The 72,089-nt window shown below is 40.4% G+C and overlaps 3 protein-coding genes and 2 long non-coding RNA genes across 6 annotated transcripts; 4 read left to right on the top strand and 1 right to left on the bottom strand.

Moving 5' to 3' along the window:
* Positions 1-10,624: 10,624 nt before the first annotated feature.
* Positions 10,625-11,801, top strand: LOC133447337 (uncharacterized). The gene is made up of 3 exons (XM_061726010.1): positions 10,625-10,709; positions 10,990-11,319; positions 11,413-11,801. Exons 1-3 carry the CDS (start codon positions 10,667-10,669, stop codon positions 11,799-11,801), a joined length of 762 nt encoding a protein of 253 aa, XP_061581994.1. The 5' UTR covers positions 10,625-10,666.
* Positions 11,802-11,970: 169 nt separating this feature from the next.
* Positions 11,971-12,712, top strand: LOC133447479 (uncharacterized). The gene is made up of 3 exons (XR_009782912.1): positions 11,971-12,103; positions 12,205-12,230; positions 12,298-12,712. It is a non-coding gene; the product is annotated as an uncharacterized LOC133447479 (long non-coding RNA).
* Positions 12,713-27,226: 14,514 nt separating this feature from the next.
* Positions 27,227-28,224, bottom strand: LOC133447478 (uncharacterized). The gene is made up of 3 exons (XR_009782911.1): positions 28,103-28,224; positions 27,924-27,982; positions 27,227-27,790 (listed from the first exon to the last, which is right to left on the bottom strand). It is a non-coding gene; the product is annotated as an uncharacterized LOC133447478 (long non-coding RNA).
* A 14,208-nt stretch (positions 28,225-42,432) lies between these two features.
* LOC133447476 (signal-regulatory protein beta-2-like) lies at positions 42,433-44,096 on the top strand. Its single transcript, XM_061726168.1, has 6 exons — positions 42,433-42,532; positions 42,630-42,959; positions 43,071-43,412; positions 43,558-43,689; positions 43,771-43,808; positions 43,900-44,096. Exons 1-6 carry the CDS (start codon positions 42,493-42,495, stop codon positions 44,026-44,028), a joined length of 1,011 nt encoding a protein of 336 aa, XP_061582152.1. The 5' UTR covers positions 42,433-42,492; the 3' UTR covers positions 44,029-44,096.
* A 16,799-nt stretch (positions 44,097-60,895) lies between these two features.
* On the top strand, positions 60,896-62,770 carry LOC133447475 (signal-regulatory protein beta-2-like). Of its 2 annotated transcripts, none has more exons than XM_061726167.1 (6): positions 60,896-60,956; positions 61,064-61,399; positions 61,567-61,917; positions 62,068-62,193; positions 62,275-62,312; positions 62,419-62,770. In XM_061726167.1, the coding sequence occupies exons 1-6, from the start codon at positions 60,914-60,916 to the stop codon at positions 62,509-62,511; spliced, it is 987 nt and encodes a 328-aa protein (XP_061582151.1). In that variant the 5' UTR covers positions 60,896-60,913; the 3' UTR covers positions 62,512-62,770. The 2 variants fall into 2 exon arrangements, with proteins under 2 accessions (XP_061582151.1, XP_061582150.1); XM_061726166.1 differs by having other exon boundaries at positions 62,062-62,193.
* The last annotated feature ends 9,319 nt before the right edge of the window (positions 62,771-72,089 follow it).

Genomic DNA, 72,089 nt, shown 5'->3' with positions numbered 1-72,089 from the left:
TGAAGAAAGCAAGTTTCATCTGGGGCATCACTTTGATTAAGTTTATTACAATAGTACTTGAATAAGTAGTTTATTACAATAATACTTTATTGCACACAAAGTTGCTGTATGAAAACTACCTGCTTTCAGATGGTGGATAGAAGTAAATAACCAACGGTGCTAATATCCCAATTTTCATTGAGATTGGGAAATATTTCCAATATGTCTAATAGTATAACTCTAAAGTCAAGTACCTGCTGGTTGTTCTTATTTTTTTTAATTTAATTTTTATCTTTTTTAAATTTCAGCCCTTGTGCAATTTACCTTAAACCATTTCAGTTGAACCCAAGTTGGATAACGAAACTTTGCGGCCATTATCTGGCAGAAAAACAAACTACCGTATTTTCACGACCATACGGCGCACTGTGTGGAAAGGCGCACCCTCAGTTTTGTGTGTCATTTTTGGTTTTAAAACACACATACGGCGCACCGACCCAAAAGGCGCCGTTTACAGAGACGGAGCTGCACACACGCACCGCAAAACACACACGCGCTAAAAATAGAGCGGAAGCAAAACTTAGTTTGATATTTTATTTCACTTTTCACATCAATCAAACCCTTCAAAGGTTCATATTCTGTTTCTGTATTAAAGAATTAAAAAAAAACACTGGGTCGCCGCACATAAACCTGTCTCAGCCACCAGCCCTTTTCATTTCACTCTGGCTGAAAAGTCTCTTTAGGCAACGCTTTTCTTTTAAAAATCACCATAGCCGGCAGTTTCTGTCCATCAGCGTGGCAGGCAAGCACAAGAGTAAATAAACTTTTCATACCCCGTTGTGCTGCGGATCCCGACCGTGGCGGTCCCGGGTCCCGGCTCCCGCACGGGGGTCCCGGGTGCCGGGTCCCCCGCGCTGGACCGGGTCCGCTCCCCGTCCGCCCCCCCGCACTGGTCCCGCTCACACACACGCGCATGTCGGTACCGGTTTGTATCCGACAGGAGCTCCGCTCCGCTAATTCAGCTGCGCCAGTCCGAATTTCCAGACCTGACTCAGCCACTTGATCATCATCCCTTCATCCAGCCACCCCTTTTCATTGGCCACCATACACCATATCACCATACAGTTTCTGTCCATCAGCGCGGCAGGCAAGCACCACATAAATGAGAATGTGTGTGTTTCGCGGCGCGACACACACACATTCTCATTTATGTGGTGCACACGCGCATGTCGGGATCCGGTACCGGGTTTGTAACCGACAGATTTCGCTGGAAATCTCGGAGGGTGAAGCTGATCAGACCTGGGACAGACCCCTGAAATCCCTGCTCCCAAAGCGGCCGGGAACCAGGTCGATCGGACCCCGCTTTGGGAACCAGGAAGTCGTGCTGGAGCAGCACGCATCACTGCGGCTTCAACCGGGGAAAGTGACCGGTTCCGACCGGCCGGGACCGGAGGAGCCCGCCTGCACTGGTAGCAGGGGCTCCCGGGGAAAGAGCACCGGCATTTCAGCCGGATCTGCCCCGGGGATGCGGCGATCGGACCCCGCAAACCCACGGCAGGTGCTTCCTCGGTTCCCGACATGCAAAACACACGCGCTGCAGAACACACACACAAGTGTGCTTCTTTAAATAGAGTGGAGCAAAACTTAGTTTGATTGTATTTTATTTCACTTTACACATCAAGCAAATCCTTAAAAGTCTTCATCATCTGTTTCCGCATTAAACAGCTCAGTGGATGGTCTCATTCACGTCGCAACTCAAGGCTTCACCCGCCCCCTTCTCTTTTTACCGTTCTCATGGTGGCCGGCCTGACATTACCGTAATTCAGGTAATAGACATGGCGCACCGTTTCATAAGGCGCCCGGCACATTTAAAAAAAGAAAAAAAAAAATTATGTGCGCCTTATGGTCGCGAAAATACGGTAAACCACTAAGTGCAAAACAAAAGGTGCAACAGTAACTTACAACCGTCATTCTGGTTAAATGTTAACTTTTATCCAGAATAAATTGCTTTAATTATAAATGTCTTTTGAAACCATCGGACAATCTCTCGTGTTTTTTTTATTGGAATTCCAGGCACAGATTCAACCAGCCACCTTAAAATAATTCTACCTGGAACCAGTATCAGATTTAGACTCCTAGTACGGACCTACAGGTTTCAGGCTTACAGTATATCCATCATTCCTTACATTTCTTCAGTGCTTTTACATTTTATGTTCCCTGTTTTCCAACCATTTCTCCTTTATGCATCTCTTACAAACAACCAGAGGTGGGTAGTAACGAGTTACATTTACTCCGTTACATTTACTTGAGTAAGTTTTGGGAAATGTTGTAGTTTTAGGAGTAGTTTTGAATCACTATTTTTTTACTTTTACTTGAGTAGATTTGTGAAGAAGAAACTGTTACTCTTACTCCGCTACATTAGGCTACGTTGAGCTGTTACTTTTCTTTTATCCCTTTTATCCGCATACGCGTTAATCTCATGACATCACTGAGTGATTCTTTGGGAAAAATGTTTGTTTTTGCATGTTTTGTCACATTTACACAGACTCAAACACACACAGAGTTTCTATGAGTTCATGGGCTTGTTCTAGTTCTGCCTGGTTAAAAAAGAAAAGTATAAAGGATTGAAATGTTGTGCTACTTGTGCTTAATTTATTTTTTTATTCTGTTATTATTTTATTATTTATTAAAGTACTTGAATTTACTTTAAGATTATTTTAATTTAAGCTATTTTTTATTTTTTATTAATCTTAATTTATTTTATTGATTTAATTTGCCTAAAGATGATTATTTTGTACTTTTGTCTGTTTGAATGGTTGTGTTAAAAAATAAATCAGACGTTACTCAACAGTTACAGAGTACTTGAGTAGTTTTTCACCAAGTACTTTTTTACTTTTACTCAAGTAATTATTTGGATGACTACTTTTTACTTCTACTTTAGTCATATTATTCTGAAGTAACAGTACTTTTACTTGAGTACAATTTTTGGCTCCTCTACCCACCTCTGCAAACAACATTACATACCTTGCTATTGTAGTTCCTGTCATTTCTGTAAACCAACTGAAACTCTAGAATATTAATCAGAGATTTTTATCAAAGCTATGTAGGCAGATAGATTTCTTGATATCCAGTTGTCTACTGCAGTAAAATAACCATAAAGTTTATTACAATAACACTTTATTGCACACAAAGTTGCTGTACAAAAACTACCATGTTATCAGATGTGTTTAAGCTCCAAGGTCTAGTGTTTCCTGGCATAAACTATTGTCCATGTGAGTGTTTCAACTTCTGAGGTACAACTATTCTTCATGTACTGCCCTTTACAGACTAGAATCCCTCCACATTCCATAAAATGTTGAACAATATTTTGTCCTGAAAGGAGAAATTTGCAGATTACAAACAAAATGTCCTTGAGGAACCTATTGACATTACTGTTTGAGAAGAGAAAAAAAAACCCTACTACTACCAAACTGCCCCCATTCCAACGTTTGTTAGCATGTGTAGCGGGTCTGATTAATGCATTTGAAAAAAAAAACGGACCTTGTAAAAGGACAAAAAAAGGAAAAAGAAATGTGAGGAATCAGAAGAACTGAGAATTGCATTTTGTTTTTCTCTAATGTCACCAGTGTTTCACAATTAGTTCTGTAATTGACCAACTCTTGCCACATTATTGTTTACCATGAAAAGAAGTTGAATGTCCAACCACATCTGACCCCTCCTCCTTATTTACCATATTGCATCAAGGAGTCTCTCCATTTATAAGTGCAACAGATCTGAGAAATAAGAACAACTGGGTGGATTTTGTGAAAGACTTTGACGTCTTCCTGCCTCATCCTTTTGCTGTTTTCAGGTTAGTAGCGAGTGTAAAATAACTTATTTTTGAACTTGAACTAAGTTGAGAAATTGACAGAATTGTCTTTGTTGTCTTTTCAGGAAACTTAGCAGCTGCTACTCTGTTGCCCAACCTGGTGCCTGTAATACCAGGTAATGTTTTGAGAACTGTTTTTTTGTTTGTTTGTTTTTCTGCCTGTATCACATATATTTATCACACACACTGTATATGTGCTCATACACAAAATGAACATTTGATACCATGATTTCCTCCTCCACAGCGGGAGCAACAGTCTTATCCACAGGCTGATCTGATCAAATGTGAAGTACTCCAATGTTCTGCCACACGTTCTTTAAAATCATATTTTTCCACATTTCCTTCAACAGAGAATCATGATGATCACGTTTGGATGTTTCCTGCTGCTTGTGTCAACTGCACTCTGTCAAGATCCTTATCGCAATTTTATAAATCAGCATGTCAACGCTCAAATGAGTGCGAACCGGTGTGATCAAGTAATAAGAAGTAGAGAAATCACTGAGCCAGACAGCAACAGGTGTAAGCAGAGAAACACCTTCATCCGAGCGACCACCAAGTTAATCAAACCAATCTGTGCAGATGCTGGAGAACCATTTGGTGACTTGAGAAAAAGTAATAAACCCTTTAGCATTGTTGTCTGCACACTGAAAAAGGAAGGGGCCACACAGCCTAACTGTAAATACCGCGGTCAAAGTCGTACCAGGAGAATTGGAATCGCCTGTCGGGGAGGAAACCCTGTACACTTTGGAAGAGATATTTACTTTGAGCCCTGATTATTTGCTCTTCATTTCAGTCTGATAAATAAAACAAGTCTGATATTTTAAGGGTTTCTTTGCATGCAATGATTGTTAGTTATGAACATCTTTCTGAACCAGTTAATAATTAAATCAATTCCTGGACATCAGAATGTCTGTATAAAATGAAAAGAAAAGCTTTACAAGCCTGTTTGCTACTTTTGTTGTAAAAAATATATCAACATTAAGTGTAAAATGTTTCATGCTGAAAATGTGTTTTTGTTAAATCAGTTAAAGAGGACTCAATAAAAATTTGGCAATCTTAAAGTCTTTCTTCACTTTGAAGTTCAGCTTCTTGCTTTCACTTTTCAAACATGTTTTCTCTCTCAATTTCCAACTGAAGTTTATCGTGAAGGTTTCTCCAGAGATTCTGAGTTCAGGTTCAGACTCTGACTGGGTCACTCTAGGACTTGTAGAACTAGCTTTTCCTCAGTAAATCTTGTGTATTCTGTGTAATTCTTTTGACATTTTATGCACTCCTATAAAATGTCTGAACCCAGAGAAAATAGAATAGAATGTAATACTTTATTGTCACTATACATGGCTACAGTGGGATTAAAAGAAGCATCACCTTTTTAGTGCAAGACAGTGTCGACCAGTGTCTAATAAATATACAATGGCCCGGTTTCACAGACAAGGCTTAAGCTTAGTCTCAGACTAAAATGCTGTTTGAGCTGGCTTAACTTTAAGTCACTTGCACAGACATATCTTAAAATAGTCATAGATTTAGTCTGTTCTGGATTAAACAAAGCCAATTGCAAGAGGGTGCATTAGAGCTACTCTAGGACTAAATTGAAGTTTATATTAATCCTGCAAAGAGGCAGGTTTAACTTCAGCTTAGTACTGTTTGTGAAAGGGAGCACAGATGGTTTGGGAGCTTGGAGTATTTGGAATATCTAAATGAAGACCAATATTCGCTACAGAGGCCAGCCAGACAAATACTTGTGGATAGGAGTCATCCATTGAATCAGTTTGAGGAAATAACTTTCCGAGACCGCTTTCGTATGTACAAAGATGATGTACTGGAGATAATTACTTTGCTTGAGCCTAGACTTTCCTCCATGTCTCAAAGAGGAAGGCCTGTACCCAGTTCTCTCCAAGTTCTGATCACTTTGAGATTCTTGGCATCTGGAACCTTTCATCGTGAAACTGGTGATTTGTGTGGTGTCCGTGAAGCAACAGTGTGTAGAATAGTTCAAAATGTCTGCAGTGCCATTTGTGAACTGAGAAATCTGTACATTAAGTTCCCTGATGCTGCTGAGCAAGCCAACTATAAAGTGCGATTCTACGAATTTGGGAACTTCCCAGGAGTGATTGGCTGTATAGAGGGATGTCATGTTGAAATCAAGTGTCCATCAACTCCTGATGCTGAGGAGTACAGGAACCGTAAGAACTGGTTTTTCATCAATGTTCAGGCTGTATGAACTCCCAATTTAGAGTTTTCAAACATTGTTGCCCGTTTGAAGGGAGCAACACATGACTCAAGGATTTTTCACAACTCTTCATTGTGTGCTCAGTTTGAGAGAGGGCAACATAGCGGAATACTACTTGGTGACAGTGCATATGTGCAGAGTTCCTATTTATTCACACCTTGGCCACATCCCACAACAACTGAGCAGCAAAGATACAACAGAGCTCATATTCGCACTAGAGGGATGATCAAGCGTATGTTTGGAGTGTGGAAAAATCAATTCCAGTGTTTATGCAATACACTTCGTTTTGAGCCAAGAAGATGCTGCAAGGTGATCATTGCTACAGCTGTTCTGCACAACTACCTGAAGCTGCACAACTACCTAAAGCCGTATAATTGTCCTGACCCTCCAATGGAAGACCAGAATGATTCAGATGTGCCCATGCCAGTCCAACGAGGACTTGCACTCAGAGCTGCTTTCACATTGCAGTGCAACATTGCAGTGCAATAGTGTGTTGAAGAATTAAATGAGAAACTCAACCAAGGCTGTCCTAAAATTTAGGTTGTGGGGACTACAATACTCACACTCTTGTCAAGGGTATTTCATTACATTACATAGCTATCTCATGCATCTTTCTTTGAACAACTCTCTCTTCTAATTTCATATCCATGCTCTTCTTTCAGATATTTAATTTTCTGCTCATGAAATTCTAAGGCTAACCTTTCATGCATTGACATCCTTTTTGGTCTCTGCTGGAAGGTTTTGGCAGCATCTTTTCTCTGGGATGCCATGCCAGATGTGGAGGGTGCACAGTCACTGTGCACTGACTCTTCCACCAGAGTTAGAATAATTTCCTCTGGGAAAAGAACACTTTTGGATACAGAAGTGTGGTTACATTTTCATTTGCATTGAATTCACTGCAAATGGCAGCCCAAGCATTGTTTGTCTTATGTTCAACAGCAGCACTATGCCCTTTACTTTCAATAACAGCATGATTTCCCAAAATTTGTTTAAGTAGATTTTTTTTTCATACATAGTATAGTTCTTTGAGCGTGTTCTTTTAGCTTCAACATGTTTGGTGTCAAAATTCCCTCCAGCAAAACTGTCCTCAATTCCGTTCCAGGTTTTTATGAACACCATTAGGCTAACAGACTGTGCTCCTACTTAGGCTAATGAGGCGTTCTCATTTAAGCTTACTCCAGGACTCCACAGTCTGGGACTAACTAAGACAAATATAAGCCATGCTCATGCAAGCCACTTAAATGACCTAGCTTTACAAGTCTGACTTAGGCCTACTCCTGGCTTGATATAAGCCTTGTCTGTGAAACCGGGCCATAGTCAGCTATTGCAGAGATCAAATTCAATTTACCCGATGCCCTTCACCATTTGAAGAATCAGTGCCTCTCTTAACACAGTAGAAAGGCATCATAGACATAAGCTAACAGAACTAAACTCAAGTTTGTGTCTATTCATCTTTAAATAGAAACACAATAGAAATAGTAGTTCATAAAAGAACTTGGTGTAAAACTTAAAGGAGCTTGAGGCTCCTTTTAAGAAATGAGACTCTCTAGCGCCACCCTTCACCACGACGGCCGTTGGGGGTACTGCAGCCAACAGCAAAGCCGGCACGGGAGAACGGGGAGAACGTGCATGCAGCGCCATGTGACGTCACATCCGCAGCCCAGCGCGGGAAATTCGGGACCGAATTGCAGCACATTTTGCAGCACACAGCCTGTTCAAGGCAAAGGAGAGATACACTAGAGGGCTCATTCTTTTGGGTTTGGAACTCTTCATCTGACATTATTACTAGAAAACTTAAAGTGTATACGGATTTTTTTCATAAATCCTGCCACAATCCGGCCTCAAGCTCCTTTAAAATTGCTTTAAAAATAAGGTCAAGTTCCTAATCAAAAGAGCATTCAGTTTGAAAAAGTGACTCCAGGAATTATCTTGTGCATTTAAATTAAACTGTGGTGTGTGTGATCACTCAAGGCGATCGTAATTGAGACTCTTTTCTCACGTCGTTCCTCAATGGTGGAATCAGATCAACCTTCAGTTATTATCTCTTCCCCATAATTGTTCTCCGTTGTTCTTGTAGTTTGTTGTGCTGGCCTGCTCCTCCTCTTCTCTTCTGTATATGTTGCAGGCCAGACCCTCAGGAGCTGCATGCTGACCTGCAGTCCCCCCATCTGATCATCCCACTGCTTGCTTCCACCTGTCTGTATAGATGTCTCTTTTGGATACCTGCTGACATCCTGACCACCTCAGTCTCTGCTGTCTAGATCTGTTTATATATTCATCCCTGTAGATCACCAACTTACCATTGTGTCTGTGTCTCTCCTTTCTCTGTTCTTCATTATTTCCGTCTGTTCTCTCTTATCTTGCTCTGCCCAGCTGGTCTTCGGCAGGAGGGTCCCCCCTTATGAGCCTGGTCCTGCTCAAGGTTTCTTCCCTCCTAAAGGGGAGTTTTTCCTTGCCACTGTTTGGCTAAAGGTTTTTCTCGCACTAGGGGAGTTTTTACCTGCCAGTGTTTATGTAATAATTGGTCTGTGGTCAAGTTCTGGGTCTCTGTAAAGCGGCTAGAGACAACTCGTGTTGTGATAGATATTATTTTGATCAAATTGAATTGAACTGAATTGAATTCTCTTCAGCTGGTCTGATAGATGAGGAAATGAATAGCTCCAAACACCAAGATATTTTGTTTCAAAACCTTTTTTCCTCCAAAATGAAGAGAAATTTCATATGCCAGAAGTGACCCATTAATATCAACCAAGGTAATACTTAGGGAAAACAAATCAAAGTCTTGGAGTGCTCAGAGCTCTGTCCCCTCGAAAACCTGTGGAATTACTTAAACAGAGCGGCACAGAGGATCCTCTCCTGTAATTCCACAAAATGTTAGTTAAGAGAGATGTTCAGATATCCAGCTGTGGTACATTTTCCTTTATTCAAAATACAATACACCCAATAAACGTGTATTTATTTTTCTCTGGATTGATGTTGTCGTTATTTCTATTGTTGTATTATTTTAAACTTACAGAAACGTTTACAACGGAGTGTAACCCTTAGACTCACCAGTGCGAACTTCATTCCCAGGTTGGGTGGTCAGATCTGGAAACGCGTCGGCACACAGACTGGTACAGACTGATGTACAAAGTCCTCCTGGGTCTGCCATCTCCCTACCAAAGTCTGCATCTTCACACAAAACAATGGCCCTTATGCAGTACGCTCTTAGGACTTGTACACATTGACTGTCTCCAGTGTTCATACAGGGATTGGGAAAAAAAGCTTTCCAATATTATGCTCCTTCAGACTGGAAAACTTTACAAAACATGTTAAAACTTCAGGATCTTGTTTCTTTTAAGTGTTCTCTGACAGACCTAGAGATGCAGCCGCTGAGCTGTCATTGCTTTTAGTTCCTTTTCACATTGGGTGACTTTGTGCAACAGCCATTTTCAGGCCTTCACCCTCAGGATTGCAGATCCAGGACCCTTGTTTTCTGCCACAGTGACATCTAGTGATTTCATGGTAGTATAACAGGAATGATGGAAAAGATCTAAAAATGCAACCAAAGCATGAGTTTCAATATTCTAAAGAAGCAAGAAGTAAACTTTCTAAATAGAATAAATATAATAAACATCAATATCAAACAACAAACATCATAAACAGTAGTCACACTTTGGCTATCAGTATTTACTTTGTGTTTCTGTTTCATTTCCACCTCATTAACACGACCTGTTTATGTTGTTACTGTAAACATACAGTATAAGCAAGTTGACGTGAATCTTGAATCTTTTAGAGCCACAAACCTAACTGCAGACTTGCTTAGTGGATTATTTAAATGTTAATGAAACACAAAGATTTTAAAAGGAGTCGAGCTGTTTAAGCTGCACACTGGAACTTTTGTCCTTTTCTGCTCAGTGGTTTCCTTCCAGGCACTGAGGTTAAGCCACTTTAATAATGCTGTCAAGGATTATCTGTGTTTGGTCTCTTACTTGGTCACATTGTTGTTTTAACTTCCATCATTCATTTTTTTCTCTTAACTGCCTCTGCCATGATGTTCACTGCAGCTATGTCAGCTAGTTTATTCCTTGTTGATGTGTAACTTAGTGCCAGAAAGCATTAGACAGTTGTTGCAAAATACAGCCAGAATGGAAGTCAGATGGATTTTTGCTGACAGCAGGGATTAAAGACTGCTTCAACTAAATGATGCTTTCTAAGACTAAGTAAATTGTGCTACAAATGACATTGAAACCGATGTCTTAACAAGGATAAAAAGTCCTTTGTGCTGCTTTAATTCTGGTGAGCACTAGTGTTACAAAACTGATGAAGCAATCTGTATGTAACTGAAATTCTGCTAATTTAAACATCTTGCTGTGAACTGAGCCAGCTGGAAGAACTCAGTTTGGAGCGGATTGTCTAATGATGTCCCAAAAATAATAATGTTGATATGCTACGCCTGTTTGGATAGGCCGCAACAGTTAAAAAAAGAGGGGGGCAGAATCAGCTTTACAGGAAATGTGGCAATGACATATCTTACTCTGTGTCTGCAAAGAGGTAGTCAAAAAAAAAAAAACATCGTTCTTGCATCACATTCTTGAAAATTCTGCACCTTCAAAATGTTGCATCTTTGGATTATTTTCATTCTTCTTCCTCAGGGATGTAAGTACTCTTTACATACTTAATTTACTAAGCATGCCTTTTTTTAGTAGAAAAGGGCTTTATGTTGGTAATAAAATAATTCAAGCTGCTTTTCACTTTCAAAATTAATGTGTAAACCAACTTTATTTCCTTGGATTCATGGAGGGATTTTAACAAATGTCCATGACTGAAGGAATCAAAACTCATCAGCTTCTTCCAATTTTGTTTTATGGTGGTATTTAGGTTCTTATTTTTACACCAATCATTTAATATCCATTATTATGTTGTTTTTTTAATTCAGACCCACTGATCTCAGTGACCAAAGGTCAACTTGGGGAACCTGTGACTTTCACATGTTTGCTCCCTTTGGACGACAGCATCACCCGAGTCAAGTGGTACAAGCAGAGTGTCGGTGATACTCTTGCACTAATTGCAACATTCATGCCCTCTTCTGTGACGCCCATATTAGAGCAAAGTTTTTCTCCATCACGATTTGCTGGAAATTACACAGTAACAGTAATGAGCACCCTGACCATTCTGAAGACCATGCAGGAAGATGAAGCCCTGTATCACTGCGCAGCCTTTTCCTGGCAAACGGATGTGTGGACTGGAACCTTTTTGTCTTTGAAAGGTCATTAACGTCTCGTTATTTTTTTGTTCTTATGCTCCCCATTATATCTCATCACGTACTTGACTTTTAATAACCTCCACTCTTCCCTAATAGGAAACAATGAGGGAACAACAAACTATACTGTTGTTCAGAGGCCAACTGTGTCGGGTCCAGTTCAGCCTGGACACTCTGTGACTCTCCAGTGTTCAGTTCTCTTTGATTCTCCGATGGGATCCTGTCCAGATGAAAATAGCATTCTCTGGTTTGGAGTCAGATCAGATAAATCGCTTGGAAACATTGTGTACACTAAAGGAGTTAAGCCTGACGAATGTGGCAGGAAAGCAGATACAGCATCTTCAACAAAGAGCTGCGTTTATCAACTCTCCAAGAAAATGAGCTTGTCAGATATCGGGACTTACTATTGTGCTCTTGCCACGTGTTGGGAGATTATATTTGGAAATGGGACAAAGCTTGACATCAAAGGTAAGCGTGTGGTAACATGAATACCAATTTTGGGAGTTTGGAAACATTTTTGAGCATACAGCTTGATTTGAAAATGAGGACAGACAAAAGGAAAACATTTTCAGGTGATCATTGACTCTTAGAATGAAAATGAAGTCCATACAGATTCACTTTTAGTTATATTTTCTTTTTCTTTTCCACTTGTCAGAAGCAGGAGAATTGTCCTTTGGAGTCCCACAGACAAACCAAATATCTCTGCTGTGTTCTATCTTTGGAATAAGTCTGCTTGTGACAGCCATCCTCATTGCAATCATGGAGAAAGTGAATTGTACCTCCTGCAGTGGTAATATAGCACACTATATCCCCTATTGTATTTGCTTTTTCTAGTTAAATTAATGTTGTAGAGCAGTTTCACATTTAACATTGATTTATTTTGTTTTTCAGATGCTCTGTGTCAAAGAAATTTAAAGGTAATTGTATAAAAGTGGTCGTAGTCCTTTGTCATTGATAATGTTCTAACACGTTTTCTTATTGTAGACAGAACAGAATACAGGGATTTACTCCCGTGTCATCTTTACCAAGGTAAAATCTGGCAGTGGTGGGAGAAAAGAAGCACAACCAGTGGAGAGGGAGCTGGCCGACACTGATCTCAAGACTTTTGGACTGGAGTAGCAAGTCAGCACCTAAACTATTTGTCATCTGCTTTTACTGTTTACGTTGCTGTTGTGATTTTACCTTTTGGTTTGTGATGTCCCATTTGGAAGACTTGAGTTAGAGAAGGGTCTGGGTGCAGTATGTGGGGAACTGGAGGTCCAGTGCAGACCAGAAACATATGACCTCCACTTGAGCCCCCTGAGTGCCCTGACAACATCCTAAAAGTTGAGAGTGGAGTTCAGAGGGGTATTCCAGGAAGCGGGTTTAGTTAAAAGTCTGAGTTTGTTAAGCCTGAGATGAGGGAAATCCGGAGTTTTCAGTTCCAGAAAGCGATTTAACTCAAACTCTGAGTCAGTTACTACGGCAACTGAGCCTCTGAACCTAACCTGTTACGCAATACGTATCCGTTTTCTGCACCACGGACAGCAAGCGGCAGAGAGAGCAGAAAAAGCGTATCTAACAAACGCAACGTATTTTATTCACTATGTCAGTGCAACAATATCACAGGGACATCCGAGTTTACCTTCAAACAGTTAAAGGGGACATATTATGGCATTTAATGTATATTTTAAACAGGCCTTGAATGTCTTAAAAACAATCTAAAGCTTGTTTTTTCTACATAAATCAGAAATTCAGCCTGTGGGCCCTGTCACTAGTTTTACCGCTTCTAAAGCCTTTTTCTGTACTTCATTCTAAGGGGAGGGGAGGCTATGATAATGAGGCTCTGCGCTGATTGGCTGCTTGAATGACGTGTAGCAGGGGAGGAGAATAAGCGCCGCTCCGGGCAGAAGAGCCGGCTTCGTACACAAAGCGTGTCCCATGCGAGAAGCTTCTGCGACAAAATCAATTCCATTGCTTTTTAATTTTTTTTTGTATTGGACTGTCCTAACTGGCCGCGAGTTTAACGGTTTCAGTGTGGAGAGAGAGCGTCCGATGTCACGCATCTCGACGTGATAGTCGGACGCTCAGAGGCGATTCTGGGGTCTGTTGGGGCCCTAGGCAAAAATTTCTAGGGGGCCCCTCAAACCAGCGTTCATCACCGTTATGTTATAATAAACTGACACCAACGAAAACTTTATGAAATTTATATTTATTTACACACTGCTAATTTACACACACGACACTGTGTGTATTTTTTTTTTTTTTTGACACTGCGTACAGGTGGATGGCCGTGATCATGGGAATGACAACATGGGGCCCCTTAAGGGAGGTTTCTTACTGGCTACTGAGATGTCATTGATAATTGCCTTATGTTTGTTTAAGGAGGAGGATATGGTCATTGCGGTTACCACATTTTGAGATCTGTACAGTAAAAACAGCCTTCAATACTTTTTTAGTCCTCAAAATCCCTGATAGGAAACATTTTTGTAATAAAAGTAATTATTAAAAAAAAAAATAATAATTTTTTTTTTTTTTTTTTTTTTGGGCCTCATGGGCCCCCCAACAACTCGGGGCCCCAAGCAGTTGCCTGCCTTGCCTGTTCACAAGCTGCGCACCTGCGGACGCTCTCATTCAGTTACTCGCTGTAAATGGATCTTAAAGCCTGATTTACGGTTCTGCGTTAAATCGACGCATACCCTTCGCCGTAGGCTCTGCGTTGGTTTAACGCGGAACCATAAATCAGCCTTTAGTCACCTCGTCTTCACACAGGAAGAATTCTCATCATTTCTTATGTTACAAGACAAATGAATCATGTTAACTGTAAAGAAATCACAACACTGAATTTTCACAAATGGCAACTTTATTGTTAAAAAAATAAAACATGAGTTGTATATAAATAACATTTATGCACTATTGCTGGCTCAAGGAAGGACCGTGCGTTTTCTGAAGGTGTCGTTGAACAGCTTTAGGTGCTTGGAAGATCTAAAACCATAAAGAGAAAAAAAATGTATTACTAATTTACCTAACGAGTGAGTGGCTCCGTTAGGGAACACTGGAGCCGCCGGGGCTCGGGGCTCTTCACCGGGCCGGTCCGTGAGCAGCTCTGGCAGCTCCGTATTTGGCCCCGGTGCTCCGGAGCTCAGCTAAATACTTAGCCCATGCAAAAACAAACTTGTAGACAAATATAAATAACATAAAAAAATAACGTCACTTACTGTTGACTTGTGTGCAGTTGCCGGGTCCGTGCTGTAGGAACTGATACTTTTATGAGGGTAAGTGTCGATGCAAAACCTCATTTTAACTCTCCCTCGCTGTGGAAACCGGTGGAAAACAGTCATCGCTTCTAAACAATTGCTGAAGCTCCAGCCGGCTGAGAGAGTTGTGGGCGTGGTTTCAGCAGCGGAGGCCGACCTATGGAAATCTGCTCCTGTCGTTACGTAACGACGGGAGCAGATTCAGAACGGCTCAAAAAAGTCACATGACACTGGAAGATTCATTTGGGCGGGGGTCACAGACCCTGCAGATTTTCATGGGATTTCATCTTCCCTGTGGTGGCAGGTTGAGGGGAGACCACTTTATATATGTTAAAACAAGAAAAAACCTGTTTATCATAATAGGTCGCCTTTAAAGCGACACTACGTAACTTTTCCACCTTAATATCATATTTCCAGAGTCATTGTGATGGTACATCAACTTCCAACAGGTTTAATGAAACCTCTGTCATGGTCTGAGGGGTCTGTATCTCCTTCACTGGCACTATGTAACTTTGAGGAGCATGGTAGGAACCCTGCCACACTAAAAAACTACAAATCGTTACGACTTTGACTGCTTTACGGCATACGTCACTTCCCCCTCCTTCCCGATTCGCAGTCGAGACGAAAACGGGCGGGGCGTGGAGCGCAGCTCCGCAGAAGCTAGTAACCCGTTGCTGCAGCAGCAGCTCCACATAACAGACGTGGGGAAAAGATCCTAATGGTTTAACTTTTCAACGGTTTCCTGCTCGGAGGCAGAACCACGCAGGCCAAGTATCTGATATATCTGATATAACACCGGCTTCCACACAGTAAAGCCTGAATTATGGTTCTGCGTTAAATCGACGCACACCTACGGCGTAGGGTACATGGCGACGCGCAACGTACGGTGCGTGTCGCCGCGTACCTACGCCGTAGGCTCTGCGTCGATTTAACGCGGAACCATAAACAGCCTTAAACCACAAACACTCACACAGACGGGTCGGATCAAAACACGGGTTTTATTCCCCACTTCTCCAGCTAAACGCAGTTGCTGGCCAGCTCTCTGCGGTGCAATTAACCCCAATTTTCAGATAAAACTAGTTTGTTGAGGAAAAAATATTAACTCTTATTTGTAGCTGCAGAGGAAAAAAATTATCTCACGAGGAAAACAAAAATATTGCTCACGCCTCGGAGCCTCTTCAAGATAATATAGCAGTCAAAAATAAGAAAAGAGAAGTAAGAGGGATACAAAACATGTACTGTATGTTGTACTATTATACAAATTTATTGAAACACATGGGTCTTCAGTAGGGATTAATTATTATTATAATTAATAATAATTAATAATCATTATTTTCTCCATATACCGCTCCCTGGCTTCCTTGTTTAAGGTATCCCGGTAAATTCCAGTTCCTTTCCAGCAGTTTAACATCTTTTTTTTTGCGTTTTGTCTGTTCACTTGGTGAAACAGAAAAGTGTCCCGTCTCCTCTCATCAAAACAAATGCAGCAACGGGACAGGAGTTTTCCGGCAGTACGCGCTGGTTGCTCATGGGAAACTTAGTGTTCTTTCTGGTAAAACACTACCGCTTTTGTCCAAAAGATGCCGCCAAACTCAGAAAAGCTGAAAGTCACGTTGTGCTGCTTTAAAGTCCGAATGCAAAATGGAGAGAGAGGGAGCAGAAGACAGAAAGAGAGAGAGAGAGTAAAAAAAAAGTAAAATATTTCCCTTAAACAGATTCATAAGAGGGTAGGGTGATTTGATATCTTAACTTAAAATGAACTTGCACAATTAATCAATCAGTGGCTAACAGCCTCGTTAATATCTGCTGCTGCTGGGGCAACATTGGACCCATCACTTGCCTTCTTTCTTTTTTTTTTTTTTTTAATTGCGTGGTTGTCTCCTTTTCATTTTTGTAGTTTCTAGTGAAATCCATCATGTTGTTCTGATATACATTTGTAGTTATTTTATATGTATTAAGTAATAGAATAAATCAATACAAATAGACACAGAGTAGGCTAATTCCATAAATGTAAAAAAAACATTTACATTTTCCCCTGAAGCCGAGGTGTTTGGCTGCCCCTGATCTAAATGACAATCAAATTTCATTCAATACCATTCCACCACTGTTTTCATCTGTAATATTATAAGACAGTGTGCTTAAATGTTAAATGAATACTGCATTCAAACGTACACATTGACTGCAGCAACTTTCTCCCACGCCAATTCTCTCCTTTGCTGCTGCAACTGTGTTTTTTTTCCGAAATATGCTCTCATACTCGCCATATGCAAGTATTAACACTTCTAACTCCAGTGGCGTGAAGTATGTGGATCTTCAGATGCAAACTAATGTTTCCTCAAAGGGATTTTGTAAATTGAAATGTTAAATAAAGTTTAAAAAAAAAAGAAAAAGTATGTGGATCTTTTGTTGTCGCCGGTTGCCATGGTGAATCCTTGTATAAGGGCTCTACTGATGATGGCTTTTTATTTCCCTCACGCACGCGCTTAGCTCGAGCTTAACAAACTCAGAGTTGATTGAACTAACTCATATCCGCTGTTCTGGAACCGAAAACTCAGAGTTTCCTATCTCAGGTTAACTCGGAGTTCAGGTCTAAACTCAGAATTTGTTGAACCTGCTTCCTGGAATACCCCCCAGGTGTTGCCAAGAGAGGAGCTACTCTTCCTCCATGGCCTCCACAGAGTCTCCTATTGAATTTGGTCCCTGGCTGCCATAATGCTGGTGTTTTAGGACCCAGAAGTGACCATATTATGGTCCAGAGATGGATGTCATTCATTTTCAAGACAGAAATGGAGAATATCTTGATGTACTTTATACAGTCGGCAGTATTGCACATTAAAATTCACACACAGGCACGCACACACACACAGACAGATTAATTTTATGGCTATTCTTTGTTGAGCTCTAATCACTGGTCTGGCAGTTATGTCCTTTCATATCAGTTATGTATCATTTATAACGGGCCTGTCTGTGATCCACTGGTAGCAAAGTTGCATAATATACACATATTAGCCATGTTTCAGTCAGGCGAGTAATATTTTCACGACCGTGGGGGCCAGAGCATTCAGTCACTCCGCTCCCCCAACCATGTGACTCACTCCCTCCTGATCTTCATAACATTGATTCAATTACGAAAACTCATCTCTTCAGGTTTTCCTTCTCCCTCTGAGTGGGAGAGCCTGAACAGATGTCTGCATAGATAATCAGACGTGTTAATGCTATGATGCTATGACTAATATCCATACTCCATTTATCGTCATTGTGTTACGTATTTGGTTTCTATCATTGCTTTCTATTTTTTTATGTATATAGTGTCTGTATTTTATTGTTTTTATGGTGCATGGTGACCTTGAGTATCATGAAAGCCGCCTATAAATAAAATACATTATTATTATTGTTATATTGTGGGTCCTCTTATTGTAGAAAAAACTAGTCTTACAGACTGGAGAAGAAGACAACAGAATACAGGACGTGAACCATCTACTTAAAATGTCATGGAGCCTCATACATTATGATGTGAAACTCAGATCGAACATCCTTTTTCAGCACATCCCATAAATACATGAGGGAGGCGCTTTCACATCTACAGATTTTAATTCATTTAAAATAATCTTGGATTCATTTTCCTAGTTGATGCAGTTTGATTTGCCTGGCATGAACACTGTCACGGCACTCTGGTGTGGATCAAAACAACTGCATTGCACTTTGGCGGGTTCCTCAGTGTAATAAAACATGCACATGACGCCACTGAACAAAAAGCTCCTCTATTGTAGCCATGTTACGTTGTCAAATTCCAAGCAAAATAGAGAATCACCATCATGAAACAATGTCATAACACAAGCAGCATAGTAGCATATTCACACAGGACCCTCCCCCTGCATTTATGTACTTCTTTCTTTGCCCCTCACAACAGACAAATAACACCAAAAAGGTGATGAAGATCTTCTTGTGTGGTCTAAAGTGGTGCATTTATGTACACTTGGAACTTTCTGTGTTAAAAAAAAAACACCAAACCACAGGAAATATGTAATCTATTTATAAACTCATCTGGTGATATATACCAGAGCAAATGTAACAAGTTGTGAAAGCCCTTTCAGGTGAAAGGGGTTTCTGGAAAACATGTTCACACCACGCACAAACATCCAACTCATAAACAATGTTCCATAGTTGGCTTCCAAAAGAATTTAGCTCCCCAGATGAAATACAGCATAAGATGCGCAAAATAAATAACACCAGCACTTGTATGAATGTTGGAAGTGGAGGTTTATGTGTGTAGCTAATTTTAGTGACATGTTTTTAAAAGTCATTCACAGCCCTGAGGGGTATTCCAGGAAGCAGGTTTAGTGAAAATCCTGAGTTTGTTAAGCCTGGGATGAGGGAAATCCAGAGTTTTCAGTTCCAGAAAGCGAGTTAACTCAAACTCTGAGTCAGTTACTATGGCAACTGAGCCTCTGAACCTAACCTGCTCGCTAGCAGGTTTACTTCAATAAAGCCTGAGTTTCTCTCCGTCTCCTCCTTCAGTGGCGTCAATTCAGCCAATGGGGCAAGAGGCAGAGAGAGCAGAAAAAGCGTATCTGACAAACGCAACATATTTTATTCACTATGTCAGTGCAACAATACCACAGGGACATCCGAGTTTAACTTCAAACAGTTAAAGTCCAAATGCAAAAATGAGAGGGAGGAGCAGAAGACAGAAAGAGAGAGAGTAAAAAAAAGTCAAATATTTCCCTTAAACAGATTTATAAGAGGGTAGGGTGATTTGATATCTTACCTTAAAATGAACTTGCATAATTAATCCATCAGTGGCTAACAGCCTCGTTAATATCTTCTGCTGCTGGGGAAACATTGGACCCATCACTTGCCTTCTTTCTTTTTTTTAAATTGTGTGGTTGTCTGCTTCATTTTCATTTTTGTAAGGTAGTTTTTTTATATGTATTAAGTAATAGAATAAATCAATACAAATAGACACAGAGCAATTCCATAAATGCATTAAAAAAAAATAAAAAAAAACATTTTCCCCTGAAGCCGAGGTGTGGCGGCTGCCCCCGATCTAAATGACAATAAAATGTCATTCAATACCATTCCACCACTGCTTTCATCCGTAATACTATAAGACAGTGTGCTTTCTCAATCCTGTTCCTCATGGGCCCCTGTCCTGCATGTTTTAGATGCTACCCTGCTTCAGCACACCGTGATAAAAGTACCTGTGTCATCAACAGAGTTGTGCAGACCTTGATGACAAGCTAATTAGGACCTTTAATTAGAATCAGCTGTGTTGGTGCAGGGAAACGTCTAAAACATGCAGGACAGGGGCACACGAGGACCAGGATTGAGAAACACTTAAATGTTAAATGAATACTGCATTCAAACTTACACATTGACTGCAGCAACTTTCACCACACGTCATTTCTCTCCTCGTGTTTCGTGTTTTTTTTCTGAAATATGCTCTTATACTCGCCATACGCACGTATTAACACTTCTAACTCCAGTGGCGTGAAGTATGTGGATCTTCAGATGCAAACTAATGTTTCCTCAAAGGGATTTTGTAAATTGAAATGATAAATAAAGTTTAAAAAGAAAAAAGAAAAAGTAGGCCTATGTCGCTCTTTTGTTGTCGCCGGTTGCCATGGTGAATCCTTGTTTCAGGGCTCTACCTATGATGGCTTTTTAACTCGAGCTTAACAAGCTCAGAGTTGATTGAACTAACTCAAATCCGCTGTTCTGGAACCGAAAACTCCGACTTTCCTTTCTCAGGTTAAGTCAACTCAGAGTTCAGGTTTAAACTCGGAATTTGTTGAACCTGCTTCCTGGAATACCCCTCTGTTGTTGCTTTTTTGTTTATTTATATGTTTGTTTGTTTTGCCCGATAAGTGTACATCAGTGGTTTCTATCACACAAAGTCTAAAAGGGAAAAAGTTCAAATAAATATATACTATTCATCATAAACTCTGTATGTAACACTGAAGGATAACATTCATGTTTCAACACTATTATGGTATTACTGTGTCAAGAAACAATCTTTCTCTATCTTGGATGAGTTGCTAAATGTCTGTGATGTGAGATGACATTTTTATCCCACTAACATGTAGGAAATGAACTAAATCTATGCTAAGTATGATAGTAAGTAAGTAAGTAATTCTGCTGCATGGTTGGCAAAAGGAAACTTGCAGCCTCAGACTTTGAAATCTTATATTAATCTGATGAAGTGGATGAAGTGGATGAAGTGGAGATATTTCTTATTTATGCTGCGGTCAGTACTTCTTTATTTAATTTTTTTCACTGCTGCTACTGGCGCATTGCAAAACAGAGCAAAAAGGTGACAGACCCGATGCTTTATCTTTGTTCAGAAAGAGAAACCACAAAAAAGCTGTTGGGCGCTTTTACATACTTTGACCAACAACTAGTGCAGTCAAGGCATAAGGGCGCCGCTTAAAAACAGGATGTGTGGTGAGGCCGAGAGGTTCACAAGGTTTTAGGTTTTGATCTTAGTTGAGATCAAATGAGTCCACCGAAAAAAAAAAGTGTAAGTAAGTCCAAGTCTCATCAAATTTAATCACCAAGTGCTGGTAGTTAAACAGATGAAGCAAAGATACAACAAACAAAGATAAGCTGTGGTGAGCCACTTCTCTGGCTTTTGACCAAACATAAATGGTGTTTACTAAGAATGGATTTTAAACAGGATGTGTGGTGAAGAAGAAGCTTCAAAAGGGGAGTTAAAGACACAAGGTCGTTTTAGTTCACTCATTTTATCTGACCGGTTTTAATTATGTTTTCAATTTAAATACCTAATGATCTGGCATTACACAAACATTATAAAAGGTGGTCAAAATGCCAGTTACCATCTCCAGAACACAGTCACTTCAACTTTTCTGTTTTGGGGCTGTGGGAGGAGTAAGAGATACATGACAACATGGTGTACAGTGCTCACTCACACAAGAGTGGGCTTTCTTACTTTAATGTCACACAATGATGCTTACAATAAAAGTGGAAACATGTTCCCTTCAACAACATCTAGTCACTATAACATAACAAGCTCTGGTTGTAGTCAGTTAGAGGACGGCACTCCCTTTCATCTGCAATGTAAACGTATCACAATACAGTGAAATACATTCAAAAATGGTCATGACATAAAGGGATCTGTTCTCTGTTTCTGCGCTGTGATGTGGCGTTGCTGCAACATGAAATGGTTATTGTATTTTAAACAGAGTGAGACAGGAAGATGAGCCCTTTTTTTAGTTTACACCTTAGTTAGAGGCTGAGCCACATCAAACTAACTTTCCATGCAGCGTTTGTCAGTAAACAGTTTGCACAAGCAGAAAAAGTAGAAGGCACAAAGTCTCCCCTGTTTGTCTGTTGATGTGTGTGGTTGTGTCTGAACATACTAAATGTACAGGGGAGGGATTCCTTATAAAAAAAATAAATAAAAATCCCTCAGTGCGGTCACATGCACATCTAAATCAAGCTAATCTAGCTAAGGATTAAACTGGAGTTTCCAAGTAGGCTATTGTTGTGCTCGCCCATGTGCCCATGTGAACTTATAAAATGTATGAACATTTTGTGAATGTGTACATTTAACTTTGAAACGACTCAGCTGAAAATCGGCTGTAATGTGCCTCCAAAAATGGCAGCCTGGCCAGGAACTACAACCCCCAGCATGCCTTGCGTGGGGGGGGGTGGCGCCTACAAGCGGCGCGCATCCAATCGCAATGAGGCACCGATGACGTCACCGCAGCGCGCGTAGGATCAAAACGCAGCGCTGGGCGTTCATCGCTCTCTTTTTTCTTTCATCAACCAGTGGGTCAGTTCGTGCACCTTTGGCTCCGGGCCAAAGGGATCACGGCCTTCCCCCCCCCCCAAAGGGGGGGATCTGCGGCGTGGTCTGGCCGGCGGATCAGCGAGGACCCGCGGCGCAGACAGCGCCGGCTGCATCTCTCTCTTTGTTTTATTCTCTCGCTTCTCCACTTCATCTCATCCGAGCTGGATCGTTTGGCTCTGGGCCAAGATCCCATCTTCCTTTCTCCCCCCGGCTGGGGGGAGGTGTAAGGCCCCATCGGGCCGCTCCGTTGGACCTGCAGCCCGTTGAAGCCGCGGTGCGCGGAGCCGCCCCCATCAGCTCTCGGTCTCAACTTTTCATCCAGAGTCCTGCTTCACGTATCCCCGGTCCCTGGGAGCTGGAAAGGGGGGGGGGGGGGCCGCTCCGAAGCTCGGCCCCGGCCCAGGGTGAGACCCGTTCCTCTATTCTAACCTCTCTCTCTGCTCTTAAACTTCACCTGAAAGGACCTGTGGACAGCCTGCCCCGCGCAGAACCGAGACGCATCCCGCCGCCCGTCCCGGGGCCACGCGCTCAGGCCGACGGGCACCAGCACTCAGAAGAAGTAGACTGGCCCTGCGTGCCCCCGAGACGACGTGATAGCCTCCGGACCGAGGCTGGAGCGCCGGCTGCTTCAGCTGTACCCCCGTCCTCTCGTGATTCCAGAGTCAGGAGGAGGAGCGGGAGAGGCGGGAGGACTCTCTGGGATCGGACTCCGACCAAAGACCCGGCAGGAACCCCTGATCGGCACCCGGAGACCCGAGGAGGCGTGAGGTTTTGAGACCTGGGTGTATGAGTTTAACTGGGAGTGTTACAGAGCTAAATCTGCGTTCAGAGCTGAGATTACATCATCATTGTTATCATTATCATGTTTGATTATTTGGTAGTCGTTGTTTTCTGCCGTAGGCACGTTTTAAATGCTGCGTTCGCCATCCGGTCCGATTGCACGTGGCCCAGAGGGCGCGTCCATGCTTAAATACCACAGAGTTCCGCCATCTTTAAAATACCACCCTTTAAACACTGCAATATTTTAAACTGTACATGTTCGTGATATCATTTTTATTATTGCTTTGATTTCTTTTTTCCATTCCATGCATTTAACTTTCATGTCATATTTTTCTATTGATGTTTTTCTAGTTAATTAATTGTTTTATGAAGTTCTGCCATCGGGATTTATTGGGTATCCATTTACATCTTCTTTGATACCCGTATGTAAATAAATTCTGATTGATTTTTAATGAGTGGTTGTTGTTGTTTCACGCCAGATTTGGTCACAAATTGATTTGTTTAAGCAGAGCCTAGTGTTCGGATATCACGCCTTCATTGTTATTCTGTAAGATATAGTAAGATTTGCTGTTCTGCAGGATAATTCAAATCATATTGAGACTGATTTTCTGCTGTTAAAAGTTATCATTTCCCTAGATTAAGGCCGAGGGTGGTGCCCCGAGGATTTTATTTATCATATTGATCATTCAATTTGATAAATAGTCAACTTTATTAATTATTAATAATTATTAATAAAATTATTAATAACCCTTCGATAACTAATCAGCCAAGCTACCTGAGTTGCACAACACTATGCATGCACAAGAAGACAATCGATTATTGAGTGAGGTGCATTTGACGCCGCAATGCTAGGTGGCGCCACACGTACATTTGCATTTGCGTTCTTCCAATTCCTTCCTTGTTGTTTGTTTTCTTCTTCTCCTACTGTGTTGATATTCTGGCTTTCGCGGTGTCGTCACTTCCAGAAGGGGGGGTCCCGGGGCGGTCACTAGCTCGTCTAAGCGTGGGTACATGCCGGAATAACTTAAATTCTGAGCATTATCTGGCACTAAAAGCTCGATCTCAAGAGCTTCAATTCAGTTCAACTACAGCCTGGCTAACGTGCATACATGGCTTTTAAAAATTCAATATCGATCGGATTAAGGCAACAATTCAACTTTCTGTTAGTGCATGTACAGTATAGTCCTTTTGTGTGCAGTGATAGAGCCCCTGTTGGTATTCTCTTAGTTTCCTTTTTTTGCTGTTCATAATGTTTTTCAGGCGCAATGTCAAGAGGATATGAAAAGCCACCACCACACACACCCAGTCAATGATGCCATTGTGGAGAGGCTGAGAAGCACCAAGTTCCTGGGTGGTGCACATGTCTGAGGATCTCTCCTGGATAACTTCTCAGGCCAATTGGGCTCAACTAGCCTCTACTTCCTTCTCAAACTAAGGAGAGTAAGAGTCCCAACACCCATCCACTTGCACATAGTAGTTTTGCACATAGACTCAAAATGTGTATGTGTATATATATATCTTTTAAAATCTTTTGTTTTTGTATAGGAATTAAATTAATTTTGATTATAATGAAATAAAGTTTAGGGGGTAGGATTTCAGGTTTTTACTTCTTTCTACTCCTTTTTCGAGCATGTTAATTATGATGGATGCATATTTTTATTTATATTTTTGTCTTTTTTTTTCTTATTTACATTTATTTATTATTGGTTATTATTGTTTGTTTTTTTCACTACTGTTTCATGTTCGAAATAAAATTTCAATTTAATTTAATTTAATTTAATTTAATTTAATTTAATTTAATTTAATTCAATTCAATTCAAAACATTCACCTGTTATACAGTATTAATATGCTGCTCACTTCCCATTTTACTTTAACCATAGACGGATTACCGCATGGGCAAAGTGGGCATGTGCCCAGGGCCCTGGAGCCAATGGGGGCCCTCGGCTTTCAAACATTTTTTTTTTTTTTTTTATGTGAAAATTAAAATAAATTTACAAGCTCATAGGGCCCAATGATAGGGCCCCGTTTTGTGTGATACGTTCATATATAATCGTAAATTGTAGGCTATAATTACGATAAAATGTGAATTGTGCGGTCAGTGTTGACTAATTCTGAATTTACAACTGTCCTGAACGCATCAGGGCTGTGAGCCAACGCTGATGGCTGTAAAGCCTGATTTATGGTTCCGCGTTAAATCGACGCAGAGCCTCCCGCGCATCGCCGCGTATCCTACGCCGTAGGCGCTGCGTTGGTGTAACGCGGACCATAAATCAGCCTTAACAGTTAGAGCTAATTTGCCGACTCGGAAAATTTGCGGCTATGAAGGGAGATGAGCGCTAAACTTTAAAAGAGGACTAAGCATGTACAAAGTTTTATGGAAGAGTCAACTACCATTGGTGAGTCAGTGTAACCTTCATAAATAATTTCTTTATCAGAATGTTGTGATATTCTTGACCAACTGCCTATTTGAGTGAGCTTTGTGATGTTGTCAACTAGACTAGAGTCTATAGACCGCTGTGTCTATATCTATCTAAATATATTGTGTAATGTTTTTTTTTTGTATTTAAACTGTATCAAAGATGGAACTGAGTCAGTCCGTGACTGAGTTTTCAGCGCCGTGTGATTGACAGCTGTCAGGCCGGTGTGTGTGTGTGTGTGTGTGTGTGTGTGTGTGTGTGTGTGTGTGTGTGTGTGTGTGTGTGTGTGTGTGTGTGTGTGTGTGCGTGTGTGTGTGTGTGTGTGTTCTTCTGAACAAGTTTGTGACTTTACTCTGCTTTCTGCAGCATAGGCCTATAGGCTTGCTTAGCTCAATAAAAGTGAGAATAAATGTTGATTGATGGGTAGGATGAGGTGTTGTTGAACGTTAAAATGACTATCATAAGGGCCCATGGAGAATGCTCCGCCCCCTCGGTACTGAGACCCACGCTCCGCCACTCCGCCATCCACAACCACACGGTGTGATTGTGGATTCTCTGCGCCATTGTGTGACCAAACTGAGTGATTGGGGAGGGCATGCACCGTGCACGTAGGATATTATTGTAGGTAGGGGCCCATAGCGAGTTTGTGTCCAGGGCCCGTGGTCATGATAATCCGTCCTTGACTTTAACCTGTACTACTGTCCCATAAGCGGCTCTATTTTGGTCGCAAGGAGAAATTGGATGTCATTTCACAGACTTGCCAAAAGAGATATTGGCTGTATCGCAGCCATACATTGTTTATTCTGATCCAAAATTAATGTATATAATTGCAGTCCAAGCCTGAACACAACTACAGTGTAATATTCAGGAGAGGTTGTTGCGCCACCTGTTGGCAACAGGAAATGTTATGTATTACATTGTAGATCTGTGTTCCTAGTGGGATGAGCCGATATGCCTAAAACCTAGTAAACCAGTAGACACTGAAGATGACTGACAGTGAATACTGTAACTTTCTATCAGAGGGGGTCAGTGTGAGAGTGTGGCAACATTTGATGTCTTGCCATGAGTGGTAAAGTTGCTAACTTACACATGCATTGTCCAATTTGTCCCAAATTTCATATTTGATTTGGCTTTCACTCTGAACAAGTGCATGAGAAGGGGACAGAGGCACGGACAGAGAAGGGGGGAGGCATGGATTGATCAGGAACCAGAGGCTGGAATCATGCTAGCTGGGGTAATATAGAATTGTTGTATTCACTGTAAAAAATGAAATAGTTTCAGTTTATTAATTAGAAAGCTTTTAGCTCCATTTCAAATGACAGGACATGTGAATGTGCATTAGACAATGCTTATGTTTCTGATGTTAATGCTAATATACTGTATATACCAATATAATGCATGATAACCACATTGTCTTTAGAAATGGGTACTTTTATATCCTTTGCAAAACTCCCTTGGAGTTGATCGCAATGTGACTGATCCTGAGTACAGGAGTAAAGGTTAATTAAATATGTATTTTCTTTAATTTGAGTGTTATAAATTATTGATGTTATGAAGCTATATGCAGGACTTTGAAATAAGAAAAGATGGGTTCATGTTATTTGAAGTTCATTTATAAGGAAAATTAAACACATACACAAAAAATGTGTAAAAGTGTAATGCCCCTCAAACTGGAAAAGGAGAATTCCTTCAAGATACGTCTTCCAAAAAGCCAAAGTGGGCAGAATTATCAGAAGCCTTTTTAGGACATTTCATAATCAAATACCGCATAGATTATAATACAGAGATAGTTAGAAAAACAGCAGAGCGTTCATTACAGTCATACCAATAACACAATTTGCAGAGTTTCGGGAAAAATAACAAGGATAGACACGCCATATTTACATGGAAATCTTAATCTTAATTAAACCCTGACATTAGAAGTATCAAAAGCCATTTTAGAATATTTCATTATCAAATACCACATAGTTTATAACATAGGGATAGTTATACAATCAGCATTATTACTTTAATACCAGTAACACTATCTGCAGGGCTTAAAAAAACAACAACATAGGAATATGGTTCACACTAAATGTACGCTACTTAAATCCAGCGTTTGTCTTAATCAAACCCTGACATCACTGTAGATCGTCTCTTCATCTACTTGGACATTTCTCCTCGCTGCTTTGTTTCCTTTCCTCCGGATAAAGACGTCTTCAGAATAAATCACAGACTCCTGATTTACCTCCTGAATGATAATAAAATATAATAAAATATTATTAGGAAGAAGAATAAAAAAGACTGAATTAAAAGAGAAGATAACAAAATACATGCACATTTGAGTCTATAAAGTTGTAGTGGAATGGAATGGAATTTTTCACCTGCTGATTTTTCTGTTCACCACTGATCATTTCAGCTTTGGCTCGCAGAGACACAGAAGCTATTTTCTCAAGAAAACAGAGAAAGTAAAAGAATAAATAAAAAAATAAAAATATAAACTGTACATAATATAAGGCTAAATCAAGTCAACAACTGTAACACAATTTATAAATTTACTTACCTTTGCAACAGTAACAGACATTTTTCCTGATAACACAAACAAGGACCACTACGACGGTGAGACTTATTGCCAGAGAGCCACATAACACAAAGAAAAAAATGTTTTCCTTCGCTGAATCACATGTTCTGGCAACTGAAACATGAAATAAGGAAATACAAAAAAATTAGACGTGGATGGGGTATTAATATTGGTAATAATTTTAAATTCCATAAGAATTTGACAGAGTCACCTCCAATATCCAGTTTAGTTCCGTTTCCAAAAACTATCATCCCACATGAGGCAACAGCACAGTAATAATTTCCAGCATCGGAGGAGCTGACGTTCTCTTTGACGAAGCTGTAGATACATCTTTGTACGGACTGAGCCTCAGGACTCTTCTCACATTTACCATCACTGTTACTTTGAGCATAAATTATACTGGGATGTGATTCACCTGACACAACTTTTAGCCAGTACACACTTTGCTCTTCTGGACAAGTTTTCCTTTGAGACTCAGAGAGGACTGAACACTGCAGAGTCACCAAGTCTCCTGTGTGAACTGCATCAGATGTAAAGTCTTGAATGACTTCAGGTGAATCAGGTTTTGGTCCTAAAATTTGAAAGGAGACATAGTTTTACACATTTTCATGTTAATAAAACATATTTATACAAAACAAAACTATAAAAAACATTAAAAATTTGCATCAATTGAAATGTAAGATTCATATTTACCCTGAATTCTCAGAAATGCTCCTTTTAGAAATGTAACATTGTGCCTGTCTGATTTAAAACAATAATAAAATGCTGTGTCACTCTGCTTTGTATTTGTTATATGGAGAACAAATCTTCCTGGTTCTTGTTTTGCGGTAATGCGCGAATGCCTGCTCAGCATGTCATTGTCAAAGCTGAATTTCAGGCAACTTTCCAACAACAAATCTGATCCAAAAATACATTTCAAATTTCCCAGATGGATTGCGGCTACATGATAGGGTAACTTCTTCTCTAATGCCAACTGTCTTTACAACAAAGTTCTCATCACACGTACACCCTGAAAAATAGAACAAAAATGACAAATACATTTTTACATATATATGGACATTTACAGCAGATAACACATTTCTACATATATAGTACTTACACCCAGCTTGCAGTATCAGCAGAGCATAGATTATGATATTCATTGTTTCGTTATATTCCACCATGAACAGATGTTAATTTAGCTGCATTGTAAGATGATTTGCTTTTATGTAGGTTATATGGAAGGGGAGGGAACAATTTCATAGCAATTTGATTGGCCATTCATGTTGACCTCCTACTTTACCACCATACAGCAGAAATATATAAAAACTTTCCACCAACAGAATCTTTGCCACCTTTTGATGGTGGTTTAGTTCTCAAGGTGGGCTTACTGTAACTGTAAACACTGGAGGTTTTGTCGGAGGATATATCTTAATTCGATTCTGTTTCTTGATGCAAGATGAACAAATCATTGCTTCATGGTTTTCTGCACTACGTTTTTTGGCGCACTAAGGGTATCATCAGTGCAAGCAACAGTGGCCCTCACGATGTCACTCATGACACCTACACACAGCAAGACAAATCAGTTCTGTCTGTAAGGCTGAAAGGAAATGAAAAAATAAAATAAAAAGTGGAACTCAAGCTGTAGACAAAATATGATTGTAAAAGTGTAATTTGTCCATTTTGTTCGAATCAACAGAAATTCAAGACATGAAAGAAGTCTAGTCTCCTACTAGGCAATAAAAAATAGACCTTAAGGAGCTTCTACTACTTTAAATGTATCATAGATTCAGCTATTAAGCAGCAGGTAACCTTTGAAATGAATGAAAGAGGGATTAGGTCCTGTTCGGACTCCCCTGTTAAAAGACAAGGTTCTGGATGTAATTGTTTGATTCAGCTTGAAAAATAAATGCATTTTTACCAAAACAGTCTGTAAATTGACAATGTCTTAAGTTTCTTACTTTAGTCATATGAAGTCATTTCACAATTAATTTGCAAAAAATGTTTTGTTAAAGGAGTTTAAATGATACATGTGTTGTGACTGATTTTGTCTCAAGACTGCGTTCTGACTCTTGTCAGCCTAAATGTTGTCTCTTATCAATAAACAGGCCTATGAGGCGGGGAACTTGAAAATGTTGCTTTGGGCGCCTGAGTTCATGAACACATGACCACAGCCCAGATGGGAACTGGAAGTAATACCAAGTAATACCTTTTGACAGAAAAGTAGCCTAAGACTTTGAGATAAGGCAAGCCAATCTGTGCACAGCCTGGGTTGACTATAAGAAAGCCTAAAAAGCCTACCAATCTGTGCCACACTCGTGACTACTGGAATGCTTAGAGCTGTATAATGACAACAGGACACAGAGTCTTCATCAAGACCTCAATGAAATTGTGGAAGACAACTTAAGAGGCCACCTGAAAGCCAGTTGCACAAGTTGCCATCAAGTGTGGTATATACCAAGGAGATGCTTTATCCCATCAGCTGTCCTGCACAGGCCTAAAGCCTCTCAACACGATCATCACAAAGAGTGGCTGTAGTTACTGGTTCTGAAATGGAGCTATCAGGCAGTGCCATTACGTGCACATCTAAATCAAGCCATTGGCAACAATCGAGCTAAGGATTAAACTAGAGTTTCAGAGAAATCCAAGTATACATGGGCAAGAAAACAATCGATTATTGAGTGAGGTGCATTCGACTCCGCGATGGTAAGTGGCGCAAAGATGCCCCAGAGACAATTCAGCAACTAATAGCAGCATGTAAGATGCTGTCAGGCAAGTCATACATGGAACGACGCAACCAGGTAGCTGGAATAGTGTACAGAAACATCTGCTCTGAGTATGGGTTGAAAGTCCTAAAGTCAAGAAGGGAGATACCATAAAGAGTGGTGGAGAATAGAAGATTCTGTGGGACTTCCAAATCCAGTCTGGTTAACTGGTGATGGCCAACCAATCGGACAATGTAGTGGTCGACATACTACAGAAGAAAAGAGTAGTGATAGACATACTTTCCCAAGTGACAGCAGAAGAAGAAACACAAATTTCCTTCCAGCACATCAGGAATCATCCAGCACAGCCAGCAGGCTCCGGTCCTCTCACCTGCACTACCACCGAACAAGGGGCAAGGCCAGCCCACCACACAGGGGGGCAAAGAGCAGGAAGGAAGGAATGCCCCATCTTTCCCTCACTTGTGAACAAGACCCCTAGATACTTGAACTCGTCCACCTGAGGCAGGATTTCTCCACCCACCCGGAGAAGGCACGCCACCCTTTCCCGGTGGAGAACCATGGCCTTGGTTTTGGAGGTGCTGATTCTCATCCCTGCCACGTCGCACTCAGCCTCAAACCGCCCCAGCACATGCTGAAGGTCCCGGTCCGATGAAGCCAACAGGACAACATAATCCGCAAAAAGCAGAGACGAAATCCTGAGGTTCCCAAACCGGATCCCCTCCGGCCCCTGGCTACGCCTAGAAATCCTGTCCATAAAAATTATGAACAGGACCGGTGACAAAGGGCAGCCCTGCTGGAGTCCAACATGCACCGGGAACAAGTCTGACCTACTGCCGGCAATGCGAACCAGACTCCTACTCCGATCATACAGAGACCGGACAACCCTTAATAGAGGGCCCCAGACCCCATACTCATCAAGCGCCCCCCACAGAATGGCACGAGGGACACTGTCAAGGAAAGGCGAAGCTCTCGATTTACCGGTCAATCTATGCACCTACCCTCACCTATGGTCATGAACTTTGGATAGTGACCGAAAGGACAAGATTGCGGATACAAGCGGCCGAGATGAGTTTCCTCCGCAGGGTGGCTGGACGCTCCCTTAGAGATAGGGTGAGGAGTTCGGTCACCCGGGAGGAGCTCGGAGTCGAGCCGCTGCTCCTTCACATCGAGAAGAGTCAGCTGAGGTGGCTTGGGCATCTGTATCGGATGCCTCCTGGACGCCTCCCTAGGGAGGTGTTCCAGGCATGTCCCACCGGGAAGAGACCCCGGGGAAGACCCAGGACACGCTGGAGAGACTATGTCTCTCGGCCTGGGAACGCCTCGGACTCCCCCCGGAAGAGATGGAGGAAGTGTCTGGGGTGAAGGAAGTCTGGGCATCTCTGCTGAGGCTGCTGCCCCCGCGACCGGAATGGATAAAGCGGCGGACGGATGGATGGATGGATGGACTTGGATTAAAGTATTCCACTAGATTTATATTATTATTTTTTATTTATTTAACAGTTAAGCTAATTGTACCGGGAAATGGTGACGTATACAGTAACGTGATGACGTAGCACTCTGGCCAGCTGCTGGCCAGCACCAGCTTGTGTAAAAGCAAACGGTTCTCAACCGGTTCTTACTTAAAACCAACCGCGAACCAGCTCTAGCACCAGCACCAGCACCAGCCCTGGAACCAGCTTGGTGTAAAAGGGGTATAATTGTACCGGAAGAATGCCAACGAAAAAGTGCGTGTGGTGCTGATAAGATTTTTTCGATTTCGATTCCATTTTCGATTCTGCTTAACGATTCGATTCTTTATCGATTCTCTTATCGATTCTCATTTGGAAAAAAGGAGAAGAAACAATTTTAGTATGAACTTTGTTTTAATATAACAAAGTTCATACTAAAATTGTTTCTTTGTTTCAATTTCTTTGTTTCTCTGATCTTTTTTGTTCAAAGATATAAAACTTTTATATCTTTGAACAAAAAAAATATAAGTGAGGTCTTAAGATGCACCCAGCCTTGGGCTCCTCGATGGTGCCAGGGGGTCCCCACAAAATGATTTGTAATATACAGTATAATATGTATTTAATATAAAATAATAATAATAAAATAAATATTCTTCTGAGGAATTAACTAAAAACAACAAATTATTTTGTAGCAATTACACAAGAATGTCCAGTAACATGTTCAACACCACAAACTTAGTCACTGCTGGTGACATTCATCTATTCTGGCCTGATACTCTTCGTGCCTTGATGAAAGGAGTATCTAACGGTAGATGCTCTTTAAATTCTCCATAGATGAGCTGACGAGCTGCAGCTGTGTCAGGAGCTCCGCTGTCCGCCGGAGCGCATGGCACGTCCGCGTGGCCGAGCGCGCAGCTCTTCTAAAGCATGAATTATGGTTCTGCGTTAAATCAACGCAAAGCCTACGGCGTAGGGTACGCAGCGACGCGCGCCCTACGGTGCGTGTAGCCACAAACCCTACGCCGTAGGCTCTGCGTTGGTGTAAGGTGGAACCATAAATCAGCCTTACCACACACCGGCTGACTCCACGCTCCCAGCGCATCAGCCGGCCGAGTCCTAACAGTTTCCTCCCTTTGTTGAAATGTCCACATTGCAAGTATTGTCGCCCTGTTGTCATCCTTTTTGGTAAAATGTAACCAAACTTTAGAGCGTTTATGCCGCTTTGGCCCCGTGTTTTCCTGCTGGGCGCAAATGCGCACGTTGTGCAACGTGCTTGGTGACGTCATTCGCACCCACTGGAATTGATAAGAGAATCGTTTGCGAAAAAGGCAAACGATTCCAAGGAATTGAAACACTGGGAACCGGTTCTCAACAAGACCCGGTTCTCGATTCCCATCCCTATGCCATCTAGCGTCGTGGAGTCGAACACACCTCACTGAATAATCCATTGTCTTCTCGCACATGTATACTCAGATTTATCTAAAACTCCAGTTTCATAGCTTGATTTGGATGTTCATGTAAACCGCACTGACTGATTTTCTAAATAGTGTTCCCGTAAAGATGCTGTAACAATAATCAAGCCTACTTCAGATGAATGCATGAGTGCAGCTCCTTGAGGTTTATTTTTAGTTGCCTAGTTGGAGACTGTACATATTATTGAACAGGAATTCAAGATATGAGATATGGGATATGAGAGATATGAGATAAGAGAGTTAAAAGTCCAAATTACAATTTTACTAAAATAAAAATCAATTTTTTTCCGCCATGATTTATTTCCTATTTTTCCTTTTAACTTTAATAATCCAAACGTCCTTTTTCCCACCATGTCAGCATTGGCCTTTGGTAGAACTCTGGTCTAGCCTGTGATTTAGGAGATGCTGTCAGTCGTAGTTGAAATGCATGTGGTATTGTAGATTACCTTATTTGTCTCCACTGTTCTTACTGACAACAGATTTCTATTGGTGTGTGCAGGAGTGACATCCTGAAGGCCATTATTGTTGGCACTAATGATTCCATGTTGTGCATAAAGATGCAGAATGTGCACATAATATTACATCATAAGACCCTACTCACTGTACTGCGTTTAGGAAGGGGTAGCCATTAATGATTTGTTCATGCTGCATCAAGAAATAGAATCAGATTAAGATACATCTCTCAAGAAAACTGTAACTATAGTTAGCCATTGTGGTAACTAGACCACCATCAAAAGGTGACAAATATTCTAACGGCCGTGCTTCATGTTCTAGTGTGAAAGTTTCTAAATATTTCCACTAGGGGGAAAGTGGGAGGTCAGCAGAACAACAGGCCAACCAAATTGCTCTGAAATTGTTCCCTCCCCTTCGATATGAGCTACATCTAAGCAAAGCGTCTCACAATGCAGTTACATTCACATGTGTCCAAGGTGGAAAAAAATCAGACAATGAATATCATAGTCTATACTCTACTGATACTGCGAGTTGGGTGTAAGTATACAGTATATGCAGAAATGTCTCTTTTGGCTGTAGTGTGTTATTTACGCTAATGATAACAATAACATGTAATTTTTGTATTTATTTTTCAGGGTGTATGCATGAGGAGAATTTTGTGATAAAGATAGCTGGCATTGGAGAAGAAGTGACACTATCATGTAACCACCCAAAATCTGGAAGCAGGGACATTTTCTATTGGATGAGACTTGTTGCTGGAAAGTTGCCTGAAGTTTTGGGGAAAGTATCCCCATATGATTTGAATAGGATAAGCAGGCATTCACGCATTACCGCAAAAGAAGAATCTGGAAGAATTGTTCTGCATATAACAAAAACGAAGCAAAGTGATACCGCGTTTTACTACTGCTTTAAATCAGAATGGTACAATGTTACTTTCTTTAAAGGGACTTTTCTGAGAATTGAAGGTAAAAATCCAAGTTCTGAAAAACGTTTGAATTTCATTTAATTTTCATACAGTATATAGGAAGTAAGTGAAGAAATTAAAATGCAATTGCAATTTTAAATGAATATAAAAGCTTTATGTTTTCTTAATGTTATATTTCTCATTTTAATGTGTTTTATTTTCATAAATTTAAGTATAACTCTGCTTTCAAATTTTTAGGACCAAAACCCAACTTTACCACAGTCATTCAAGACTCTCCATCTGATCGAGTTTATACAGGAGACTTAGGGACTCTGCAGTGTTCAGTCCTCTCTGAGTCTCAAAGGAAAACTTGTCCAGAAGAGCAAAGTGTGTACTGGCTAAAAGCTGCATCAGCTGAATCACATCCCAGTATAATTTATGCTCAAAGTAACAGTGATGGTAAATGTGAGACGAGTCCTGAGGCTCAGAGATGTGTCTACAGCTTCATCCAAGAGAATGTCAAATCCTCCGATGCTGGAAACTATTATTGTGCCGTTGCTGCATGTGGGATGATAGTTTTTGGAAATGGAACTAAACTGGATATTGGAGGTAACTCTGTCATATTCTAATGGGATTTTAAATCATTACCAATATTAATACCCCATCCACATCTAAATTTTTTGTATTTCCTTATTTCATGTTTCAGTTGCCAGAACATGTGATTCAGCGAAGGAAAACATTTTTTTCTTTGTGTTATATGGCTCTCTGGCAATAAGTCTCACCGTCGTAGCGGTCCTTGTTTGTGTTATCAGGAAAAATGGCCCTTGTTGCGGGGCAGGATGGGAGACCCCAGAGCATCATGGGAGGTGACTCAACTGCACATGCTCTATGGGCCCCTTAAAATGGAAGTGAACCCGGAAGTCAGAAAGTTTTTCGGCGTATGCGCTGAGTGAGCAAATTGCATTGAAATGAATGGGCGGCCATTTTCGATGTTCCATCCAGTTATTGCATCAGGGATGTTTGATCTTCTGTTTTAAGTTGTGAAAAGTGCTGTAAAACACAAATAGAACACAAATAGAAAGGTCATAAAGTTAAAAGGTGGGCTCATAGAACAGGAATTAGCCCTCTTTAGCACATCCAACGTACTCATTTGAACTCAAATTAAAATTTGTAATTTGATGTATCAATCAATCTTTTTATTTAGACTCAGCTCCATTAAAAAAGACAAACAAACCGTATAAATACCGTATTTTCACGACCATTCGGCGCACCGTGTGGTAAGGCGCACCCTCAGTTTTGTGTGTAATTTGGATTTAAAACACACATACCCACACAAACCCACCGTCCCAAAAGGCGCCGTCTACAAAAACTTATCGCGCACATACTCGCGCCGCAAAACACACACACACGCGCCGCAAAACACACCCGCGCGCTGCAGAACACGCACACAAGCACACCAGTGTGCTTATTTAAAAATAGAGCGGGAGCAAAACTTAGTTTGATTGTATTTTATCCTCATCCTCTGTTTCTGCAAGAGCTCCGCTAATTCAGCTGTGCCAGTCCGAATGTCCTCGCTGTCAGAGTCACTTTCCGTGCCGTGCGGCCCCTCGGAAATGATGCCGGCTTTTGCAAATGCCCGAACAACAGTCCCAGCAGACACGTTAGCCCACACATGATGTGTGAAAAAAACCACTGGGTCGCCGCACATAGACCTGCCTCAGCCAGCCAACTCGATCATCTCTTCTTCCATCCAGCCCTTTTCGTTTGCCTTTATAATGACTCCGGCTGGAAAAGTCTCTTTAGGCAAAGTTTTTCTTTGTAAAAAAAAATCACCATAGGCGGCCGTTTCTGTCCATCAGCGTTTGCAAGCAAGCACAACAGAAAATGACGACTTTTCATACCCCGTTGTGCGGATCGCACAAGGAGTATTTGCTTAACAGCAAAAGAAACAAAATATAAAGAACTCTTACGTGAAGGGACTACAGAACACGCTAAGGAGAAGTGGTCTGCTGCGGAGGCTGTCACCGACCTCTACTCTGCGATCTCGCCGGCAGTGGAGATCGCATAAGCGGCGGAACAGGCTAGCTGCTAACCCGTATAAACCCTCCATCCCCACCATTGTACTGGCTAATCTACGCTCGCTGGATAATAAGATGGACCATCTATGCCTACTTCGGACTTCTCGGAAGTCAGTGAGAGAGTGCTGCGTGCTTATGTTTGTGGAAACAGGGCTCAACAAAAGCATACCAGACGGCGCAATACAACTCGATCAGCTGACATGTTACCGCGCTGACAGAACTTTCATTGAAGGAGGTAAGACCCGCGGAGGAGGACATGTGTTTACATCAATAATGGCTGGTGTCGAGATGCTGTCGTAGTCCACAAACACTGCTCTCAACTGCTAGAAACTATGATCATCAAGTGCAGACCATTTCATTTACCTAGGGAAATTACTGCTATACTGCTGTCCGTGGCTTATGTACCCCCTACTTCCAACAACAGCAATAGAAGTGAGGCCCTAAACGAAGTGTACCAGTGTGTCAGTGAACAGCAAACTGCGCACGCTGATGCTTTTCTCATTCTGGCGGGCGATTTCAACCATGCAGACCCAAAGGCTGCGTTTCCCAAATTACACAAGCACATCCACTTTCCTACAAGAGGAAATAATACTCTGGATAATGTTTACACTACCCAGAAGGGGGACTACAAATCCCCCCTCACACACACACACACACACACACACACACACACACACACACACACACACACACACACACACACACACACACACACACACACACACACACACACACACACACACACACACACACACACACACACACACAATGCAATGACATATTGATATGTGTCCTGTCAGTGTACGTCTATATTTTCAGTATTACTGTATGGTATTGTCACTGTCTTGTCCAAATGTATATACACTGTGGGTCTGGGGAGCATTGCAATTTCGAATCCTATGTATAAACCTGTAAATATGGTTTTGACAAATAAAACTAACTTGAACTTGAACTTGAACTTGAATTTCGCCGCGGTGCAATACCCCCCGAGAGCGCTAGGGTGGTGCGTTCTTTTCCTGAATGGTTTATCCAACTTTTCCGGTCACAGTGAATCAGAGATATGGACAACTATTGTGCAAAAAAACAAAACAAAAAAAATCACACACACACACGAAGAAAAGAGCGCTGAAAGTTCACTACTGCTTCACGAACCGGAACTGGAAATGCATTGCTACCGAGCAAACCAATCACAGCCCTCTCGGTCTGCATTGGGTCTGCGACCTCTTGACGCGTAGTTACAATTTTTGGGAGGTGCGTCAGGCACAGCGCGGCATGCGCCATGGGGTGCTCATTGCGGCGCAACCTGTGGCGCACGCTCGGCGTCGATTTAACGCAGAACCATAATCCAGCCTTAAAGAAGCCTGGAGCTGATGCCATCCAGTCCAGCTGCTTTCCTCACTTTCATCCTCCCAAGCTCTTTTCTCACCTGGTCTACTGTGAAGGACAGGGGTGGGGGGTAAGTGGCTCCATCTTGGTATGAAGTGGTTGTATCGTCTGATGAGCCAGAGGTGTGAGGGGCTGAGATAGGGGAGCATAAGCCAGGTGTCAGCAAGTGAGTTGGCAGCTGCATGGGGGGAGGAGTGGGGGCTTCATCAAACCTATTCAAATGTAGATTTAGATTGTTTGACCCACTGTCGACCCCCCTCAACCTGTTCATGGGGTGTTTTGTAGCCCGAAATGGTTTCCAGGGTTCTCAACACCCCTTTGCAGCTGCTCCTCCATTTTCCTCCTGTTGCTGTTCTTCCCCTCCCTGATCTGTATGGTGTTATTAGGGCCCGAGCACTTACAGTGCGAAGGCCCTATTGTATCTGTAGGAATTCTTTCTTTATTCTTTATTCTTCTGACGAAAGGAGGGCCTTTTTGCCCCCCTAAACGTGTCCCAAAAGTTACCAAATTTTGCACACAAGCCAGGCCTGGCGAAAAATTTGATATTTAATGGTTTGCATTAATGGGCGTGGCAAAATGGCTCAACAGCGCCCCCTAGAAAACTTTGTGCCTCAAGCCCCACAATACGGTTTGACCTACATGCACAAAAATCGGTACACACCTGTATCATGTCGCAAATTAAAGAAAAGTCTCTTGGCGCCATGGCCGAAACTGAACAGAAAGTCGGCCATTTTGAATTAATCGTGTAATTTTGGCGCAATTTATGCCATTCCTTCGGCAGTTAATACGGCCCGAACAGTAACGTGCATCCTGGTGTGTTGTACATCAAAATTTGTGTCTCCATCCTGCGACAACGCGCATTACTTTTCTCAGTCAAAAGTGTTACCGTGGCAAAGCTAGACGCTAAAAAGCGCACCCACCCTTCATCTGATTGGTCCAGACAGAAAAAACGTTGTGCCTCAAGCCCCACAATATGGTTTGATGTACATGCACGAAAATCGGAACACACCTGTATCATGTCGCAACTTAAAGAAAAGTCTCTTGGCGCCATGGCCGAAACTGAACAGAAAGTCGGCCATTTTGAATTAATCGTGTAATTTTGGCGCAATTTATGCCATTCCTTCGGCAGTTAATACGGCCCGAACAGTAACGTGCATCCTGGTGTGTTGTACATCAAAATTTGTGTCTCCATCCTGCGACAACGCGCATTACTTTTCTCAGTCAAAAGTGTTACCGTGGCAAAGCTAGACGCTAAAAAGCGCACCCACCCTTCATCTGATTGGTCCAGACAGAAAAAACGTTGTGCCTCAAGCCCCACAATATGGTTTGATGTACATGCACGAAAATCGGAACACACCTGTATCATGTCGCAACTTAAAGAAAAGTCTCTTGGCACCATGGCCGAAACCAAACAGGAAGTCGACCATTTTGAACATTTTGATTAATCGCGTAATTTTGGCGCAATTTATGCCATTCATATGTCATCGGACTCTGTATTGAGTGAGTTGACCTTCATTGGCCTGAATTAGCCCCGCCCCTTCTTCTGATTGGTCAATATTTGATAGTCCCTATTTTCTGACATAACTTTTGAATGGTTTGACATAGAGAGTCGTGGGTGGTGTCATCTGACTCGGTTTTGAGTACTTGACCTTCATTGGCATGAATTAGCCCCGCCCTTCTTCTGATTGGTCGATATTTGATAGATCCTATTTTCTGCCATAACTTTTAAATGGTATGACATACAGAGTCGTGGGTGGTGTCATCGGACTCGGTTTTGACTCCTTCACCTTACTTGGAGCAAATTAGCCCCACCCCTTCTTCTGATTGGTCGATATGTCATACTTCCGATTTTCTGCAATAACTTTTGAATGGTTTGACATAAAGACTCGTGGGTGGTGTCATCGGACTCGGTTTGGAGTTCTTCAACATAATTGCTGTAAATTAGCCCTGCCCCTTCATCTTATTGGTCGATATCTGATAGTTCCTACTTTCAGCCATAACTTTTGAATGGTTTGATATAGAGAGTCGTGGGTGGTGTCATCCGCTAAATGTCCAGGCCTGAAGACATCTACATGCAAGTCATACAAGTGCTTCCACTGCAGCCCGCCTGAACGTGCACAAGGGTGCGAGGGCCCGTTCATCGCTGCTTGTAGCTTTAATTACAGTTTAAAATGGCAAAGGCCTTTTTCTTGACATTAAAGCATAGGGTTAGACAGACTGATAATATCCTTCTATTCATACATTTATTAGTTACCGTTAGGTGGTTTAAACCTGTGTGCTCATTAATATGAGAAAGAAGACACTCAGTTAAAAATTAAGAAAAACAATTCTCAAGTTTCTCTTATTGGAGAGTCAAAGCAAACTTACACACTGACCTTTTCTCTTCAGCTGACAACCTCCCAGAAAAAAACAGATCAAGAATATGCATAATAGTTTTCTACTGACAAAAATGCTAATTGCTATTTAGATATATGATTACAATATAATTGGCTAAACTGATGCGATGGAACAGACTTAGCCCTTGATTTGTCCCAATCACTGAGCTCTCTTCATCTTCTTTTGCTCCCCAAACATCGTGGATTTGGCCTTGGACTCAAGTAACCACTGTTGTCGCTATTTTATTGAGATAGGGGAACTACTTCGTTATTCCGGCCGGATCCTCCCCACCCCATTTGGCGCCCCGGTTGGCCAGAGGGGGCATGTAGGCCTATAGCCCAGGACTGTGTGCATGTTTTTGTGAAGGTAGCTCACATTGCTACCCAAGGGAACACGGGGAGAACATGCAAACTCCACACAGAAAGGCCCTTTTGCCAACCCCACCCAGGGTGTGGGCCCTGAAGTCATGGGGGAACTAACACGCACTTCAGTGCCCACAGCGTCCCCGGCGGGAATCGAACCCAGGACCTTCTTGCTGTGAGACGGCTGCACTACCAGCTGCGCCACCGTGCCCCCCATAGAAACAGCCAACATTGACAAAAAAGGCTCAGTGTGAGCCCCAGTTTGTAGACTGACATTCTTTTAACCCACAGAGTCTGCCGAGTAATACCATTCAAAGTTTTGGAGAAGAGATTGCTGGAAAACCTTCAAGCCCTGAATATTCAGAAAACATTACAGCAATCCACGTGTCTGAAAAATGTTAAAGACTCTATATCACTCCAAATTAGAAAATTATATTGGCCTGCTGAACCACTAAAAAAAGGATGGATGTATGGATATAATCAGGCGTATAAATACTCAGTTGCCCAGCCTCTATATGATTGGTGAGTAGTACCAAATTTGACAAAACCTTAATTTGTGTGTGTGTGTGTGTGTGTGTGTGTGTGTGTGTGTGTGTGTGTGTGTGTGTGTGTGTGTGTGTGTGTGTGTGTGTGTGTGTGTGTGTGTGTGTGTGTGTGTGTGTGTGTGTGTATTTCATTGTCAATTATATAATGTATGATGAACATTTGGAACATTTGAAAAAACGATTTCATTGATTTGATATGTTGTATAGTGTATACTATATATTTATTTATGGTTAGTACATTAGTTTAGTAATCTATATATGGTTTCAGAAAGATAAAATCATGTGTCAGGGTGATAAATATTCTGCATGTGTTCTAAACTCCCTGATATGTTAGTATAAACTGCAGAGAATCTACTCTACAAGCCTCTAGTGGCTCATCTACCCTGCAGCAGTGATGGAAACCACCTTGAAACATGAAACAAAACCTTGCTCTTCATATTGTTTTATGTGTTTAAGGTGGAAAGATGGTTTCTATCATTTCCACCGTGGTACTACAGTGAAACGCCAACGTGACAAAGGGCCAATCAAATTGTTTTGAAATGAGTCCCTCCCACTTTGCATGATTACACTAACGTGAATCATCTTATGCTGTTGTCATAGACGGGTATTGCATTAATGAAGCAACTTTTAGATTTCTAAAAAAATGTTGATCATCTTTTTAGTGTTGGGGTTCAGGATGGGAGGTAAGTGTAAAGGTAACCTCTCTAAATATGTATTGTCTTTTTTTTCCATGGCATGTACAAATATAACTCTCGCTGCTCTCTTTAATTGTATTTACAGGTTGCACAGATAATCTGATGTTTGAAACTAAAACTGTTGCCATTGGAGATGATGTGACTCTTAAATGTCCCCGCCTGGCATTTGAGTATGGAGCAACGTTTTATTGGATCAGACTTCTTCCTGGAAATAGGCCTGAATTCTTGGGAGGAACATATTCCTTTGATTATAATAGCAGTCGTGGAACTTCTCGCATTACAGTAAAACAAGCGCCTCAAACCTTTATTCTACATATTAATGGAGCTAAGATGAGTGATACTGGTCTTTACTACTGTATGAAAGTACAAATACTTGACATGACATTTCTGAAGGGAGAATTTCTGAGCGTTAAAGGTAAATAAAGTTACAATTTTTATTCATGACTTCATATTTTTTAAAGTTTCCTCTTCATAGGATCATTCAAAAATGTATCTGCTTTCTTTCTTTTTCTTTTTTTTTGACCAGGAGCAGAACCAAAGATCATAGCTAAGATTCAATCGAAGCTAGTCCATCCAGGAGAACAAATAACTCTGAATTGTTCAGTCTTTTCTGACTCTCAGAAGAAAACATGTCCATCAAATGTGTACTGGTTCAGAGCTGGATCAGATGAGTCTCATCCTAGTTTGATTTATGCTCATAAAAACAGTTCTGGTGACTGTAACAGTAGTCCTGAGACTCACTCTGCTCAGAAATGTGACTACAGCTTCTCCAAGACCGTCAGCTCCACTGATGCTGGGACTTACTACTGTGCTGTGGCCTCATGTGGACAGATATTATTTGGAAACGGAGCTAAACTGGAAATCAATGGTATCTATACAACTTTTTTTTTTAAATACTTCCATTTAGAATATGAAAATTCCACTCAAATCATTAAAAAAAGAAATCCTATGGCATCATCTTGCCAGAATTAATTACTACATTTTTAATTGGTGCTTTTTGGTTTTTTTTTCAGCATCAAAACTGTGGGATTTGCAGACAGCCAATACAGTTCTCTGTCTGCTATGCGCTGCTTTGACTACAAGTCTTGTTGTTATTGCTTTCCTCATTTATGCGATCAGGAAGAAACCTTCTGATGCTTTTCGTGGTAAGACGTCAGGAATCTTTTTGTAGAACAGTATGAAATTATGCAAATACATCCTGAGTTTCTGTGTTGCTCTTCAAACAGATGCTGTCAGAACTGGTGTTGAAATGAAAAGTCAACAGGTAAAAGTAGGAAAGATATCTTCCCTGTGCATATAAAGTCAACATCTTTCATCTCTTATTATTCAGCCATAAATGTATTTTTTGTCCTCAGAAAGATGAAGTGACCTTGATTTATTCTGCACCAACGTTCACCAGGAGGAACGCAGGCAAAGAGGATAACATGAATGCACCAACATCAGAAGTAGTCTACGCTAGTGTTGATACTCTGGAAACAGATTAACTAGACAATAAATGTGATCATTTATGGTAATGTAGTTTTTTTCTAAAGCATTGAAAATAAAATTTATACTTGACTTACTTTTCACTTCATGATACATTATTTTGCATAAAAGTAAACCTTTTTATCGTATACTCCTAGTATTATATCCTTCTAAATCAAATGGAATTTAGAAAAAGGCAGTTAATCATTATTAATCAAATACTGTTACCAGGTGTGGGAATTAATAGAATTGGGCATCAGTAAAGTGAGCAACAGTGACCAAACCCACCTAATCTACCATGTATATTTATATGTTATGTATTAAAGAAATAAATATATTCATGTTTCAAATATATATATATATATATATATATATATATATATATATATATATATATATATATATATATATATATATATATATATATATATAATTTTTATTATTTTGCAGGCTTGTCGTCTGACTTCCTTAAATAGAGACCCAACTAATATGACTGATATGACACTATAATATAAACTATTATATAAACAGTTATTTTAACACTGGCTTGAGCTACATATGTGCTACAAAGTTTTACAGAACTCAGCTGCAGTGACATGAACAGACATCACTAAGGGCAGGTGTCTGGGCCGAGAGAAAAGGACATTCAGTTTAATAACTTCTATGTGCAACATAAAATACAATATATTATACTTACAATACTTCATGTTTTATTTATAGTTATTAATGTTTCATCCATGCACTCATATAAATACCTCTCAGATTTTTTTAAATTAATGTTTTAGTATTTTTCTTTGACACTGTGCAACCAGCACCCAAGTCTGAGTTGGAAACCAGCAGATCCACATAACTGCAACATCTGTTTTTATGGTTCCTCCAAACAAACCCAGGATTCAGTGCACCAGATTAATTTTGCTATCTGGATGGATTTGATGAGAGAATTGATTCAAGAATGCTTAATTATAAATGCTTTTTTAGGTAACTGAAAGACGATGCAGTGTCTTCATCCTTCTTGCAACGAGATTTTTAAACACATGAGAGAAGAGAAGGTGTATGAATCACCAAACAATTTTTCTGTAAAAAAAACGTCAAACTCCTGATGAGTTTGCTAAAATTTCAGGCACAATACTATATAAACATTTTGATGAATGGTTATACTTTCAATTTTTCAGGTCTAAAATAATTGTACAGGCCAGATTTTATAAAGAAAAAATCCTTAACAATGTGTTTATATACAGTAGGACTTTTCTAGTTCGAGGGCCACTCAATGCCCTTTAACCATGCAGGCAGCTTTCTTTCACTTCCACACTCTCTTACTCTCTCTCTCACACACAAATTAAGTAAACTGGTTTATTAATTTGACCAAATTATTTCTATTAGTTACTCTGATTATTCTTAGAATTACCCCTATAAATCAAATTACATTATAATTAAGGAAAATCAAGCATTAGCAGAAACAACATGCTTTCGGGAGTGGGAGGAAACGAGTAAGAGAACCCACACAGACACGGAGAACATGCAAACTCCGCATAGAGAGACCCAGCTGAACCAAGATCCAACTGAACCTCGTTGCTGTGAAGTGTCAGCACTAAACACTGTGCTGCCTGTCATAAATGATACCAGAGAGGAACAGGAGCAGCAGCTGCAGCAGGAACCAGCCTCACCAAAGGAGGACCTACAGAAGGAAAACAGAGAGAGACTGCGGAAGATTAGAACTCAATGCCATTAAATAATCCAGGATAATCTCAAACTGAGGTAAGAGGGACGAGGTGAAGATGTTCTGCATGATTGGAATCTCCCAGTACCATAACAAAGAGATGATCTAAGAGACTATAGAGTTAAGGCCTAGTGTGGTTTTCAGCAGTGTTCTCTAGTGTAGGAGTTTTTAATTCAACACAATCCTACAATTTTATTTTACATTTTTTACATTATTCATCCCAATTACGAGTAATAATTAAAGCTGCAAGCAGCGATGAACGGGCCCTCGCACTCACGGCCACCGCCCCCCATAAGCATATCAGAAATGACACCACCCACGACTACCTATGTCAAACCATTCAAAAGTTATAGCAGAAAAAAGGGACAACCAATCAGAAGAAGGGGCGGGGCTAATTAAGGCCAACGAAGCTCAAGGACTCCATACAGAATCTGATGACACCACCCACGACTCTCTATGTCAAACCATTCAAAAGTTATAGCAGAAAATCGGGAAAACCAATCAGAAGAAGGGGCGGGGCTAATTAAGGCCAACGAAGCTCAAAGACTCCATACAGAGTCCCATGACACCACCCACAACTTCCTATGTCAAACCATTCAAAAGTTATGGCAGAGAAAAGTATTCTAGGGGGCGCTGTTGAGCCGTTAGGCCACGCCCATTAATGCAAACCATGAAATATCTAATTTATCGCCAAGTCTGTCTTGCATGCCAAATTTGGTGACTTTTGGAGAACTATCAAATATGGACCAATCAGATTTCAAAATGGCCGACTTCCTGTTCGGTTTCGGCCATGGCTCCAAGAGACTTTTCTTTAAGTTGTGCCATGATACAGGTGTGTAGCGATTTTCGTGCATGTACGTCAAACCGTATTGTAGGGCTTGAGGCACAAAGTTTTCCGGGGGGCGCTGTTGAGCCATTTTCCCACGCCCATTAATGCAAACCATGAAATATCAAATTTATCGCCAGGCCTGGCTTGCGTGCCAATTTTGGTGCCTTTTGGGGAACTATCAAATATGGACCAATCAGATGAAGGGGGGGCGTGCTTTTTGGCGTCTAGCGTCGCCACGGTAACACTTTTGAAAGAGAAAAGTAATGCGTGTAGTCGCAGGATGGAGACGCACATTTTGATGTATAACACATCTGGGTTCACGATACGGTTCGGGCCGTATTAATTCTCGAAGGAATGGCATATATTGCTCCAAAATTACGTGATTAATTCAGAATGTTCAAAATGGCCGACTTCCTGTACGGTTTCGGCCATGGCGCCAAGAGACTTTTCTTTTAGTTAAGACATGATACAGGAGTGTACCGATTTTCGTTCATGTACGTCACACCGTATTCTGGGGCTTGAGGCGCAAAGTTTTTTCGGTCTGAACCAACCAGATGAAGGGTGGGCACGCTTTTTGGCGTCTAGCGTCGCCACGGTAACGCTTTTGAAAGAGAAAAGTAATGCGTGTTGTCGCAGGATGAAGACGCACATTTTGATGTATAACACACTTGGGGGCACGTTATGGTTTGGGCCGTATTAACTGCCGAAGGAATGGCATAAATTGCGCCAAAGTGACACGATTAATTCAAAATGGCCGACTTCCTGTTCGGTTTCTCGACATGACGCCCAGAGACTTTTCTTTAAGTTGTCCCATGATACAGGTGTGTACCGATTTTCGTGCATGTACGACAAACCGCATTGTGGGGCTTGAGGCACAAAGTTTTCAAGGGGGCGCTGTTGAGCCATTTTACCACGCCCATTAATGCAAACCCTTAAATATCAAATTTTTCGCCAGGCCTGACTTGCATGCAAAATTTGGTGACTTTTTGGGCACGTTTAGGGGGGCAAAAAGGCCTTCCTTTTGTCAGAACAATAAGAAGAAGAAGAACTAGAAAATTTCTGGAAATTTTGATATGGGCATGCCCTACCGCCCATTCGTCCCCTCTCGCCGCTTTGGTTTAGGGCTGTAGTGGTTGTGTTCGGGGCGGTTCTATGTCAGTTTGAGGTGTTTACGGTTGTATTGCATTCATTCCTGTGCTCCCAATAGCTATTAATGGGGCGCGCTTTTTGTCGTCTAGCGTCCCCACTGTAACGCTTTTGACTGAGAAAAGTAATGCCCATCGAGGCACGATGGAGAAGCATCTAACGGTGTATGCCGTGCATGGGTGCACGTTCCGGTTCAGACTACGTTAACGGATAGGGTTTTTAAAAAAACCCATCCGAATGAATGGGGCCATTTGGCATGGATTTTACATTAAAGCTTCCTTAAATCACAGCTTCATGAAATTTGAATATGTTGAAGATCACAGCTTGCCGAGTCGGGGAACATTTGTATCATGTCTCTACGATAATCTGTTGCCTAGCAACAAGCATCCAAAGTCAAACGGAAATTAAATAAAAAAAGAAAGGTCAATATCGCAAAAACTTTAAAAGTTGACATAATGAGGTTCTAGGGTCCGTTAGTGCCAATCAGGCCGAGTGTTTGAAAGTTTGAACGATGTCTCTACGATAAAGTCCGGCCGAGCAATAAGCGTCTGAATTTTCGCCTTTTTTTTTGCTTTTTGGCATCTAGCGTTGCCACGGTAACACTTTTGACTGAGAAAGGTAATGCCCATTGAGGCACGATGGAGACGCATCCAACGATATATGCCATGCATGGGTGCACATTGCGGTCCGAGCAGCATTAACAGATTGTTTATTCACATGCTCCCCCATCCAAATGCATAGGTTTTTGTTGCCATGGTAACAAGCCCCATAGGATAGAATGGGACAATTTAGCTTCAATAGACCTCAGTATGTTGTAGTCCACATCAAGCTGAGTCTTTTAACGTTGGAACCAAGTCTCTACGATACTGCGTTGCCGCGCAACAAGCATCCGAAGTTCCGTTAGCATCAAAATGAGAAGAGTGAAATATCTCAAAAACCGTAATAGCTAGCATGACGGGACTAAAATATGTTGCAGTACAAAGCGTCCCGGGTTGGTCAATGTTGTAATGATGTCTGTACGATAAACCGTTGCCTAGCAACAAGCGTCCAAAATAAAAGTGATTTTTTTTTTAAATTGAAAGTTAAATATCGCAAAAACCGTAATAACTAGCATGATGAAGTTGTATGGTCCTTTAAAGACTATCGGGCCGAGTGTTTGAAAGTTTGAACGATGTCTCTACGATAAAGTTCGGCCGAGCAATAAGCGCGGGAATTTTCGCCTTTTTTTTTGCTTTTTGGCAACTAGCGTTGCCACGGTAACCCCTATTACTGAGAAAAGTAATACCCATCGAATCACGATGGAGACGCATCCAACGATGTATGCCATGTATGGGTGCACGTTGCGGTTCGGGCCGTATTAACGGACGAAAAAAAGTGCGGAATAATAAGAATAATAATAATAAGAAAAGGGAAACCTTTTCTAGATACTAATATATCGCCTTCATTTTCATGTTTTTCCTCATTTTTTCGGCCGTGTTTTACTTTTTGGGGATTTTTTTTTTCCACATCAGTGCGGGGTCATGCTGTACACCCGCTGGTGTGCAGTGGGACTTTTGCGACTTTAGCATGCTAGCAGCATTGCCCTTTGGGCCATTCTGGACGATTGCAATATGGTCATGCCACTACTTGGCATGCCCATAATAATTCCTGCAATTACAATAGGGCCTTCGCACTGCAAGTGCTCGGGCCCTAATAAAAGGATATATATGTTTAATATTTGCCTTCTATCTTTTTAAAATCACATTTATGAATTTATTTGTTGTTGTTTTTTTCAAGAAAATCGTCCAGACACGACACACGTGGGGTCGAGTTTCACTGTATGCGTGTTGCATTATGTACTTTTTGCACTTGCATGTATTTTGTCGTTTGTTTTTCTGTCCATCTTGGGTCTTTTTGTTGTTGTTGGCCGCAACCTAGAATAAAGCAAAAAAATGTTATACATTTTACCTACAGTACACCTCTTGTCACACGAGGCATGAGTGTCTGACATACAGCAACAGCATCACACGCTTTCTTCAGGCTTTGCAAATGATGGTTCTGCAGGCTGGGTGGATTCTCCACCTAAATCTTCCTGGGATTCTTGGGACATGTTGTCCTCTCTGGATTTGAGGCCTCACCATTGTCCATTACCAGTTTGATGAGGAAGTGATGTCTGCTCCAGAGCTTTCCTCTGTTCCATTCTGAGTTCAGTGCCACTCAAATGACAAAGGGGTTGAACGCTGAGATGTCCAGCATGTAAAAACAGTATCACTACTGGCCACGTAGGGTCCTCCTCCTGATGATCACTGGCTTTTGAAACTCCTGGCCACAGATTCTCCCATCCCTGTGCAGTGCAGGGTACTGATGAGTACCACATTCTTGACTTTCTTTGGCACATAAGATACCAAGGAATTGTACAAGTCCACACAATCTTGGAAGATTCCTCAGGTTGCCTGCTGACGGCTGGTCAGCTAGTTCTTCGGTTTGGAACTAGCTGATGCTCATGGTCAGAATTTCTCTATCCCATTTCTCTTTTTCTTAACAGTAGTAAAACAAAAATTAAAGTTAAAGTTATTTCCTGACGTAGAGGACGTCAAATGTTGTAATCTTATACCAGTAACTCCTGAGTACATATTTTATACCAACATCAATCCAGAATACACTGCAAAGTTTATGCAAAAGTGGTCACTGTAATTTTGAAATACATAATAAACTTTGAAGATCTTTTCAAAGTGTATTTTAATTGGAGAAGGTAACAGGAGTTGCAGACAAGCAGACAATTCATATTAATCAGGCTCTCTTTTTTATATCAGAATAGATTATGTCATTGCAGAACACAAAACTCACTGAAGCCTTTCTATGTTTTCACTATACTTCAGACAAGTATAACACTTTTTTCCATGTAAATTGGTCTCCACCAAAAACAATACATGATAAAAAACACATTTACACAGGAATTGTACTTACATTTTGCTAATGACTTTTTTAGGTACTAGTGGCCTTTATTCAAAGAAGGTGGACAGGAAATGGGTACACAGAGGGGGGAAGACGCCGGGATTCGAACCTGCGCTGCCTGCATAAGGGCAATAGCCTCTGTAAATGGGGCCCTAGGACCCTGTTCACTCTCTTTTTATAGCGTTTCTTCGTGATAACGTGCTCAAGGAAACAAAATTACACTATTAACACAATTTAACTTCAATCTTTATCTTCCTGTGTTATATGTATAATCCACTTTTTTATCTCGCGTTTGGTCTCACTGTGGTCATGACAACAACAAGTAAAGCTGCAGGCAACAGTTTCAAGCTGTGTGTGTCTGTGTGTGTGTGTACGTGTGTGTGTGTGTGTGTGTGTTGGGAGGCGGCTCATTTCCTGCCTTTTGACCAACAACTGCAGCTGTTTACTCAGAACAGATCAGACCGTGAACTTCAACCACATATGAAGTGAGAAAAGTGCTGCAAGACACTTCAGCAGGCTAATTTTAGAAGAGCTACTTTTACTTTGTAAAACACAAAAAATTATAACTACATGCTTTTTTTAAATATTTGTCCAATTTAATTTTTGTAGCTTTCTAACTTCAACCTTTTTGATTACTTTTGAGTTTATTGTCTGACACAGACTCTGTGTCTTAAGACACATATTAGCCTAACAAGATATAGGACAGAGGAAGGACAGAGAGACCAGGGATAACGCCAGACTAGTGAACCATAAACTCAGTATACATAAGGGCGCAATTTCCACTGGGGACAGGGGGGACATGTCCCCCCCACTTTTCAAAATCATGTTTTTGTCCCCCCCACTTTTTACAGTTTAAAAACTAACAGTAGGCTCAGCCTGTAATTGCAAATCATCAAGACACCCTGTGCGAAGGTACTGACGGCACGGCAGCCCCGCTCCCCCTTTAACCACATATGAAGTGAGAAAGCTGCTGCAATACGCTTCAGCCGGCTGATTTTAGTCGAGCAACCGCTCTTCATTGTCTTTTACTTAAAGAAACTTACAAAGCATTTACAACATTATTTGTTTCTCAAACATTTGTTTAATTATATTTTCCTTTCATTTTTCATGTTTTATTTCAATTTATTGATTACATTTCAATTTATTCAGGAACGTTCTCAGTCCAGCATTGCGCCAACTGCTGCATTGATTCTAATTAAGTAAAGCTTTAAATATTATTAAATAATAAAAAAACTTAGCAAACATTTTTTTTTTCAGAATATAGCTTTTACAGGAAGTACCAAAGCAGGACAATATGTACTACGTATCTGTAACGACCATAGAAATGCACCTAACTACAGAACAGAACCACAAACAACCGAGCAGATGTTGTGTCTCTTAATTGTTCCTGTACGTTTATATTGTAGTAAAATCAGTGATAATTTTAATGTATTTGTTATTGCCTTAAAATAAAGAAAGAAGAGCAGTTCAAAGCCAGCTTCTTCAGATTAAAGCAGTGACAAAGGCACGTAGAAAAGCCCCTTTGTTTTCACACCTCAAGCCAAACCACAGCAAAGCAGAAGTTTCCATGCGTCATTCGTGAGCAGAAAAAATGAGGAGTATCAAATAAAGAAACTTAATTTATGTTTGATCTTTTGTTTCACCTGAATAATTACAGATATTTCTCCTATATGTTACTTTTCACTTGTGTGTGTGCCATGTTTAAAAGGACTAGATGCAACATTGTCACAGAAACATCAGGTGGTAGATGCAGCCGTGCTGTGACTTTGTGGCTTTGTGGTACCAGTTTCATTCCATTTTAAAATAAATAATAATGTCGTTCACGGTGCATTTAAAATACTTAAAATAGGTTAGCATAGTATTTGTGGTAGCAAACCTTACTCAATTTTCACAATCATGTGAAACGATTTCATTTCAAAGTGGAAAAATAAGAATGTATCAGTCACAGTTGATCAAGAACATTATCCGAGTCCTCGTGCTGGTTTTGCACATTCTTACCATGGGAAGCATCACAACATTGTACGGTTTACGAGTTCCTTCTTCAGGTCAAAATATTCAGGTCAGTTCTACGAGAAAATTACACATTTTACATATAATAAATGTTAGCAAATTTCTTTGATGCTCTGCTAGACGTGTTATCCCAGCTGTGAAGGGGCCACTAAAGGTCCCGTTAAGAGGCATCTTTGTTATTTTACCAAGGTTCACACTATAGGAGACACACATCGATTTTTCATCCTCTTTGCCTGTGCAGGATTTTGATATTTCTCAAAAGTAAAACTGACTTCTGCACTGCCATTCAAGAGCCAACCCAGGGAGAAGATTTTCACCCTGGATAATGAGCCATTCTTCAGTTTTAAAAGATAGAACCCGGAAAACATCATGACAAAATGAATCAATTTAAAACATGCTCTTCCTACTGGTGTGTTCAGCTAAAGTCTGTTTGGGCTCATGTTATAGAAAGTGGCTCTTTTATGTGATGCATATCTATTGCGTATAGAAAAAAACATTGAAATTAAATTCCTATTTAAATCAAACTCATCTAACTTGAGTCTAAAAGCTTTACATAATCAACAAGACACTATGCTGACAAACTCATCCCCGCAGAGGCTTGTGCATATAATTTATTTCTAGTTTACTTTATTTCCTCTCTTTCATATTTCTTGCAACATTCAGGGTCATGTATAATATAAATGAAGACAGAACACTTTACTTCAAATTAAATTTATTTGTTGATCAAAAACGTTTCTTGGAAACTTTTTCTCCTGCTTGAATAATGATGACAATGACGACGTTATCATCGTCAATTTAAAATCGTGGTTTTTATGCCGCTCACAAGTCTAATGTAATGCAAGCAGTTTTATTTTCCTAACATTAAAAACCAAACACGAGCTTGTCAGAAAACATTCTTCAGGAAGCTTTAACTGTTCTCCAAACACATTCATGTCTAATTCATGTTCACACGGAAATAGACCTGAAATAAATTTCAGGTCTGAAAAAAATCACAATGAGCATTAAATACAAAAAGGAAAGGGGGGCAGCAGCTGGTGATGCTTGATGTGTTTAGTTGGTCGGAAAAACACACTCAAGATATTGAGTCAATCAGAATGCTTATAAGCTGTCCCCGCCCAGGTTATATGATCACATTCGGGTGAATCATTTCCAGTAAGTTTATAATTACACCAGCCTTCAGTGGAATAACCTGACCATGCTGTTTATATTTTATTTACTTCTTATGCTCAGAGGTGGATGTAAGTAGAACGATCAGATTTACTGCACAGCAGATATGTGCGTTTTCTCATTCCTTAATCATTTTATTTGGATAACAAAGAATGTAAATGTGATTTTTGTCTCTGTGGGATACTGTTTGAAGGTTGTTTACAGGATCCAGTCATTGGGAACAAGACTGTTCATGCTGGAGATCATGTGAAGTTGACATGCTCGCGCAGGTCAGTAGGAACCGTGTTTTGGATGAGGGTTGTTTGGGGAAACTTACCTGAACTCTTCGACATGAGAACATCCACCAAGAGTCATCACATCAAAGTTGAAAGAGAGCCTGGAATACTTCAGTTGTCTATTAGAAAAGCAGAGATAAGTGATGCCGGAGTTTACATCTGTTTGAGGAGTAGAGATGAAACGATTCATCTTTTAAATGCAACAAGTCTAACAGTTGTGGGTAAGTACACCAAATACTTTTGTTAATAGCTGTTAAGTTGTGAAGAAAATCACATGGGCTTACAGAATCCATAGAAAAGTGACAAGTGAAAATGCATGTTTATTTAAGATTTTGTTTTTATTTATCTTTGGTGGTAACTCTTTTTTTCTGCTCTCTGGCAACCAGGACCTGCTACCACCAAGCTCCCTCCAACTACTCCAGTCTGTCCAGAAAACTCAGTGATGGTCCGGTGTTCAGTCCTTCATGAGTCCCACAATAAATCATGTGTAGCAGATGGCGGCCTGTTCTGTTTCATCACCAAATCAAATCATTCTCAAACAAGTATTAATTTTACTCAAGAAAATGAAAGTGAGGACTGTAAAAACTCTGAAACTGTTGCTCCAGAAACCTGTTTCTACAACCAGACAAACTTCAATTGCTCTGATAGTTGGACATATCATTGTGCTGTGGCCACGTATGAGGAGAAAATCATTGCAAATAAATCAGAACCAGACACTGGAGGTAACTTCTTAATACTTCCTCATTATTATGTAAATAATATTATGTAAATAAGAATGCTTATCTGTATATTTGATATGGGATATAGGTTTGTAGTTCCTTATCCAAACTAAAAACCTCAATGCTAAATTACACTTTTACTAATTAGTTGTTTTTTTCCCTCTTTGTCAGCAGTGAACACGCAGATTTCAAAAAAGGACAAGAGTATAACAGTCTTTTACTTGTTATGTGCTGCTTTGGCTTTAAGTCAGATTTTTATTACTGTCCTCATTTGTGTAGTCATGAAACTAAGGAGACAATTAAATGTGCAGTCTGGTGGTAAGTTGATTCATTCATATTGATCCGTCAAATAGTAATTAGCCACACATGATTTTATATTAGTACTGTACTTTTATTCTATAATACAGATACAATTCCTCTGCAAACAGAAACATCAAACAAAAGGAATCAAGAAGATCAGCAGGTGATTATAAAGAGACTTTATAGCAGCCAGTTACAACGTGCTTTAATATCTATTACATATTCCTGGTCTCAATTGTATTCCTTTCTATACCCAGATAGATGAAGACTCACTGGTTTACTCTGCACCAACTTTCATTGAAAGAGAACCCAGAAAAACAGGGACATGCAACATCAACTGTGCAGAAGAAGAGACCATCTACACTGACATAAAGGGTCTTGGGATTTAATTCATCAGTTTTCTGCACTAACATCATCCTTTCTAGGCTCACTGGGGAAGATCCTATCCCAGCCGTTATCAGGAAAGACAGGTCACCAGTCACAAACTTTAGTTAACTATTTTTTATTGAAGTGTTGTCCTCACACTGACTAAAAAATGTACTTTCTTTTGTATGACAAAAATTTTAATACCTGCAGATTTTGTATAGTATTCAGATGTATAAATTGCATGCCACTTTCTTTTTTTTTTGTTTCTCCCATCATCATCATGATTATACATTGAAAGGAAATTCCATCTGTTTATATTTCCTGTTTCAGCTATATGTCAGAGTAATTATAGTAACAGTATTGTATCAGCAGCCTATATCTTTGACACATTGTTATTTGATGTTAATGTTTAATTTTTAGCTTCCGTAGCTATAATAAGATGTTATGTATCAAAACAAGCTAGACACGGATTTTCATCTTAATCAAATTAATACTTATTAACTTAGCATGTGTAGAGAAAGTAAATGATATTCTAAACTTACTGAGTCACTGGTGTTTGTAGTGCTGAATGGTTTTACACAACAGTTATTCAAGTGTTAGATAAATGTTGGAGAAATAAGAAAATAATTATGGAATATGAAAAATGTTTTTACTTGGCTGCAATTACATGTTTCAACGTTGCTGAGTGATACATAGATCTGACAGATTAGTATCAAATAAAAGTTTTTATATAATCTGTTGGTTTCCTTAGATAGGCATTTGTTATCATTTTTATTTTTATTGGCATTATATGAATTTGACTAATTTGGAGTTTAATTTTATTTTTGAAGCTGTAAAGCTGAATCATATTCTCTGCTGATTTTTGACTGCACTGTGTAACTTTGTTTAGAAAAAGTTTATTTTCATTATTATTTAAAAGAGAACAAATATGTCTCAATGATCATACTCTGTAGGATATACTGTAGTCTTGTATTTTGGAAGAAAAAAAGACCAAAAAGCACAATAAAAAAGAAGTACAATACTTTAAAAATTGTGTTTCATGTGCTAAAATGTATGTTTATCATTTATCTAGTTATTTAAGTGCAAAATAAATTACTTTTGAACCTGCTGCAGACGGGACAGGTATTTTTGGTTCAGACAAGAAAATAACACACAGTAGTTATAATCACAATAGTCTAAACAAGAAGAGACATAAAGGCATGGATAACCAGCTCCAGATCAACTGTGGATACAATTCTTCTGAGTTTGGAGATATTTCTCAACTGGAAGAAACAATTTCTTGTTGGCTGTTAAGAATGATGCCCTAATGACATTTCCTTATCAAAGGTAACACCAAGATTTCTGAGGCTTGATTTAGTGCTTAAACTTAAATCACCCAAGTACTGATTGATCCCTGGAATGGCATCAGGGGCAATCACCAGCACTTCAGTTTTATTGGAATTTAGCTGCAGCAAGTTTGCGCAAAGCCATTATTTAATTTGAGCAAGACAGTCCAATAAACAGTTCAATTTCTGGATCTCAGAGGCCTTAAAAATACAATACAACTGGATATTATCTGCAAACAGGTGGTAACCATCATATTCCTGGGAAGAACATAAAGAAGGAACAAAACCGGCCCCAAAACGGAGCCCTGGGGTACTCCACTGTCTAGGGCCCCAAGAGACTCTAATCACCTTTTATATTTTCTTCTTAACTACAAGTGGGCCCACCAGAACAAGTTTGGAAACAGCATTAACAAATAGAGGAACTAAGAATGAACTGGATAAAAATAAAACAGTAAAAACAACAAAAAGGTTAATCATTTTTTCAGTTCCCTATCTCTGACTGGAACATTCTGGTATGAAGCCTTTTATTGGGCGCAACAGATCATTGACAACAAACATGTTAATTTTACAACAAAGTGAACCAGTTCCCAGTGTGACTGCATTTACTACGTACGGTGGGCCTGAACTGTACATCACAACCACGAAAGAGAAATTACAACAGCAAATTAAAGCTGCAAGCAGCGATGAACGGGCCCTCACACCCTTGTGCACGTTCAGGCGTGCTGTAGTGGAAGCGCTTGTATGACTTGCATGTAGATTCTTCAGGCCTGGACATTTAACGGATGACACCACCCACGACTCTCTGTATCAAACCATTCAAAAGTTATGGCAGAAAGTAGGAACTATGAGATATCAACCAATTAGAAGAAGTGGGGGGCTAATTCAGGCCAATGAAGGTCAAGTACTCATTTCCGAGTCAGATGACACCAGCCACGACTCTCTATGTTAAACCATTCAAAAGTTATAGTAGAAAATAGGGACTATCAAATATTGACCAATCAGAAAAAGGGGCGGGGATAATTAAGGCCAATGAAGGTCAATTACTCAATACCGAGTCCGATGACACCACCCACGAGTCTTTATGTCAAACCATTCAAAAGTTATGGCAGAGAATAGGGACTATCAAATATTGAAATATTGAATGCTTTGACATAAAGACTCGTGGGTGGTGTCATCGGACATGGTTTTGAGTCCTTGAACATAATTGCTGCAAATTAGCCCCGCCCCTTCATTTGATTGGTCGATAACTTATAGTTCCTACTTTCTGCCATAACTTTTGAATGGTTTGATATAGAGTCGTGGCTGGTGTCATCCGCTAAATGTCCAGGCCTGAACACATCTACACTCAAGTCATACAAGCTTCCACTGCAGCACGCCTGAACGTGCACAAGGGTGCGAAGGCCCGTTCATCGCTGCTTGCAGCTTTAATTTGCCATTATGTTTGTTGTTGTGCTTTCTCTTTTGATGTTGGGACTTTGCACTTCAGGGCATGTCCAACTGTGAGCTTCTTCTCTCATGCAGCAACATCTTAAATCTTCAAAAATATCCTAGACAGATACATGTAGGCTACAACTGCTATCCTTATCATACAATGGTTCCCCTTTAAAAACACACACAAGTGAAAAGTTGGTAAAATGAACAAATGAAAAATATCCGTAATCAATCATGTTAAAAAAAAGATCAACCATAAATTAAGTTTCTTTATTTTGTGTCCTTAATTTTTTCTGCTTTGCCTCTTTATAAACAAAATGTATTGACCCTGATGTTGATTCAGTCAACTACAAATGATACATGGAAACTTCTATTTTGCTGTGGTTTTGGCTCTTAAAGAGAGGTGTGAAAACAAAGAGGCTTTTTTACATGTCTCACTCACTGCTTTGATCACGAAGTGCACACGTTAAACTGCTGTTTCATCTTTCTCAAGACAAGGAGAAATACATCTTAATTATTACTGACACTAAGATGAACTGCATTAACTGAATTAAATTCAGTTCAATTTAACATACATTTATTTATATAGCGTCTTTTACAACATAGGTTGTCTCTTGGTACTTTCCAGAGACCCAGCACCCAAACACCCAAACAATTATTACATAAACATAAACAGTGGCAAGAAAAAACTCCCCTTTAGGAGGGAAGAAACCTGGACCAGAACCTGAATCATAAGGGAGGACCTGGATCCTGCTGAAGGCCAGCTGAGCAGAGCAGGAACAGAGAGAACAGACAGAGAAAGGAGAGACATACACAATGGTAGGTTGGTGATCTACAGGGATGATGATATAAACAGATCTAGACAGCAGAGACTGAGGTGTTCAGAAGGGGGGACTGCAGGCCAGGATGTCAGCAGGTATATCCAACAGAGACATCTACAGTATAAAGACAGATGGAAGCAGCAGTGGGATGATCAGAGTGTGGGACTGCAGGTCAGCATGCAGCTCCTGAAGCTCTGGCCTGCAAACATATACATAAGACAAAAGGAGGAGCAGGCCAGCACAACAAACTACAAGAACAATGGAGAAAAATTATGGTGACGAGATAATAACTGAGGGTTGATCTGAAGACAGAGAAAAGAAGAAGAGGAGAGAAAAAAGGTGAGGGGCACCGTTCAGTGGATCATGTTGGTGTCCCCCCAGCAGTGCAGGCTTATGGCAGCATATCTAGGATGAAGCTACGTTTAAGACGAGCTGCTTTAGTCTTGTCCTGTAGCTGCAGCTATGAAGCAGCCCAAAGCATAATGCTACCTCCACCATGCATTCAAAAAAAAAAGATGATTTAGAAAGATAAAGCTGTTACCACTTAGTTGTGTTTGCATTTAACACAACTTTAAAGGATTTCTTAGTTGGAAGCAAAATATCACTGTTAAAAAACTGTTATTCTCACTCTTCCTGCAAACATATCTTAAAGTGAACACTTTTTATCTTGTTGCACATCTGACTGCAATATAGGTTTTATACAGACACTGAACTGTTAAGAGGTCAATTCCAGTCTAATAACCGTCTTCTTTATATAAAATAAGAAATCTTTTTTATTCTCAACTTTGGTTAGAGCAACACATTTTTCAAGAAAACATTGATAATACTGATTCATTTGACCACAGCACATGTTCAGTGTGTATTGATCCTATGGCTGACCAGCCAGACCAACATCCTGGTCCACATTAGTGTCTCGGCTAAAGATCGGACATCTTCTGTGTTGTCAATGGGACTAAGTCATTCACGACAACAGTGTCATATCTTTTTTACTCAAGTTGTTGTTTTGATTTCCATCATATAACTTTTCTGTTTCGATCCTCTGTAGCCTTTTGATATCATCCACATTTTTTATATTTTCTCATCAGTGGGCTCTGTGAGCGTAAGATTCAAGGTTTGAAATTATAACTTGGTGTCTGCTGCTTCATTTTCTTTTAAAACATGCTCAATATGTGTCTCAGAACCATTTTGGGGTACACAACCACATAGGTAGAGAATACGTTTAAAGGAGCATGAGGCTCCTTTTAAGAAATGAGACTCTCTAGCGCCACCCTTCACCACGACGGCCGTTGGGGGTACTGCAGCCAACAGTGAAGCCGGCACGGGAGAACGGGGAGAACGCGCATGCAGCGTCATTTGACGTCACATCCGCAGCCCAGCGCGGGAAATTCTGGACCGAATTGCAGCACATTTTGCAGCACACAGCCTGTTCAAGGCAAAGGAGAGATACGCTAGAGGGCTCATTCTTTTGGGTTTGGAACGCTTCATCTGACATTATTACTAGAAAACTTAAAATGTATACGGATTTTTTTCATAAATCTTGCCACAATCCGGCCTCAAGCTCCTTTAACAAATATTTTGGTTTGTTTTAGACACTATGGATTAAAGACAAAGAAGAACAAGCTTTTCGAAATAATGCTGCAGTTTCTAAAAATATAGTAAGATAGAGTTCATGTACCACTAATGGTGAGAAAACTGTGTGGCACTATGCCCTGTGTTTCAGTCTTTGATCTCTTGTGTGTAAGGAAACCAAAGACCAATCAGATTGTTTTAAAATTGTCCACGCCCCCTTGACCTGTTTTTCTTAAGACAAGTCACTTTATGATGTGCTTTTATTTGAATGGAGCCACTTGTGGGTTAATCTGAAGATGTTGTTCCTTATTTCTATTCTGTTGATGCACAAAGATGTATGTAAGTATACCGGTACATGAAAATTAGGAATATACTGTATTTGTGACAAATCACCTCTCTGGTTTATCAACAAAGAGTTACATTTTCTTCTGGGGTTTGTCTTCTAGGTTGTGCAGATGATTACAAACTTGAGACGAAGACAGTTTCCGTTGGACAGAATGTGACCTTGACATGCACTCGCCGGGAAGATCAGGCATCCGAAACTTTGCATTGGATCCGACTTGTTTCTGGAAACCGACCTGAATTCCTGGGAGGAACATACGTCTATGAATATAAAGGAATTCAATGGAAATTTAATCGGCACATTACATTAAAACAAGAACCCAACGCCTTTATTCTGCATATTAATAAATTGAAGCTGAATGATACCGGTCTTTACTTCTGCGTTAAAGTTCAAGGACTGAACATGATATTTCTGAACGGAGAGTTTCTGAGGGTTAAAGGTAAACAAAATTTGAGATATTTACAGAATTTTAGATATGTTTATTCGTAAAATATTGATTAAGATATGTTGTTTAAATTATATTCATAGATACATATTTTAAGGTACGTTTATTCGTAAAAGATTAATTAAAATAGGTATTAGTTTGTTTGTATTTTTATTTTACAGATGCAGAACGAGATACCATTTCTGTCTCTCAAGTGTCTCCATCTGATCCAGTTCATCCAGGAGAACAAATAACTCTGGATTGTTCAGTCTTTTCCGACTCTCAGAAGAAAACATGTCCATCAAATGTGTACTGGTTCAGAACTGGATCAGATGAGTCTCATCCTAGTTTGATTTATGCTCATAAAAACAGTTCTGGTGACTGTAACAGTAGTCCTGAGACTCACTCTGCTCAGAAATGTGACTACAGCTTCTCCAAGACCGTCAGCTCCACTGATGCTGGGACTTACTACTGTGCTGTGGCCTCATGTGGACACATATTATTTGGAAACGGAGCTAAACTGGAGATCAAAGGTATCTACACAGCTTTTGTAATGCTACAGTTCTAATATTGACGATTTAGAAACTGGTGGAATTAATTGAAATCATTATAGAACTTTACATTTTATTTTTATTTTTTTTTCAAAAAAATTATTAACTGGAGCTTTTATTTTCCAGCATCAGAACTGTGGGATTTGCAGAAAGCCAACACAATTCTTTTTATCCTTTGTGTTGTTTTGACTACAACTCTCATTGTCATATCCATCCCTGTCCCTGCAATGAAGATGAAAACTATTGACTGTTGCAAAGGTAAAACACGTTTCTTTGCACAAGCTCAATAACTCAATGTTATATCATTGATTTTTACATGGTTTTCCCCACTGTACAAAGATGCTGTAACAACCTGTGGAGATCCAGAAATTCAAGAGGTAATGTGGAAAAGATCATCATTTATTGAAACAATCATAAATAATGTTTTTAGGAGACTGTTGACCTCTGCTAGCATCCCTGTTCAAATGTAACTCTTTCTTTTAGAGACAGGAGGACTCTGTGTTTTATTCTACGGCCATCTTCAGCAGGAAGAACGTCGGAACAGCAGACAGCAGGCATGATTTTGGGACAGTTTAACAGCGTACTAAGTCAGTTAAATGGTACTCATGACTTTGACTTAAACTTAAACTGTCACTTAATTAAGAATTGCATATATTAATTATTTTAAAGCATCTTTATGTTTGATTTGACAAACAGCCTTCCCTTTCTTACTTTAAAATAATTACTTACAATCATTGCAGATGGTAACTTCCATATGTACAGTACCTCACTGAAACTGATTGATTACAGCCTTTCTTTGCTGACTGCGCTAATGAAGAGCATATTAATAAAAATTGCCAAGTTGTGTTTTATTGAGTATCATTATTCTGCATTTGTGCACCATTGTACTGTACTTACATTCTGAATATCAACAATGAGCTTAGCAATACCACAGACATTTTTTTCCACACAATTTTTTTCATAGAAATATTAATCTGTCACACTGTGGTGGGGTTTTCTTGTCCTGGGCCTTTTTGGTTTTGTCATTTCCTGTTTTATTTTGAAAGAAGTAACTCTCTGCCCTCCCTGATTCCTGATTGTGTTCACCTGCTCCTCATTGCCCTCATGTGTTGTAATAGTCTGCTTTTCCCCTTGTCTTGTGCCAGTGTGTTTGTCTTTGTTCATGTGTGTACGCCCCGGCCGTCTTCACAGTTTTGGATCACAGTTGTTCCCACAGTTTCTTTCAAGTGAGAAATTTTTTTGTTGTAAGTCTTATAGTTGAATTTTCTAGTAAATTTTTGCATAGCCTTTTGTTTCCTCCATGTGGAGTGATTTTGAGTTTTGGTATTGATTAACCCTGCTTCTTCGTGAAGAAACACGTTATAGAAAATATTTCATAGCCTGCTTTTTTTCTCAGCCTTGGGATTAAACCGAGATTTCTATGAAATACTCCTAATACTACCCTGACATAATCACACTCTTATGCAACAGGTTGATAGACATTTTTCACTTTGATAAGAGCATGAACAAACAGAATCTTTGTTTTAGGATCAGTCAATGCATTCACTCAAATATTAGAACAGAAACGGTGGTAGGAAGTGTGGCCACCACTCCTAAAAGGTTCCCAGGGTGATACTGTGGTGGAGTTTGTATGTTTGCTCTGTGCTTGTGAGGGTTTCCTCCAACTTCCTCACACACTTCATAAACAGGAGTGTACATAGTCGGTGCTTGAGAGCCAGTGTCCTGCATGTTTTAGATGTCTCCCTGTTTTAATTAAGGGTCATCATCTGCATGTCATCAAGGTCTGCACAGGTCTGTTAATGACACAGCCATGTCTATCAGGGTGTGTTGAAACAGGGAAACTACTAAAACATGCAGGACGCCGGCCCGTTGAGCACCGACTCTGCATGCATGTTAGGTTGAATGTCTCTCAACCAGTGACAGCTGAGAGAGACTTTCACCCCATTGTGTCTACAATGAGGATTGAGGTATGTATAAGATGATTTAATTCATACAAATTTATCCTGGTAATGACTTGTTCATTTTTTTAAATAAGTAGATGTGGGGGCTGCTTACAGAGGACTGTCCTTGTGCAGGGGATCCAGGTTTGAGTCCTGGTTTAGGTGTCTTCTACCTTTGTCTCTGCCCCCGTTTCTTGTCTAGATACTGTTCATAAAGGCCACTAGACATCCTCAAGTAGTACCCCAAAGTAGTTGTAATTATTGCACACTGAGTGATTGAATGGTTGGTTGATTGATTCATTATCAGTTCTCATGAAGAGCAATTAATAACATGCAGAGTCATGTGTTATTAGTTTATGAGTTTAAATGAAAAACAAAGAAATAAACTTTTGTGAGAGGTCATTGAAATGGATTAACTTATGGGATCCATATTCTTCCACCATCACTTTCTACAAAGGCCATGGTCAGTTCTGTTGCCTTACTTCTAAAAAGTTCCCAGTTTGTCTTTGAGGGGGTTTGATTGTTCTCATCTTTGCTTTTGTGTCACGCAAACATCCAAAAAACATGCATATTAGGTTAAAAACAGATTTTAAACCTATGAGTGTGACTGTCTGACTCCAAAAGCCATCACATTCAATGCAGAGTTGTAATTTTTTACAACGATGCTTTATCAACGAGTGAGTTATCAGCTCATGTTTTGTAAAGCCAAGAGAAGAAAATACATTGGACTGGAAGATTGCTTCCTGTTGTAAATAAACCAGGCTGTAACAGCCATGCCCTTTAATATACTTCCACCATTATTTCTGTCAGACATCAGCAACATTTCAATTATTTTCTCACAATATTTGACATGTCATTCTGAAAGGTATGGCACATCCACATCTGAAGTAATGTACTACCTTTCACCACATGGTGGCGCTATAAGTATGAGCACTTAAGCCGCTTTTGCACTAGTATCGCTTCTCCTCGGTTCTACCCGCCACGGCCCCATTTTGCGCTTTCGCACTAGGGGCTGAGACGGGTAGAGCCGCTCCAAGTCGATACTTTTTTCTGTAACCATTTCAGCGAGGTTCTATAGCGGGCTGAGCAGGGACTATTTCTGACGTCACCACCCTCCACGCCTCTGATTGGTCGGGGGGCGGGGCCGTCAGACGTTTGAATCAGGAAGCGGGAGTCAGAGCAAGAGCGACCCGCGGCTCGCGGCGATTTTATTATAAAGCGCAAAACGTCTGTTTGGTGATCCAACTCTGAGGTGCAGATGTTCATAAACCTGGTGGCTGACGAGAGAATTAAAAAAGGGATGTAGACGGGCTGTTTTACTCTTAGCCGCTCGCGGCTCCAGCTGATTTCTCATCAGCGCCGACATGAACAAAGGTGTTGCGCAATCGAGTACGTCACAGCAGCTTCACCCCAACCCCCCCACTTCTCCCCTGGCAGTGCGAAAACACACGAGTGGAGCCGCGCCGAGCCGAGTCGGGCTGAAGTGAGACTAGTGCAAAAGTGCCATAAATATATGCTCATCATTATTTCTGTAAGGCATCATCCACTTTTTAAGTCTTTTTCCATTATGTTTGACATGTCTGATCATTCTGAAAGGTAGGGCACACCCAAACATTGAGGTAGTTGCTGCCTGTCACCACAAGATGGCACAAAATGCATCCTTAAATATGAGTATATGGATCTCTTAAGGACAGGGACTCAGGTCTTTAGGACAATGCAAAATGTAATACAAAACCTGTTTCCTGTTGCCAACGGGGGATGTGACAACCTTTGTTGAATATTACACTGCAGATGTGTATAGAGTTGGACTGCAAACATATATGTCAAATTTGAGCCAGATTGAATAACATATGGCTGGGTTGCAGCCAAGACTTCAGGCCCCAAACACAACTTCTTACCAAGTGTATAATGGTTTAAAAAAAATCATCAAAATTGAGCCGTCTACTGAAAAAGACAAATAGATTAATCATCCTGATATATAGATCAGTCTCACAACTTTCATGTAACTCAGTGAAAACATGGTGGGGCTCGATGCAAAACATGAAGTAGGTGGTGCAATTGAGCCCATTTTGGTCCATCTCGCCCATCACACATAATAACGGATAGGTTTTATATAGCGCTTTCTTTAGGTACTCAAAGATGCTTAACAATGGTGACATTATTTATTCATACTTGGTAAACTACATGTGGAGCCACAGCTGCCCTGGGGGAGACTGACGGACATGTGACAGCCAATTCTCGCCAACAGCACTCCTTCGATCATTGGATGACCCGCTACTACCTGAGCCACTGCTGCATAAAATACATAATAAGGCCACTAAAAAGGTGATTCATTTAGGATAATAACGTATTTTATTCATAATTTCATCCAATTTATTGAGAACATAAATTAACTGTACCGCATAATAAACTGGTAACTGGTAGTTTGGTACTCAGAACTGAGGGAACAAAGCAATATTTTGAGTTAAATTGTTTAATTCACTCATCAAAAAGTATTCTTCATACACTCCAGTAACTCCTCTGCTTTTAGTCTTCATACATTCATTTCCATCAAAAGCAAAAACATAAAAATGTCCCTTTCACAATGATAAAATGAAATAGTTAATAAAAGAAAAGAAATTAGGTGAAGAGAAAACCAACTAAATCTAATTCTGGCTGTAACAAAAAATTACAAAAATGACGAAGCTGTATTAAAAGTGCACATGGTCTTCTTTGTTTAGCTCAGTGTAATAGAAAACATCTCCTAAAGCGTAAAAAAATGTTTTTTTAAAAGTGATTGAACTGTGAATAGTTTACTGTAACTATTATATAATATTGGTTTATTAACACAGAAGAAAGAAATCTAAACAGCCGTAAGTTCCTTTTAATGTATAACTAAAATTATGTTAATATAGATATGGGTCATGCAAAAACACAGTCATGCAGTTTTTACTTTTTTTTTTGTGTGTATCATACATAATTACAATTTTGTAATTTTTTTTTTTTTTTACAAAAATGACAATAATGTCTGGTCATTTGAAAGCCATCATATGATGAGCTGATGATTCGTCCAGGGTTTGACCGATAATCCTGAGATGGCTTCCACCTCGACAGAGATTAAGTAAGTGGGTCCAGAGAACCAGAGAATTAATTTTCTACTCCCAAGACCCCTGAACACCTTTTCCAGCTTTTCCATTGATGAAAGCTGGTGTGTAATAAACTACTGAGTATTCATCCGACTGTGGATTGAAAAAAAGTAAAAAATTATAGCAAGGAATGTGCAACAAGCGTTGAGACATCGTGTAACTGGCAGCTTTGTGTTTTCTAGTCACCTGCTGATGTGCTTGAGTCCATCTGGTTGATGTTTCTGTTTGACGAGCAATTGAAGCTGAATTGTTCAATAAAAAACATAATCCTGATATGAATCCAGTTTAACTAGTTATTGTTATCAATGTGAGTAAATCGACTTACCATCACACTGCACATTTGACTTTTTCTTTGGTTTCATGATTAAACAAACGAGAAAGGCAATGATAATCAGACTCAAAGCCAAACCAGCAGATAGATGAACGACAGCATTGTTCTTTACGGCTGAGGTGAAACAAAACAGGAGACGAATTATCAAAATGAATTAGTAAAAGTATGCTATTTTACATAATGAGGAAGTATTAAAAAGTTACCTCCAGTGTCTGGTTCTGATTTATTTGCAATGATTTTCTCCTCATACGTGGCCACAGCACAATGATATGTCCAACTATCAGAGCAATTGAAGTTTGTCTGGTTGTAGAAACAGGTTTCTGCAGCAACAGTTTCAGAGTTTTCACAGTTTTCACTTTTATTTTCTTGAGTAAAATGAATACTTGTTTGAGAATGATTTGATTTGGTGATGAAACAGAACAGGCCGCCATCTGCTAGATACGATTTATTGTGGGACTCATGAAGGACTGAACACCGGACCATCACTGAGTTTTCTGGACAGACTGGAGTAGTTGGAGGGAGCTTGGTGGTAGCAGGTCCTGGTTGCCAAAGAGCAGAAAAAAAGAATTACCACCAAAAATAAATAAAAAACAAAATCTTAAATAAACATGCATTTTCACTTGTCAGTTTTCTATGGATTCTGTAAGCACATGTGATTTTCTTCACAACTTAACAGCTATTAACAGAAGTTTTTGGTCTACTTACCCACAACTGTTAGACTTGTTGCATTTAAAAGATGAATCGTTTAATCTCTACTCCTCAAACACATGTAAACTCCGTCATCACTTATCTCTGCTTTTTTAATAGACAACTGAAGTATTCCAGGCTTTCTTTCAACTTTGATGTGATGACTCTTGGTGGATGTTCCCATGTTGAAGACTTCAGGTAAGTTTCCCCAAACAACCCTCATCCAAAACACGGTTCCTACTGACCTGCGCGAGCATGTCAACTTCACATGATCTCCAGCATGAACAGTCTTGTTCCCAATGACTGGAACCTGTAAACAACCTTCAAAACGTATCCCACAGAGACAAAAATCACATTTACATTCTTTGTTATCCAAATAAAATGATTGAGGAACAAGAAAACGCACATATCTGCTGTGCAGTATATCTGATCGTTCTACTTACATCCACCTCTGAGCATAAGAAGTAAATAAAATATAGACTGCATGGTCAGGTTATTCCACTGAAGGCTGGTGTGATTATAACCTTCCTGGAAATGATTCACCCGAATATGATCGTACAACCTGGGCGGGGACAGCTTATAAGCATTCTGATTGGCTCTTAATAATGATGGCATTTCTGGAGTGTGTTCTTCCACCAAACACATAAATTATCAGCAGCTGTTTCATCACCAGGAATCTGGAGGAGAAGAAATAAAGTTAAGATTTAATTACACTCAAAGTAAAGAGCATGAAGATATGCAAAGATTTCTGTGGGGATGATTTGATCAGCACAATGTCTTGTTGATTCTGAACCCATGGATTATTTAGTGATTTTATCGCAATTCAATAAAAAGGAAATATCCTTGTTATTTGTAAATATAACTTATTAATTTCATCAATGAACCACCTTAAATAACAAGAGCACAAATGCATGTTCATATGATGAGTGACACCACTCTGTCAGACTTTAGCAAAACACAACAGTATGAAGAGAATCTTATAAAAGAATTCCTTTCGTCATTGTGGTTTTCGGTTATTATCTTCACTAAAAGGGTCTGTCATGTTGAGAAACACGATATTTAAAAATGGAAGAACGTTTCATTTTGTATCAATCTCATAAATGGCAGCCAAGAAGTCATTTCTACTTTAAAAAAATGGTGGGATGCAGTTGGGTGTGTCTTGCAGTGTTTTCTCTGTTTCTTTGGTAAAATAACAAAGATATTCATAACAGTAACCCTTGTGGCTCCTTCACAGTTATGACGTCACAAATCTAGCATTAAATCTAGCATTAAAACAATTTAATAACATGTATTATATAAAAATATGCAATTTCCTTGTAGGGACTTACCTGAATATCTTGACCTGAAGAAGGAACTTGTAAATAGTACAATGTTTTGACGCTTCCCTTGAAAGAATTTGCAATTTGATAATCAAGTTCAGGAAGCAATAATCTGATATAGTATTGTTGCATATCAATTCCTTTAGGTAAGCTTCAGGGGATCCAAGTGACTCAAATAAGCTGATGCAGAATATGAATAAATTGATGGATAAATCCCTCTAAAACAAACACAAAGACTCAGATAATGCACCCATGTTGTTGAACATCAATTCATATGATTACCAAGTTAGAGTGAGGCTTGCTACCACAAAAACTGGGGTAATCTATTTTCAGTACCGATGCATCAAGCATGAGATAGGTGACCACAAACTAGCCGGAAGGCCACAACTTTCACAGTGTGGCCATTGTTTTCAAACTCTGTGATCTGCTACAAACATTCATCAGCACCAGGGATGCTTGCTAACATATATGCAACACACAGTAACAGCTTAAACATGTACATGTACTTCACTAATAGAGCACTGAAATGCACACCTGGTTATTTGTATACTGAGTTTGTGGTTGAGCAGTCGGGTGTTAGCTCTGCTTTCTCTGTCCTTCAACGACTTCAGACAGAAATGTTACTTGTGAGGCTAATATTGTCTGAAGACACACAGTCTATGTCATCAAGTCTGTAAGCCTTTCTGAATAACTTGACATGTAATTTGTAAGATGAAAAGAAATTAAAATAATAGAAATTAAAATAAGACGAATACTTCAGGAAAAGCATGTAGTTGTAAATATTTGCACTCAATGAAAGTGCACTGTCTTTACTTGTAGTGGCAGTAAGTACATTAAAAACTGAAATAAATAACAGAAGTAGCTAAACTAAAGTCCACATGTGGGTCCTGCAAATGTGGTGAAAATTCATGGTCTGATATGTTCTGAGTAAACAGCTTCAGTCAGGGGTCAGAGGGCAGGAAAACCGCTACCACAGCAGGCGTCTGTTAATCTGCCTGTTTCGTGCGGTTTTGATTACAAAAAGCCAGCCCTGAACTGCTATTTTATCTTATTTCAAGAAGTTACTATGGATACTAATATGATAAAAACTAACAGGAGGCTACGTTCACACTGCAGGCAAAAGCGACCCAAACTCAATTTTATATATCGTATCTCATCTTTTGGCTGTCTGAACAACACGATTTTTTTTTACATTACACATCACTGTTATGTCATTGATGTCACAATTCTTTGCTGGCGGGAATTTTTTGTGTGAAATGTGTGGAGTCATGTCAGGGACCTCCACTCATGGCTCTAATTCCTCAGTCCTCTGTACAGACGTTGACGCCATCGCTCCACTCATTAAAAATTCCTCCTCAGGTTTCCTCTCAATATAGTGAGTTAAATCATTTTTCCATTTCCACTGCACAAAAACTTCAAAAAGAAATCCCACAGGCTCCCTGCCGCTGCATCCTGGTTTCCATCCGTACACATGACGTACTGCGTTTGACGTCATTTAGTCTTACTGCCCATGCAAGTCACTTCAGAACAGACGTCTGTTAACAACGAAGTCCGCTATAAGACACAATTAAAATGATAAATTTGAACAACCATATAAAAAAAAAATTAGATATTGGCAAAAAAAAACCCACAATCAATCAGAAATGAGCATTAAGACTTGCAGTGTTAACGTAGAGAAACAACTTCTGCTCACTTATCTGTGATTCTGTTCCGATATGAATATGAATGTGTTCCTTAACAACCGCCCCTCTGGTCTTGGAGGGCCACTTTCGTGGTGGGCGGGTGCGCCTGCCCGCGTCGGCGGCCGGGGCGGCTCTGTCTCTCCGGGCAGGCTGGCCCCCTGCCGGGTGGGGGTCGTTGGCCTGAAGGGTGAGGGCCTCCTGGCCACGTGTCCGGCCCGGACCGGGTGGCTGGGGATTGCCTGGGTCGCGGTCCGCCGCCGCGGGATCCCTGGCTGCTTCTTCCCGCGCCGTGGGGGCCCCGCCCGCGGGCCCCCTCTGCCGCCGGGGGGGGGGGTGGGGGGGGGGAGGCGGTGGGTTGCCTCCCTCCTACTTCTCCCCTCTGTGGGGTTGCCGGTGGCCTGGGTTCCGGGCTCTTCCGCGTCGGCCTCTGGTCTCGCGGGTGGCGGGGTTGCTCCCCCCCCTCCCCCACTATAGATACACTTCAGGTGGAGCTTTGTTTGGTTTATTACACACACACACACATACACACACACACACACACACACACACACACACACACGCATGATCATATACATACACACACACACACATAGACATACACACTGGCTTGTTCACCTGCATGCTGGCTCTCTAGTTTTTGGGGTTAGGTAGCGGTAGCGGTAGCTTAGCTCAGACTGCGATCAGATCTCAAGATTTAGGTCGATTGCTGTTATTGTTTTGGTTGGCTCCGTGCCGGTTTCGTGCTTTGTTTGTGGTTTTTTGTTGCAGATTTCCAGTGCTTGACGTGTGTCCCCGTGTGTTCCTGCTTCCTGGATTGGCAGTGGATGTCGTCACCCCCCACCCCCAAAAAATCACTGGGTTTGTATGTGTATATTTATGTATGTGTACGCATATGTATGAAAAAAAAAACAACGAAGTCCGGTATAAGACACAATTAATTAAAATGATAAATTTGAACAACCATATAAAAAAAAAATTAGCAAAAAAAAACCCACAATCAATCAGAAATGAGCATTAAGACTTGCAGTGTTAACGTAAAGAAACAACTTCTGCTCACTTATCTGTGATTC

This window comes from Cololabis saira, chromosome 7 (assembly GCF_033807715.1).
Source record: "Cololabis saira isolate AMF1-May2022 chromosome 7, fColSai1.1, whole genome shotgun sequence".
NCBI classification, from domain to species: Eukaryota; Metazoa; Chordata; class Actinopteri; order Beloniformes; family Belonidae; genus Cololabis; species Cololabis saira.
Note: the sequence above shows the minus strand (reverse complement) of the source record. Positions and strands in the feature narration are given on the sequence as shown.

Coding starts and splice junctions, on each gene's coding strand:
- LOC133447475 (XM_061726166.1), top strand. CDS start 60,914: ATGTTGTTCCTTATTTCTATTCTGTTGATGCACAAAGATGTAT. Junction 61,918..62,061: donor AGCTAAACTGGAGATCAAAG/GTATCTACACAG, acceptor TTTATTTTCCAG/CATCAGAACTGTGGGATTTG. Junction 62,313..62,418: donor GAGATCCAGAAATTCAAGAG/GTAATGTGGAAA, acceptor TCTTTCTTTTAG/AGACAGGAGGACTCTGTGTT.
- LOC133447337 (XM_061726010.1), top strand. CDS start 10,667: ATGTTGCATCTTTGGATTATTTTCATTCTTCTTCCTCAGGGAT. Junction 10,710..10,989: donor CATTCTTCTTCCTCAGGGAT/GTAAGTACTCTT, acceptor TTTTTAATTCAG/ACCCACTGATCTCAGTGACC. Junction 11,320..11,412: donor AACCTTTTTGTCTTTGAAAG/GTCATTAACGTC, acceptor CTTCCCTAATAG/GAAACAATGAGGGAACAACA.
- LOC133447476 (XM_061726168.1), top strand. CDS start 42,493: ATGTTGATCATCTTTTTAGTGTTGGGGTTCAGGATGGGAG. Junction 42,960..43,070: donor AGAATTTCTGAGCGTTAAAG/GTAAATAAAGTT, acceptor TTTTTTGACCAG/GAGCAGAACCAAAGATCATA. Junction 43,809..43,899: donor TTGAAATGAAAAGTCAACAG/GTAAAAGTAGGA, acceptor TTTTGTCCTCAG/AAAGATGAAGTGACCTTGAT.